At 38.4% G+C, this 71,245-nt stretch overlaps 6 protein-coding genes across 14 annotated transcripts; 3 read left to right on the forward strand and 3 right to left on the reverse strand.

Annotated features, from left to right (window-relative positions):
• The first annotated feature begins 5,191 nt into the window (after positions 1–5,191).
• Positions 5,192–7,806, forward strand: LOC143887342 (uncharacterized). The gene has a single exon (XM_077391441.1). The coding sequence runs from the start codon at positions 6,311–6,313 to the stop codon at positions 7,544–7,546; it is 1,236 nt and encodes a 411-aa protein (XP_077247556.1). The 5' UTR covers positions 5,192–6,310; the 3' UTR covers positions 7,547–7,806.
• An 892-nt stretch (positions 7,807–8,698) lies between these two features.
• On the reverse strand, positions 8,699–11,672 carry LOC143888192 (trihelix transcription factor DF1-like). The gene is made up of 2 exons (XM_077392538.1): positions 11,310–11,672; positions 8,699–10,101 (listed from the first exon to the last, which is right to left on the reverse strand). The coding sequence occupies exons 1-2, from the start codon at positions 11,507–11,509 to the stop codon at positions 8,970–8,972; spliced, it is 1,332 nt and encodes a 443-aa protein (XP_077248653.1). The 5' UTR covers positions 11,510–11,672; the 3' UTR covers positions 8,699–8,969.
• Positions 11,673–18,698: 7,026 nt separating this feature from the next.
• Positions 18,699–19,636, forward strand: LOC143887343 (uncharacterized). Its single transcript, XM_077391442.1, has one exon. The coding sequence runs from the start codon at positions 18,917–18,919 to the stop codon at positions 19,454–19,456; it is 540 nt and encodes a 179-aa protein (XP_077247557.1). The 5' UTR covers positions 18,699–18,916; the 3' UTR covers positions 19,457–19,636.
• A 3,290-nt stretch (positions 19,637–22,926) lies between these two features.
• LOC143887344 (Chaperone DnaJ-domain superfamily protein) lies at positions 22,927–38,290 on the reverse strand. Its single transcript, XM_077391443.1, has 7 exons — positions 38,106–38,290; positions 35,500–35,529; positions 32,522–32,620; positions 31,780–31,924; positions 24,879–25,179; positions 24,677–24,731; positions 22,927–23,245 (listed from the first exon to the last, which is right to left on the reverse strand). The coding sequence occupies exons 1-7, from the start codon at positions 38,226–38,228 to the stop codon at positions 23,171–23,173; spliced, it is 828 nt and encodes a 275-aa protein (XP_077247558.1). The 5' UTR covers positions 38,229–38,290; the 3' UTR covers positions 22,927–23,170.
• A 5,733-nt stretch (positions 38,291–44,023) lies between these two features.
• LOC143888193 (uncharacterized) lies at positions 44,024–48,254 on the forward strand. Its single transcript, XM_077392539.1, has 2 exons — positions 44,024–44,483; positions 47,322–48,254. Exons 1-2 carry the CDS (start codon positions 44,274–44,276, stop codon positions 47,982–47,984), a joined length of 873 nt encoding a protein of 290 aa, XP_077248654.1. The 5' UTR covers positions 44,024–44,273; the 3' UTR covers positions 47,985–48,254.
• Positions 48,255–49,609: 1,355 nt separating this feature from the next.
• On the reverse strand, positions 49,610–57,743 carry LOC143888194 (tubby-like F-box protein 8). 9 transcript variants are annotated; one of them, XM_077392543.1, is made up of 8 exons: positions 57,368–57,743; positions 57,177–57,237; positions 56,439–56,594; positions 55,906–55,980; positions 55,318–55,789; positions 55,003–55,090; positions 50,861–50,993; positions 49,610–50,477 (listed from the first exon to the last, which is right to left on the reverse strand). In XM_077392543.1, the coding sequence occupies exons 5-8, from the start codon at positions 55,663–55,665 to the stop codon at positions 49,769–49,771; spliced, it is 1,278 nt and encodes a 425-aa protein (XP_077248658.1). In that variant the 5' UTR covers positions 55,666–55,789; positions 55,906–55,980; positions 56,439–56,594; positions 57,177–57,237; positions 57,368–57,743; the 3' UTR covers positions 49,610–49,768. The 9 variants fall into 9 exon arrangements, with proteins under 9 accessions (XP_077248658.1, XP_077248661.1, XP_077248656.1 ...); XM_077392546.1 differs by having other exon boundaries at positions 56,439–56,615; XM_077392541.1 differs by having other exon boundaries at positions 57,177–57,282.
• Between the last annotated feature and the right edge of the window lie 13,502 nt (positions 57,744–71,245).

A 71,245-nucleotide genomic window follows, 5' to 3' on the forward strand; every position in this document is an offset into this window, starting at 1 on the left:
TGGTATAGTATTATAATCATAGTTCATTGTCGGTAATCAAATATTCAGCACCCCTCCTAGGTTTTGACAGGTTTATGCTCATATTTTATAGGAAAGTATCATCTCACTAATGCTAGGTATCCTCTTTACTGCGCTCTTTTATCACCTTTTACCATAACACAATGTACCACCTTACTGAAATCTGAGACATCGCACCTCAGAATCAGAATGAGTAGTTCAATCATGGGTAGTCAGTGCTTTGGAATGCAATCAAGTGTGCCTTTGGTGTTTTGAAGCATTTAACCTCAATCAACTAGGAACTGATGTAGTAATTCGACAAGAAAATCGATGTAGTGGTAGTTCCTTGTTGTGTCTACAACCACATTTTAGGGGTGATGCCAAATGATTCAGTGTTAGGTGACATTGAGCAGGGGTTATTCTCACTGCTGTAGAAGTTGATGACCTTGTTGGTCAGCCACCTTTGAGTAGAACTGAAGATGGAAGGGAAGGGAATAGAATTCCATTTCAAAAATAGGAAAGGGAATAGAATTCGAGCATCAATCACGATAGTAATGTGCAATGACTTCCAATATACATTATGAGCTTTAGGATCTTTGATGTGTGTGAACATAAGGGGAGTTGGAAATATGTTTTTTTTTCTTCATTTTGTTTGAGGACTCTGTGTTGGTGTCTTAGATGTGTTTGAGCTGAGCTTACAGTTCCTGATATTTGTTTTCCTTCATACTTTTTTCTACCGCATAATGACATTCCGCCTGTTATGTGTCTGTCCTCATTTTACCAATGCAGAATTATACACTAATCATTTTCTACAAACTTGAGTACATCTACATGCTGTTAATCATCCATTTTACTCTTTGGTTGTAAGAATGAACCATCTCCTTATCCATTCGATGATTTTTGAGTGTTCTCTTGATCAGTCCTGATTATTTGTTGCTTCCTGATCACCTTGATCGAGTCATGTATAATCCGGGACTGATTAATAAAATGAGGGAGCCCTTGCAAAAAGGATATGAAAGGGCTCTCCCATCGGCTGCACTTCACTCTAAAATGTAAAAGTCAGAATGTTAAATGCGCTTGGGTGGTGCAGCCAATGGAAGAGTCATTTCATCTCCGTTTTGCAAGGGCTCCCTTCATTCTAGCATTCCTCTTCTCGAGGAATGCTAGATTCACAGGCGCCCTTGCAGAAAGGGGGGCAAAGGGTGCCCCTTACTGGTCAGATTCCATTGAAGAGAGTTATGATCTTAATTTTCCGTGCCATCATAAATGAAATTTGACCAATGGGGGCGACTTTTGCCCCCTTTTTTTGCAAGGGCGCATGTGTGTCTAACATTCCTCTTTTTTTTTTCATTATGATTTGGACTATTTTAGCTTACCAATTCAGGTTGTTTTATGGTTGAGTCAATTGCTGAGGGCTGAGATTTTTGCAGGGTTTTTGGACTGGTCCATTAATAAGTGACATGAGATCAATGAAACAATAGTCACGGTAGTTGTCCATGTCTGGGTTTTGTGAGCTCACACAAATAGGTCATGCCTTCGAATTCTATCGCCGAGCTCTTAATTGTAGTTCGTTTGGTTTGTTTGCTTAGGCCAAATCAATGCCTAACTTCCTATTAGTAATTTGATATTCTGGCAAATCTGAATTTCCTTTGTAGGGTCACAAAGGTTGTAGTTGCATCAAAATGACATTTGTTTTATGTGGTCTGCTGGACTTTCTGTATATTCCTTCCACTTTTGGCTTCTAATTTTTATGTATGGCCTCTAATTTTTGTGACCTTCCCTTTTTAGTAGGACTTACAGGTCACATGCCTCAGTTGAAATTTTAGTTAAATTACATCCACTAGAAAGCTAGATGCTCAAGGCAGACTGTAGTATTTGTTAAGTTATTTCTTTTTCGACTGGAACTGTGAGGAACTCAACTCATGGCAAAGCTCCCTCAAGCTGCGATACATATGGCGAAGCTCCTGAGAATTGAAACCACCATTAAAAAGAACAAATTTAAATGAGGATGTGTAAATATCAAATTCTTCTCGATGGATAAGCTTTGCATGTTTTTTTTAACTGTTAGAGCTGATGTGGTGTACCCACTCATATGGTGCAACCTCTTTGTTTTAAATTTCTCTAAGGGTGGTTGATAGCATTTTGGGAGTCTTATCAGCTGAACTTTTGTATTTGAAAAATGTTTCAGTTTCAGGAGGTATTTCTGAAGTAGACGGAGATTTATAGAGTAATCCGTTATCGTAATTTCCAGTATGAGTACTGCGTCCAACATGAAACTTGTGTACCTGATATGTATTTCCCCGAACTCCCGAAAAGGACCGGGAATAGCGACATGGACTAAATGTCCTGTCTAGGGGTGGCAAAATCATCCAAACCGAAACCGAACCGAAAATTCGGTTTCGGTTTGCTTAAACCCATGGTCTTATATTTCGACCGAAATCCAAAATTTCGGGTTTCGGTTGGGACCGACACCGAAACATCACATACCCGAAAAGGTATTTTATTTCGCCTGAAATTTCAAAATTTTCGGTCTAAAATTCACTTCTTCCAAAATTTCACCCAAAAACTTGTTTAATTATAATTAATTTAATAATTTACTGAAATTTAGACCGAAATTACCGAAATTTGGTATCGAATAAAATAATGTTTTTATCGTTTCGCCGGATTTCCGGTCTGAAACCGGTACCGAAACCGAAATTTAAAACCATGGTTAAACTAAATCGATTCAAATTTCGGTTCGGTAGAACCAAACCGATGATCGGTCCAATTTCAGTTTGGTTTGGTTTGGACAATGATAAATGCGTCCCTTTTCATCGGTTCGGTTTGGAGTTAAGCATGTTCGGTTCGGTTGTGTTCGCTTTGGGGGCAAACCGAGCCAAAACGGAACTGTTGTCACCCCCCTAGTCCTGTCCAAACCAGGGAACTTACTCCGAAGAGTCCTGACAATAATTGAGATGCTGAATTGTTTGACTGATCAATGTGTGAAATTCCAAATCCTCATTACTAATGGAATCGAAATGTCTAAGACAAAAGGGAAGAGTGCCAATATCAAAACACAATAGTGTGGCGGCAGATATCATCTTTCATGGTACAGATCAATATTTGTTAGGTGTCACAACAAGCCACTGTGGATCAGTCCTATCTCCAGTAAGGATTCTTGAACTCATTTGGCACTGTTCATCGTGGCTGGGCCAGGCTCTGCATGATCCTAACCGTCTACTTAATGTTCTATTAAATATAAATCATGTACGATGGAGATTTGGATGAAGCTTCTGTAATAGAGCCATCTTTTTGTTTAAATTAGTTATCCCTGTTAGAGAAATGATAGAATGAAGGGCGTCCTTTAAAAATTAGCTTCAAGGGCGCCCTCCTATTGGTTAATTTCAGAAAAGTGTGGCGGCCAAAAAAGTGGATGGGGCCTAAAAAATGGTTAATTTCAGCAAAGTGTGGCGGCCAAAAAGTGGATGGGGCCTTAAAAAAGTGGAAAGCGTGTTGACTTTGCAGAAATCAACAAATAAGGGCGCCCTCGAAGCTGATTTTTGCAAGGGCGCCCTTCATTCTTCATTACTCTCCCTTTTTTAATGACATTAAAATGGGTCCCTCGGAAAGGATGCGGTGACAAGGAAACAGAGAAAGGTAAAGCATGAGCTGAGAGAGAGAGAGAGAGAGAGAGAGAGAGATCATCTTCTCACTGACAGAAGATCTAAACTATACAAAAGGGTCATGCATCTAGAACATAAAACAAAGGAAAATAATATCATTCCCTTAATCAACTAGCTTCATATTAAACCCGTACAGGTGTGGCTCTTTGGCTTAAAGTCTTGGCACAGGTGTGGCTCTTAGAGTTCGAATCCCCCTGGGCCTGCCCGATGCGCGTGGTTTACGGGTGATTGCGCGCATCGGGAGGGAAGTAGTCCCACTCTATAAGGTGGGGTGGGGACACACTACGTCATGAGAAAAAAAAAAAAAAAAAACTAAAGTAGCTTCATATTTAAAGACCAAAGAAATCCCATTGCGATCTAATCTCTTGTCCTTTCCCTCTTAAAATCTAAACCCACTTTGCAATCTCGACTCAAACGGATTTTCATATACATATACTGGGTTACAAACGCCAAACAGAAACTCTATTTTAATTCCTTCACAGTGAAGTGAAGTAGCAATACTTATCTACCTCTAAAATATGAATCAGGTGGGTCTCAAGTGCACTATATTTTCGTTTAAAGAGAGTGACATTACATGTGCCAACTTGGGCGCCCAATTCATGGAACATTGGAACCCAGTGGCGTCATTTTACACTATAAATAGGGCGCTGATATTTTCCCCACCCTTGTAGGCTATTTTCCCCCTTGACGGCTGGCTAACGTTTTCCCACCATTTGACCTTTCTCTCTCTCTCTCTCTCTCTCCACACACACAACAGGAACAGTTGGTGGGCCCAACAGAAACCGTTGGTGGAATGGTGGGCCCATCTTTGAACAACATAGGCCCCACCCATACCACACCATAAGATAATCCAAACCGTCCATTTGATGGGCCATAAACGTAAATAGGTTGCGTCCCAAAATATTATTTCCATAGGATGATCCAAGCTGTCCATGGTTTGGATAATCCTATGGAGTTGGTCGTACACTAACATTAAGGCCCAATCGTAGGCCCCACCGATATTTTTCAAATTGAAGCGTACCGTCCACAACATAGGATGATCCAAGCCGTCCATGGTTTGGATCATCCTATGGTGTGGTTCGTACCAATTTAGGCCCCGCCCATATTTTTGAAAATGAAGTGTATCGTCCAGACCATAGGATGATCCGAGCCTTCCATTTGATGGGCCACAATGTAAATACGTTGTGCCCCAAAAATTATTTCCGTAGGATGATCACAACGCTACAATCTATTGAGGTTGCATAAGATGTAGTTTCTATTTAGATCAGAGGGCTAGGATCAGCCTATGGAAATGATATTTTGGAGCGCAACCTATTTATGTTTATGGCCCATCAAATGGACGGTTTGGATTATCCTATGGTGTGGTATGGGCGGGGCCTACGTTGTTCAAAGATGGGCTCACCATTCCACCAACGGTTGCTGTTGGGCCCACCATTGTTCCTGTTGTGTGTGTGTGGAGAGAGAGAGAGAGAGACCGGTCAAATGGTGGGAAACTGACATATACGTTAAATCCTAACGTTAGCCAGCCGTCGGGCGGGGGCGGCGAGGTGGGGGGATATCAGCGCCCTATAAATATCTGTGTTTTTCTTCAAGAAAGCCAAATAGGCTTTGGGCACCAATTCATGAAAAAGCCTTTAATTCGGGAATGCGTATCAATTCTGATGTAATTTCTGAGTGTCAAAATGCAAATGTCTCATTTCTGACATCAGGATTTCTGTCCAGTTAAGTTGATTCCAGTTCTTTGTCTGTTAACTTCTCCCTGCCTTTTCTCTTCTGTTTTTATCTCTATTTTTGCTCTGAAAATGAGTGGGGAGTAGATTTGCAAATGGGAAATGGGTTTTTGGGTTGGATGCATATATTGGAAATTCATGTGTTTAAATGGGCTCTTAGTTGGCATGCATTGAGAAAGCTAAAGCTTCTTCTTCTTCTTCTTTTTTGAAAATAAGCTAAGAGCTAAAATTTTAACACTGGGAATTTGTTTTTTTTGGGTTGATTGCATGTGGAGAAAATTCAGTTTGATTTAGGATTCTTTTTGAGAGCTGATTTTGCTAGATAAGCTGTGTGCTTGCAATCTAAGCTTTGGTTTTATTTTTCTGTTTAATATGGGGGCAGTGGTGTTCTGAGTTTTGTGTTCGAGCATACAATAATTGGTTGCAGGGAAGAAAAGCTATTGGGTTTTTATTTAAGGAGTTTGGATCACTCCAGAAACAAAAAACATAGAAATTCAACATCATTTTTCTGGGGTATTTTCTGTTGAGAATATTGTTAGTGATGACACGGATTTCATAACATTTGCCGGTCTAAAAAATGAATTTTGATAAGCTGAAAGGAAAAATATTTATGGGTATGATCTGTGTGTGACCAGTATAGAACTCACCCTTAAAAGCTTGCCGTTAAGGGGAGGGTGCCCAAGTCCTTATAAGCCCTTCCACATTCATTTAGTTTTCCGAAGGTACAACAGTGTTACCGTGCCCCCCCCTGGCTCTGATACCACTTGTCTTCCAGGGTAGAACTCACCCTTAAAAGCTAACTGTTAAGGAAAGGGTGCCCAAGTCCTTATAAGTCCTTCCACATCCATTGACTTTTCTGGTGTGGGATCTTTTGCTTTTGCATGGAACCCCCCAACAATCTGAATCTCTTGTTAAAACCCAATGGATGGAAATTTGTCCTTTGGAAATATTATTCCTGGTGCTTCTTATGGGGTATTAGACTTGCAAGGATCCCTCCATCCTCCTAACCAACAACACGCACATAACCTTATACAAAGGCAATCCCATCAGGGTACGGTTCACATTCCTATAAGTGATGTTTTCCCATTCTCAGTTGGAAACATTCATGAATGTGATAAACTGCTTTCAATTGTTGATCACAATAAAAGCGATAGGGGGAAGACTTCCACCAGTGATGAGGACGAGAGGATCTTTACAGACGACGGTGTTGACAGTCACAATGAAGTAGGCAATGGAAAGAAGGCTTCTCTTTGGCAAAGAACGAAATGGAGTGATGGAACGGTGCGGCTTTTAATCACCATTGTTTCTTACTTGGGCGAAGACTCGTCCTCTGAATGTGGCAGTGGCGGGAGAAAGAAGTCTGTAATCTTAAAGGGGAAGTGGAAATTCGTATCGAAAGTCATGGCAGAAAGAAGGTCTTATGTGTCACCTCAGCAGTGTGAAGACAAGTTCAAGGATCTCAATAAGAGATACAAGAGGCTCAGAGATGTGCTTGGTAAGGGAACATCTTGTAAGGTTGTGGAAAACCCTACCCTCCTTGACATGATGGATCACCTTTCTGAAAAAGCAAAGGATGAAGTTAGGAAGATTTTGAGCTCAAAGCATCTGTTCTATGAAGAGATGTGTTCGTACCACCATGGAAATCGATTGCATCTTCCTGCTGATCCTGCTTTGAAACGATCCTTACAGTTGGCTCTCAGATGTGAAGATGAGCATGATGTGGATGGAGATGAACAAGAAGAAGAAACTGAATATAGGGATGATGATTTGGAGGAGAATAATAATACTTTGAGAGGTGATAATGGTGGAATGATTGGGGTGGTGTGCTTCCCAAAGAGGATGAAACAAAGACAGGACCCTGAAGATGCAAATTTTGGGAATCTCTTAGTTGCTCAAGATTCTAACAAAAGATCTAATCCTCAAAGTATTCAAACCGATATGAGATCTCACTCGCTTCATCTGGAAGAACAAAAGGTAGAGCTTGAGGTAAAAATGTTGGAGTTGGAAAAGCAGAAATTCAAGTGGCAGAGATTCAGTAGAAAGAAAGGCAGAGAATTGGTCAAGTTAAGGATGGAAAATGAGAGGATGAAGCATGAAAATGAGCAGATGGCATTAGAATTGCATCGCAGGGAATTGGATGCTGCTGACTATAGATGATCGATGTGCCAATGTATTTGATTTATATTTTTTCTGAAGTTTATTATTGCACCTAGAACAACCAGCATGGCTCAGGGGCAAATGGCAATCCACAGGATGAGTGGATTGGAAAAGTTCTATGTAAGAACTCTTATACACTTCCATTGGGTATGCTTAGGAGAGGGAACCAGTATCAGCTATGAATTTCTGAACTGTTCGCCTGTGTCAATAATGTTTCAGGGTATGGATATTGCTGTCAAAAGCTCTCTTTTTTCATGAAATATAGCTTGTATATCAGTATTAAATGTCTTGTATATCAGTATTAAATGTCAAGTTAGTTAGTTTCATCGCGTTGTTGTATATGTATGGCTGACTGAGTGTCTGCTGTAGTTTGTTTTTTCTTCTTCCTTTCCAGTTCATGTAGTTATACTGCAAATTATCAAAGTTGTGGGACCTGTTTATCGGTATGAATTGTACAAACTACATTTCTCTTGCTAACTTTTATCTCACACCGTCTTTTCTGCATGATCTTCTTGTTACAAGCAGACTCTCAATATTGATTCATTCCTGCTATTCATTAATTTAAAACCTGATGACTTTATTGAATTCAGCTGATCCTAATCTCTCTGTCATTTCTGAATTGATGCTTAATGGGTTCTATATGCGTGTGTTCTCTTAACGCAATTGTGGCTGATCTAGTGACCTCTATGATTCCTGAATAATGATGGGCTTATACAAACTTGTCTAATCAGGCAGATTCTGCCCTTTCTGTTGCTTCTTGGTTGATGGATTGACTTCTACTTAGGGGTGGCAAAATTGGCCGGGCCGAACCGAAACCGAACCAAAAATTCGGTTTCGGTTTGCTAAAACCATTTACCAAACCGATTCAAATTTCGGTTCGGTTCGGTTTGGGGGTCAAACCGAACCATTGCCCCCGATTTCCAATGAATATGAGTAAGGGGTGGCGAAATTTGGCCGAAACCGACTGAAAATTCGGTTTCGGTTCAAATTTCGTTAAGGATCGGTTTGGGGGTCAAACCGAACCGAAACCGAACCATTGCCACCCCTACTTCTACTCCTCTCATGTTTTGGTTGACGATCTGACAAAGATCCAAACGGATGATAACCTGGACATGATTGGATTTGATCCGAATAAGGCCAATGAAGAATAAATAGAAAACAAACTTAGCTTCCTTTTTAGAAGCTAAGAGCTCATTCAACCTAATATTCGATGACAATAAACTCTATTCAAGACCTTTACAAATTCAGCTTCTAGAACTATAAGGTAAAGTATATTCTCTCATCTCACCAAAAAGAAAAAAAAAAACTACCACCGTCTTCTACTTGTGTCTCTTTCCCATTGAAATCTGACCCACTTGTTAATTCCACAAACTCTGGAATAATCAGACAAATATCGGAATCTGATATGTGATTCGGGTCCGAATTACTGAATAATTGCCATAGAAGGTGTGTTTCCAACAATCTCATCCTCCCCTTTCTTACCAATTTCATCATCATCTTCTTGACTCTGTTGGACATTCTCAGCCTCGAAATCTTCCATTACTGATTGGAACTGTTCTTTCTCATGTTGCTGTTCTCTTTCATTAATCATCTGAACTGCTAGCTCCTCTGTCTCAGTTACAGAACTTTGATTCAAAAAACAATCAATCTTCTTCTTCTTCTTCTTCTCCTTATAGAGAGCATCAAGTTGGTGAAAATAAGGGCACGTTTTGGAATCTTGGGGTCTTTTCTTATTGCTCTGCTTTACTTTCTTGAAGTACTTATTGATATTCTCCCATTTCTCTTTGCATCTTTTCGAGCTTCGATCGTAACCGAGCTTGCTCATTGCCTCCGAAATCTCTTCCCAGAGAGGTCCTTTCGGGCCAATTTCATGATATTCGAAATTGAGACTACTTCGAAGCCTAATTAGAGCTTGGACTTCGGCTTTCGGCCACCTAGAAGAGCAGCCAGAACTGAAATTTCCACTGTCTGAATCCGGGTTCTTGATAAATTTTTCCGACGGGTTCTCTTTTTCTGTGATCTTTCTCAATAGGTTGATCACAGCATTATCCCTCGCTGCCGCCATTGATCGTTCTTTGGCTAGAATCTCATGTTGGTGATCCAATCTTGCTTGTTCTTGTATCTTCCATTCGTCCTCTCTTGCCTTGCGTTCGTGTTCCCGTTTCTCTATAACCTCCATGAATCTCTGTTGTAACATCTCTTGTTTTTGGATAACCTCTTTCATAAGGCTGTCGAAGAAGCACACCATTTTCTTTTTCTTCTTGAAGGTGAAAGAAGAGGGGATGAAATCAACAGAGGGGTTTTGGAGTGAAGGGACTGGGTTTTGGAAGATGTTTGTTGGGTTTGTTGGAATTTCAGGAGTATGAACTGTTTCATGGGAGGAGGTTGAGAGCAAGGGGTTGTTGAGAGCTTGTAACTGATTGGAAAACCGATAGGTTTTTCCATCTTGTCTTGCTGGTTTTCCTTCTCTGGTTCTTTTGTGATATTTGTAGACGTTCTCGAACTTCTCTTTGCATTTCTTCCCTGTTCGTTGATACCCAAGCTCTGCTAGTTTCCTGATTACAACCATTCAAACACACATTTCTGTATTGTTGAAGTATAAATGATTAAATAACCCCAACTCTAACAGATTAAGCTTTTGGAGTAATTGGTTGTTTCACATTGTATCAGAGCTAATTCCTCCGTTCAAAACCCAACAATTCCTTAATATTAAAAATGGCCACACGTGAGGGAAGTGTTGAAGTATAAATGATTAAATAACACCAACTCTAACAGCTTAAGCTTTGGGAGTAATTGGTTGTTTCACATTGTATCAGAGCTAATTCCTCCATTCAAAACCCAACAATTCCTTAATATTAAAAATGACCACACGTGAGGGAAGTGTTGAAGTATAAATGATTAAATAACGCCAACTCTAACAGCTTAAGCTTTCGGAGTAATTGGTTATTTCACATGTATTGTTCTAGACCGAATTACCAATGAAAGCTGAAACAAAAAACAGAAAAGAAGGGAAAACCAAACAACCCATGAAAGTAAAAAACGAGGATCAAAGCAATGGATCCCCACTCCCGTGCTTGTAATCCTCAGAGTTTTTGCTTTCTATACGAAGAAGAAAAAAGACAGAGAAAATAGTTGGAACCCTTCTTTTTTTTCCTTCTAGTTTCGACCTTTCTTACAGTGAAAGAGTAAAATGATATGAAAGCACGAAACCCATGTTGCTAGAACTAGGCCCTTTTTAATTGCAAGAATTTTCTGGAAAAGTTTGGAAAGGAAAATATATCTAAAATCTCCTACTTTTTTTACACACAAGAACCAACCCAATTCAACTTTTACTTTAAAGAACATTCAAGTTATGATAATATCCCTCTAAATTAAGCATAATAACTTCATTTCCCTCTAACCGATTGAGAGCCCCCCAAACCGATTATTTGACTCAAAATTACATTTAATTTTGAGTCCAATTATCTGTTGGGGGCTCACAGTCGGTTGGGACAATCACAAACGAAAAGGGTTTAAAAAAATTTCGCTCAGAAATGTTTTTCTTGCAATCCAAACAGGGCTGCTCCAGGATTTTGCAAGTGAAAGAGCAGAGAAAGGAGTGGAGAAAAAAAAACCCAAAAACAAAAAAAACGAATTTTTGTCAAAATTTTCTTTTCTATACTTGATTGAATATTGAAAATCGATAAAATGACCTGAAATTCCCCCAAAAAACTCGATGTAAAAACCCAAAGTAATTAAGAAGAAAAAGAAGCATCATATATACCTAGAAACATCTTCCCAAAGCGCCCCTTTGAACGTAGATTCCCTGAAAGCAACATCCATTTCTGACCGAATTTTCAACAGAGCAACTGTTTCATGACGCAGCCATCTATTCCCGGTGGAATTCCGGTCACTCTCTTCCCCTCCACAAAACCCTTCTTCTCCTTCAATAATAGTCCCCAAAAGACTTGAAATTTCCAGCATTGAAAACCCACAAAATTTACAGCCCAATTCAACAATTTTAGAACATGGGTCGGTGAAATTAGGCGGTGGTTGAGAGGTAAAGGGACTTTATTTGGGTTTTATCAGAGGTTTCTTTTAGGGAAATGTTATCACTCATCAGCGCTACTGTACTATGATGAGAGCACTCCTCACTTTATTAAAAGTACGGTATTGCCCGCACTGTATGATTATCTAAACCGTCCATTAGATGGGCCACAGCCTAAATAAGTTAGGCATCAAAAATCATTTCCACAGGTTGATCCTAACCCTCTTATCTGAATGTTAGAGGATTGATCCTAACCCTCTATAGATCGGAGGGTTAGGATCAATCTATAGAAATAATTTTTGAGGCACAATCTATTTAGGCTGTGGCCCACCTAATGAACGGTTTGGATCATCCTTTGGTGCGGGCTATACTGTACTTTTAATGAAGTGAGGAATGCCTTCATCAAAATACAGTAGTGCCAAGAACATTTCCCTTTTTTTTTGTTTTTTTTATGGGCTTTAAAAACAAGAGCATCTTCTAGATTGAGTAAAAAAAACTGTGGTAGGAAATATAGAACAAAAAAAGAAAGAAAATTTGGGGCCATCAGTCAGAGCCCGGAGCAACGAGTGCAGATAGTGACGAAAGTTTTTGTCTTTGCATCTAAAAATAGTTAAAAAGCCGGCCGTCTATGTCACCTTGCTTTTTAGCGGTTGGTTTCGAACTTCAGATTGTTCCGGGTCTTAGTGCTTGTTTTGTAAGATTATTCTCTGTAATTAAGACGACAGTAACAAAGTTCAAATTCAAAATATTGAAATGGGGAAGCCATATCAGGCTTATCAGCACAACCATGTTTTGATATTTGGATGCCTCTTAGTTTTTGTATTTGGATTTGGATTTGAGTTTTGGATACAGAATACATCAATCATATGCATGCTCATGTTTTGTGTGTGTGTGAGAGAGGGACATCTGGCTACCGCACTAGTAAGGTCAAGGAGCAGCAAGAGTGAAGGTAATTATTCCAAATAATGTCTTGCAGAACAGATTGAAAATCGGATTTTTTTTACTATTGTAGCTGATTTGGAAATCTAAGGTTTTGATCGAGTTCCAAATCTCAACTGCAAATGTGAGAAATTCAAATCTAAATCTTGTTGGTATTCAAACATGGCCTGATTGTCTTTTATTATTTAAAGAGCTGTCAAAGTTATTTCAGTTCCCAAAAAGCGTGCAAAAGTCAATTTAAAACAAAAAGGAATGAATTTTTTTAGTGAAATAATATCAGCACAACCACTTTTTGGTTTATGAGCGGTTCTAAGGTTAGGGCAAATATCCTAACAAGGTTGTGCTGATAACATTTTCTTTCTTTCTTTTTTTATTATTAGTGATTTTTTAAAGTTTAAAATGTGGCATGAAATATTTTAAAATTTTTAATTTTTTATGCCGGTTTTGTAAAAAAGAGGCACCACATTCACCTCTTACAATGTGCAACAAAAAAACAGGGGCGCTAATATTCTCCAACACCCCCCCCTTGACGGCTGGCTAACGTTAATGCTCTATTTGGATGCTGGTAGATGTTGGGGGGATTCAGAGAAGAAGAAATCAAAAAGAAATCAGTCAACGGGGAGATTGTGAGCAAATCTCCCCGACGTTGTTTGGTTGGGGGTAGGAGATGTGCAGGAGTTTTTTTACCGTATTTTTTAAGATTTTTTTGGGGAATGTTATCAGCACTACTGTTTTTTTATGAGGGCACTCCTCACTTTATAAAAAGTACGGTATGGCCCGCACCATAGGATTATCCAAACCGTCCATTAGATGGGCCATAGCCTAAATAGGTTATGCCCCAAAATTATTTCCATTGGTTGATTCTAACCCTCCGATTTATAGAGGCTTAGGATCAACCCTCTAACATTTAGATTGGAGGGTTAGGATAATCCTATGGAAATGATTTTTGGAGCATAATCTATTTAGGCTATGGCCCATCTAATGGACGGTTTGGATCATCTTATGGTGTGGGCCATACTGTACTTTTAATAAAGTGAGAGTGCCCTAATAAGAAAACAGTAGTGTTGATAACATTTCCTTCTTTTTTTTATAGGAATTTGCTAGCAAACTTCTCCTGTGCCACTTCTCGGCATGTGGCAATCCTTGTGCAAAGATGCGCACATAGGCAAAGGTTGCTAGCAAAAGCAAAAATAAGCAAAAAAAGTTATCATTACAAAAAAAAAGTAAAATAGCAGAAGTTATAAAGTTTTATATGAAAAATTACCTAGAAATGGTTATAAAGTTTGAAAATTACGCAAAAAATACCAACAAAATGTAATAAGATATGACAATTACGGAAAAACCTACAAGCAAAAGTAGAAAGTTATAACACTTACGGTGAAAAAGAATTTCCCTGAGAAATTCTCCCATTTTTCCTTCAATTTGGAGAAATTCGTCTGGCAAATTTCGAAGGTTCCACATCACCCGACAAGCGTCCGACACAACCAGCGGTCAAAATTCCAATTTCTGCTAAATCCCTACCAAACACCCCTCGGGTAATTAGGAGAATTACATTCCCTGCTATTTTACTCAAAAAAACGTAACCAAACATAGCATAAACGTTAGGATTTAACGTATATGTCACTTTCCCACCATTTGACCGGTCTCTCTCTCTCTCTCTCCACACACACACAACAGGAACAGTTGGTGGGCCCAACAGATACAGTTGGTGGAATGGTGGGCCTATCTTTGAACAACGTAGGCCCTGCCCATACCACACCATAGGATAATCCAAACCGTCCATTTGATGGGCCATAAACGTAAATAGGTTGCGTCCCAAAATATCATTTCCATAGGCTGATCCTAGCCCTCCGATATAAATAGAAACTACATCTTATGCAACCTCTATAGATTGTAGGGTTGTGATCATCCTATGGAAATGATTTTTGGGGCACAACCTATTTACATTGTGGCCCATCAAATGAATGGTTTGGATCATTCTATGGAGTTGGTCGTAAATTAACATTAAGGCCCGTCCACAACATAGGACGATCCAAGCCGTCCATGGTTTGGATAATCCTATGGAGTTGGTCGTACAGTAACATTAAGGCCCAATCGTAGGCCCCACCGATATTTTTTCAAATTGAGGCGTACCGTCCACAACATAGGATGATCCAAGCCATCCGATCATCCTATGGTGTGGTTCGTACAGTAACATTAAGGCCCAATTTAGGCCCCACCCATATTTTTGAAAATGAAGTGTACCGTCCAGATCATAGGATGATCCGAGCCGTCATTTGATGGGCTACAATGTAAATAGGTTGTGCCCCAAAAATCATTTCCATAGGATGATCACAACCCTACAATCTATAGAGGTTGCATAAGATGAAGTTTCTATTTAGATCGGAGGGCTAGGATCAGCCTATGGAAATAATATTTTGGGACGCAAACTATTTACGTTTATGGCCCATCAAATGGACGGTTTGGATTATCCTATGGTGTGGTATGGGCGGGGCCTAAGTTGTTCAAAGATGGGCCCACCATTCCACCAACGGTTTCTGTTGGGCCCACCAACTGTTCCTTTTGTGTGTGTGTGTGTGTGTGGAGAGAGAGAGAGAGAGAGAGAGAGAGAGGTTAAATGGTGGAAAAACGTTAGCCAGCCGTCGAGGGGCGGAGGTATATCAGCGCCCAAAAAAAAAAAAGGGCGGAAAATACACTTAGAGCAGCCCCTGTGGTTTCTGACACATTCAACTTAACCCCTAATGTTTAAAAAGTTACAAGTAGACCCCCCTGTGGTTTCAATTTCTGTAAGGTATACCCCCTCAGTTGATGGTTCGTCCATCGATTAAAAGGTTAGGATGATCCGATGGAGCTGATTTTTAGGCATACCCTATCTATGTCAGGGCCCATCAAATGAACGCTTTGGATCATCCAAACATGTGGGCCCAATGTGTTTTTGGTAGTGTTTGGATTCGGGTATGGGCCCACATTATTTAGATGATCCAAAGCTTTCATTTGATGAGCCCTGACATAGATAGGGCGTGCCCAAAAAATCAGCTCCATCAGATCATCCTAACCCTTCAATCTGTGGGCGAACCGTAAACTGAGGGCCTACCTTATACAAATTGAAACCGCATGGTCTCTAACCTTTTAAACATTAGGGGTTAAGTTGAATGTGTCACAAACCACAGGGGGTCTAAATGTATTTTTCCCAAAAAAAAAGTATGACATGATAAAAGGTAGGCTATATATACCTACCAATGGGCTCCACTTGTTCTAAGATCCAAACCGTTCAAGTATTAAGCAATCAATGGATGAACGATGCATTAAAATCCACCGCCATGGAATGATCAGTGAATGGAAGGTGAGAAACAACACGGCCGTAGATAGGAGAGTTGGAATTATTCGATGGGAGTGGATTTTGATGCACAATCCATCGTAGAAAGGACAAATAAATGAATGGTTTGGATCATAGATCCAGTGGACCCACTTGAATAATATGCGCATCCACTGTATAACCGTTGAAAATGCCTTCGATGTGGGTAACAAATAACAATTCCCCTTAGCGGGATTTTGAAGTGCCAATCGACTTTGCAGATTTTGGGTCACTCTACGAAGTCCAGCAGATTGTGCATGACTTTGGGGCGTGGCACTTTTTAGTAGCAATTTCATTTGGGTGTTTGATGTCCTATGTTAGTCATGAAAAACATGGGGTAAATTAAATTCCTAAGTTTTAGGTTCTAACTCTTCACGATTATCCTACTACAAGAAAGTAGGGATTTACAGGGGGGTCAGACGTCAAGACATTTCCCAGTTTCCCACTACAAAAAAACTATAGCAGCGGTTTTGATCAATGGTAAAGACATTTCGTATTAAAAATTAATTTGATTTATAATAAACAAGAAATGGGAATTGTAAACCTGTAAACATTTATAAAAAGTTATATTATTTCGGGAAAAATGCATATACACCCCCTCAACTTTCTGACATTTTCAACTATAACCCTTATAAAAGTCACCAACTTCACACCCAGGTTTCAATTTGTGTAAGGTAAATTCCCTCAGCAGTTTGTCAACAGATCGAAGGGTTAGGATGATCCTATGGAGCTGATATTTTGGGCACACCCTGTATGTCAGGGCCCATCAAATGAACGCTTTGGATCGTCCAAACAATGTGGGCCCAGTGTGTTATTGGTATTGTTTGGATTTGGGTAATGGGGTCTTCATTACCATTGATAGTGTTTCAAAAGAGGAGGTTTACCTTCTACAAAAATTGAAACCACGGGGGTAGTTGGTGCATTTTATGAGTTGAGAGGGTGTAATTGTAATTTTCCCTATTATTTCACCTCTCAAAGACCGATATAAGCATAACCCTCAGTAGATAAATTTCTATAAAGTATTCAACCATTAATTTTAACATGGGACCTACAAGATAGAAAATAATTTATACGGTATAAATGTGAATGTGATGTATGCTCTAGAGCTTTCTGCAACAGTTACACACGGAGTTAGACATCTCCATCTCCTCGTATTAAAACACTAGTAAGAGGTTAGAAAACTTGCTTGCAAGGAAAGCCAGATGACTAATGACATAAGAATTAATTGCTTAAAGAAAACCAAAGGACTTATGACATTAGAAAACAAGAAAGTATCAAAAAGCACAAATAATAGTAATAACCTAAAGTTAAAAGATGTCTCTGGAGCCCAAAGAATGTAGCATCTTAAGAAGAATGTAAGCTGTATTTACTTCATTTATCTTATATTATGATTTGCTCGGCAATTTTGTGGAAAGCCATTCCATGGCTGACTTTTGGAGGAGAGACATTACTCTTCAAATCATGGTTTTAAATTTCGACTGAAATCCGAAATTTCGGGTTTCGGTCAAGACCGACACCAAAATCACAAATACCTATTTTATTTCGTCCGAAATTTTGAAATTTCCGTCGAAATTTCATTTTTTTAGGAAATTCAACCAAAAATCACGATTTTTTTAATTTTACATTATTTTCCAGAAATTTTGACCAATCAGATGAAATTTTGTAATAAATAAAATATTATTTTTTGTATTTCGTCGTAACCGAAACCAAAATTTAAAACCATGCTTCAAATCCCCCATAGTGGATGCCGAAAACCGGGTTTTAGAGTGGATGCCAAAAGTCGAGTGAGACTACAGCATTACAAGTACCCCCAAATTTCCCTGAAGTCCAATGCCACTAAACCCACTTAACTGGGAATGATAGTCCTACTCATTTCCGAACATTTTCACCTCCTTTCCTCCCCTCTAGTGTATTTATGACTACCCTTCTAAAGTGGGTGAGCCAAGTAAGAAAAAAGGGGTGAACATATCATCTCTCCTTCTCTTAGAGGTCTTTATTTTCAAGAAAATACACTTAAAAAAGGGTAGAAATGCAATTATATTCACGAAAAGGCAAGTAAAGGACGATCGAATTCTGAAAAGGGAAGTCAAAATATCATTTCCTTACTTGAAACATGTGGTCATACGATTCATGGCCTTTAAATGAGGATAGTTATAACCAAAGTTTTGGGTGAAAATGAGCAATCGTCAACATCAATAGGCAAGATCACATGGATCATCAGCCAATAAAGATCCTTCAATAGCTACAACAGTAATGGGACGGACCTGCCAATTAAGTACCAAGCAAGATTGGTGGTAAGTGCTGAACAAGGTAGTGAAAATATCATTTCCTTGAAATATGTGGTCCAACACATGAATGAACTCCAAATTATAAATCAAGAAGGGATTTTTTTTTTACCAAACGCCTCGACTACTTGTTCTTCAGTTTTGGTGTGGATAAGCCAAATCAACCTGGGAGATTTTTTAGCTACAGATCAGAGGGTTATGATCATACTATGAAGATGATTTATGGGCAACAGCCTACTTACGTTGTGGCCCAACAAATGAACGGTTTAGATCATCATATGAAGTGGGCCCCAATGCACTTTGGAAAAAAAACACACTGGACTAACAAGAGTGGTAGGTTTGTCCTATAAAAACACAGCCTATTTTATTCGCTCACACAGCATATGAAATCTCATGTTGGAAAAAGTGATGGACATATCAATTCTCTCTAATATAGAGAATTCATTATTGACCAATGATTTTTCCCATTGTCCACCACGTAGGTTTGTCCTATTCTACTTCCCTTACTTGGAAAGACAGACAAACAAGAGTGGGTCTTTTATGTTGTTTTGAAACACCCACAAAATATCGAAACTCCCACCCCATTTATCCAATTCCCCATAACTCCAAAACCCTTTATTTTTCCACACCTTTATCTCTTCACATCCTCCTGTCTTTCTCCAACACAGAGAGGAGAAAAGAGGGGAAAACAAAGAAAGCAAAGACCCAAAAAACATCCCAAACAAGTCTTTATTTTTTCCCTGTTCATACTCTCTCTGCCTCTCATGGCTGACTTTGAACATCAACTAGTTCCCAAAGAAACAGCCTTACAGGCTCTCAACACTATCATCCAGCTTCATTTCGAGAAAACCCTCGAGAAAAAAAGAGCCGTTGATCTACAAAAGAAGGAGCTATGGAAATTCTTCCTTCTATTCTTCATATTCCTAGCTCTAGTTTTAGGGGCCCAATTCCAGTCTCCAAAATTACAGTGCAAGCACAGTTGGATCCCTATCGGGCTACTATCTCTAGGCCATCTCATTTTCTATGTTTCAGTGGCTCAAACATTGAGATGTATCAATGGTTTTAAGTACCAGAGAAGGTGTCACAAGTTGACATTGGTTTTGGCCACGGAGCGATTAAAGCAGATGAAGATGAAGGGTGCTGATGGAGTAGGAGAAGAAGAGGATGATTTGGAGATACATTATCAGGAACCTGATGAGAGTTATTTTGGTAAGTTTAAGAGGAATTGGGCTTTGTATTTTGGGTTTTTGATCTTGACTTTTGGTTTCATGGTCTCTGCTTCGGTTGTTCTCCTTTGTTTTTAGAAGCTTTTCTGAGCAATTTGTATGGTTCTGGAAGGGGGTTTGTTCTAGTTTAATGGTGGTAGATGATAGAGCATTATCTCAATTTTATGGTTTTTTTAGTTTTTACTCTTTTCTTTTTTGTTCTGTTTATTTTGTATTTTTTATGGGGTAGAAAAAAATGGTATGAAAATGAATTTTTTTCGGGTTTGAGTCTTTGATATGTTCTGCCGACCGGTAGACAAAGGCTGAGTTGAGTTGAGTTGAGTTCTGATCTTTTGATTTTTTATTATCCTCCTATATTTTCTGAACGGATGAGAAAAGAAGGCGGTGCGAGGAATCTGCTATTTTTCTTAGTTATTACTGCTGTGGGGCCATCATAGTAGGGACCACCGTTGGATCATTGTCTCCACATGCAACGGTCAAAAAATTTAAACCCTTCTTAAAAAAAGTCAACTGTCTCGATTGCCAAGAAACCAGTTCGCGTAGAAAGTGGGTCTTACGAGCATGAAACGGTAACATGGGCTGGGGGCCTGGGGCTGCGTAGGATAGGAGCTATTTAAAATAGGGAGATTATAAATTTGCATCCCCAGTAGGATAATCCGCCCCACTCTAAAGTGAATTGACGTCAAAAAAAAACGTTCAAAGTATGCCACATAAACTCATTTTGTCATGCCTTTTGACGTCAATTCATAGTAAAGGGGTGCGGATTTATCATCTCCCTTCAAATATAAAATAAGAGACATGAGTCATTGGGATTTGCAAGCGTGTCCATCCAGAAGGCATTTCGCAGATGGTCTGTTGCATGTGAGAGCAGCCACCTCATGAATGAAGACAAAATCTGCTGAAAAGTGAGCCTATGTAGCTGCTCTCACATGCACCAGGCCATCTGCGAAATGCCTTCTGAGATGGACACGCTAGCAAATCCCACGTGTACGAATTTCGATTAGGGCTGCAACTAAAACCCAACCCGCATCGAACCGACCCGAAAATAGCTTGGGTTGGGTTCATGTTTCTCGGGTTTCGAGTCGAGCCGGGTTTACGATCCAAAAGCCAGCATGAATCTCGGGTCGAGCCGGGTTTCAAGGGACCCGACCCGAGTTACTTAAGTTATAGTGTGTATTTTTTTTTCTAAAACTTTGTTACTTTAAAAGTGAAAACTTAAAAGTAAAACTCACGCAAGCACGCACGCAATCACATGGACTCTTTCCATCTTCTGTTTGTTTCCCCCCTTTAGCTCTAGGGTTTCAAGTTTCAACTAAATAGTTAATGCACTAAATAGTTTGTTGTTTATCTCAAATAAGTGTAATCATTTTCATTTGGTAATGCATCAATTTATTCTCATTGGACTAATTATTAGTTAATGCACTAAAGAGTTTGCCATGCTTGAGTTTTTCTACTTCTATGAGTTGAGTTGCCTTGCCAAACAAGAGTTTTCCTTAAAAAATTACGTCAACGGAAAAAAATCTGACCCGACCCAAGATTTATCATGGGTATGGCGGAGTTTGGGAATCGGGGGTTTTCTGGAAAAAAACCAGACCCGACCCGACTCGAGTTGCAGCCCTAGTTTCAATGGGTTTTCTTGTCTATTTTCTCACCCACACAAAACAGCCACAGGTTACAACGCCCCTTAGATCTAACAAAATGGATATGATATTGTCACCCCCTTTTGTTTATCTTTTCCAAGAAATGGATGTATTTTTAGTCTACTGTTTTTCTTTTCTTGTAAATGACATAATGACAACCAAAGTTCAGCTCATATTCATTGGCCCCACCTTGATGAGATGATCCTAGCCCTCTGATTCATGAACCTTAGTATTTTTAGGCTCTGATCCTGGATGAGATTTTAGTTGGGCATGAGAACAGGACCATGCGAATCACTTCGGCTCTGTTATATGCATCTAGTTACCTTGTAGATTACTGGTATAAGCAGAGAGAGAGATTTTCTAATATTTGATCTACCTAGGATTTACCTGGTATAATAGTGATAAGTGTTTGGTTGCCAACCTCGTAGAGTAATGGGAGAGGTTCCATTACCAATATAGACTGAGGAGAGAAAGAATAACCGTGTAAGTAGCCGAGTAGGGAACAAAGGTGTAACTTCACACAAGCAATAATTACTTGTGAATATTGTCCAATATTCTCTAGGGGGATTGTGATACTAAATTGGCAACCAAACAGGTAAGGTTACCAAAAAAGCATTTTTTTGCTTGGCACATCCTTGAGGATGCCAGGTATACGGCAACCAAATAGAGATGATCTACAAGATCAAGGGGTCTTGATTACTTATAATATGCTCTTGCGGGAACTAGAATTTGATCAAGGGTCTTGATTACTTATAGATTTCCCAATTATTCCGTGCTTGGTTGGAGAGCAGAATTCAGAAAATCTAGAAAACATTCCAGCTGAATGCAAAATAGAGAACGTTCGTCTTCGCAAAACACCGCCTAGTGCAAATATCATAATTTGCCACAAGATCAACGTCCGAAATCACCACATCCACGTAGCCATTCACAATGGGCCATGATTAAGATTTTAGGATTTTGATCCAGGCCGTCGGCTAGGCTTCCCATTCCTCATACTTCCAACTTTAACATAGATGGTTTTCATTCTTCCCAAATGCTAGTTCTCTATTAACTACAAGCCAGCCTGGGGTGTTTGGATCTAGGGAAAAGAAAATTATGGACAGACAATTTCCTCCGCATCCGAAAATTTTCTCCCCACCTAGGGGTGTAAACGAGCCAAGCCGAGTTTGGCCGGGCTCGGCTCGGCTTGTTAAGCTCAAAAGCTCAGCTCGGCTCGGTCAGGCTCGGCCAGGCTCACGAGCCTTATCGAGCTCGGGTTATATTAAGTTCACACCCCTCATCTTCCCTGGACAGCCCTATCTAGTGTAATTTGACTACTCTTTTTACACTACGGGGGGTGGTCCAAGTAACAAACGGGGTTCCAAAAAAGAAGTGACATATTTTGCCTCCCCCTTTCACTCCCTGGACAACCCTTTTAGTGTATATATTAATATATAATATATATATTTAAATATATTAAATTCTTAACGAGCCTTGACGAGCCGAGCCCGAGCGAGCCGAGCCGGCCTAGCTCGGGCTCGGCTCGTTAAGCTTAACGAGCCTGGCCAGCCGGGTTGGCTCAGCTCGTTAAGGATTCGAGCCGAGCTTTTTCCGAGCTGAGACCCTTATCCCTACCTTTCTTTTAAGGGCTTGTCATACTATTTTATTTCTTGAACATTTTAGAATCCTAACCAGGTCCCTAGCATCCGTCTATAATCCTAGATATAAATATTTTTAGGGAATTGCTAGCGTCCATCCATCGCAAATGACATTTCATGGCCAGTCCACCCACCTCATTAGTTGTTGTCTCCATTCACGAGGTGGGTGGTCTGACATGCGACATACCGGCTGCAAAATGCCTTTTGCGATGGACCCTAGCAAATCCCATATTTTTATCCATGTTGAAATGAGCAAGAAAACAATAACAAGTAAATAAATACTTATTTATAAAAAAAATTATGGTGAGTGTGAACATGTATATATCACATTATTGTTACATAATTTGAAATTAACTTTAAAAAATCAATTCCATGATGAAATGTGAACGATTCCAGGAACTTGCACTCGCATTATGAAAAATAAAATGAAATGGAAATTTTTTGATAAGATTAGATTAAAAAAATCTAATAATACACTGATCTATGAAAATAATCCAGCCTAAAGGAAGCCTACCTCATACTGAGGAGAGAGCAGTGCACAAAGACTTGTATGCTTCAGCACAGAGTTTGAACTTCTCCTCTGCCATTGCCTGTTTTTCCAAATCAAATATGATGCATTCTTGTCAGGGCTAATGCAGGAGAAAAACCAACTATCCACTGAAAAAACGTAAAAGGGGAAACAAGGGTGCAAGTTGGGTGGCACCAAAGAGAGCTTTGGTTAAAGTAAGAATTGGATTCAAACTGAACCCAGCATGATTACAAGGTAAAAAGCTCGGGTCCAGAAGAAAAAATAAAAGAATTTGCTCCCTCGGCCACAAGGAAAAAAGATCGGGTCGAAACGAGAAAAAAAAAAGGAAAAGAAAAGAATTTGCACCCTCATGAAATCTCGTCGATCGAACACGTAAATCATGATTTACTTATGCACATTAGTATGTAGGACTTGATTATATGCGTAAATGCTTACATATGTGCATGTATTTCCTAAAGAAATACAGTAGCAGGCGAAAATGCAAGTGGCGGCCATTTGTCCAATGATGCAAAAGTCGTTGTATGGACACTGACTCGAACCACAAATCAATACACACTGATTTGTGCCCTTTAAATGGATGGTTAAAACATTAAAATAAAGTTCATTGAAAGAACATCCACAATCAGGCTCCTGATAGTCCAACTGAAGAGATTTTGGCAGCATGACCCACTCATAATGGGGTAAAGGGGATGAATAGGCTCGATCATCGCACAGGTAGATCCACACCTGTAGCTTTGACTGTTGATGTATTTCAAGGGATTTGCACCTACGATATAACAGCTGACTCTATAACAGAAAAGAACAATACATAAAAATGCAATCTATGGAAGGAGATGATTGAAAAGATGAATATAATGAATGACACACATGTACACACACACATATGAAAGAGACAGACCGGTAAAGTATAACTAAAATAGTAAAATCTAATGAGTGAAGGAAAAATTTGGATGGATTCAAGTGAAAAAACAAATGATACAGCTCAAAGGTACAGTGCTAACTGGCCAACTCATCTTTTTTGCAACAAGCCTAGCACACAAATTAGATGAGCAACACAATGAGCCCCCCAAAACACCCACACATACACAATGAGCATGACATCGTTATCTGGAACCCTAGAAACAGGGTGGCCCAACTTAAAGGAGATTTGATAGCTTCTTTGTGGTCAAAACATTCTTGCCAACATTATCCCCATTCTGTTTCGGATTGTAATCTCGAATGAAGAATATAGCTCCATGGGCAAAGGATCATGTCATGATGAGCCCCCTACTCATTGCAATTCAAATATTTAATTATAAAGCTATGCAAAGTAAAAGATCGAAAATACAGGAGAAAAAAATGATTACTTAACACAGCAGGTTTTGGAGCAAGTGGATTTACCGAGGCTGATTCTTGGGTCAGCCAAATGATTTTTCTAAACCAGACAGAAAACGGGTGACTGGTCTTTTAGTCAATGCACAAACGGAGGTGAATTCAAGGTTTAAAACCTGACCTGTGAAGGGCCTTGATGCTTATCAGGATGCCACTTTAATGCAGACGCACGGAAACTGCAAGATGAAAAACAAATGAACGAATAAATGAGGTATAATAGCAATGGATTAGAAGAAAAAAAAGGTGTTAGTGCAAATAGGTGAAAAGACCATGCTAAGAACGCGAAGTCAATGGAATATTAGAAGCATTTCAGAAAAACATACGCGCTTTTGACATCTTCCATCTTTAATGGGCCTGTTGAGGGCAAACCAAGGGTAGTTCTATCAGAAAATGAGCCTATGACACTTGGCTCATCGTCATCTGACTCACAAGTTTCCCATAGTCTTCTCGTATTGTGTTTCCAGTCTGAACCATCTCTCCACTCAAATCCGAATGGAGAATTCTGGGATTGTGAGTCTTCCCATGACCTAAAAGACCACGTAAAACATCTATTTCCAAATGTTGCATGAAAGATTGTCTCCGGATTCCCATAGTAATCGTAGAAGTTCTCCTTTCTCTGCTTACCTGAACATGTAGAAGGTATACCAAATTGAATAGAAGTCTTGAGAGTAGACTAGAAAATGAACCATTCTGGTCAATATATAAATATGAAAAAACCATTAGATTTAGCCAACGTAAGGGTCTCAAGCAGCCAGAGAATTTTAACACAGGTCTGTATTTCATGAAATTGAGAAAGTTAAATAGTACCGATCTTTCAATTTTTAATTATAAATTCAGAAACTTAATTAAAACAGCTAAGAAAGCCAGATGAGAACCAAATATATCAGGGAAGTCAAGTCAGGTGGGGAGATGGACACAGCCTCAGTTTGTAATCGGTTGGGATGGGATAGAAAGAAAAAAGAGAATGCTAGCAAGGATCTAGGACACACACACAGACATATACATAAATATATACATATATAAAGGTATATATTTATATATGTATATGCACATATACATAAATATATAAACACACAGACATAAAAACCGATCACTTTGCTGATACAAGGCATAAAAAACAGCTGGTTCTTGAAACTCCTCATATTAAGGAGCAACTTTCCCAATTCCCGCCATTCAATCTCGATTTGACCTTGCCCCGGAACTCATACCCAAAGCACGCAATGGAGTCCTCCTTGTAGCTATCGTGCATCTTTCCTATAAGCCTAGGATCTATGCCACATTGCCCTAAAGTGATAGAGATCTCCCCGAAAAACGTATTGGTCTCTGGGCTCGGGGAAATTCTGCTCTTATTTCATTTTCATACGTCTCCAGATATATGAAAATCTTCTCTATGATTTTCCAATTCTAAGATCGATACACTTCTTTTCCATTATTTGATTTGATGAAAAGCTATTCATGCGCAATTCCATTCCCATTCAGTGAAACGCTATTCTGTTGGATACGCCATACAGCTTTCTACACGTCATTTTGTGGGTGATCATACTCATGTCGGGTTGTTTTTTTCCCATTGATGATGCGAAGTAGGTTGCGACTCCGTTTTTCATATGGGAAAGGGAGTTGATCTATCGAATTGGGACCACTTTCTCGGAAAGCACGGCTCACTTTCTTTCATTTCCGGTAGTTGGTCCATTTCTGCGTATCCCATACCCTACTAATAAAGGAACTTCTATTCTATTATAAGTTTCCAAACAACTTAAAAAAAACTAAACATAGAAAGTTTAGAGAACACTTAGTATACAAAAATTTGTAACCTCTGGATAGTGGATACACAATCCAGAAATAACAAAACAGTTCCCCAAGCTCCAATCCCTCTTGAAAAGTCATCATAGCTGCCCAACTCTTTCTAAATTTGATTCTCTATTTTTTATTTTTTTTTCATCCAATCCACCTCTTTACCTGATGGAAGAGTTTCCAAAGCATAATGAAACTCAAGAGTTTCTAATTTTAGCTTCTCGCGAATTTAGAAACTATGGTTTTAGAAAGTAGAAACACACAAGATAGGTGCAAAAAACCCAAGAAAATTTACTAAAATTTCCGTCTGAAAATTTTTGCACTGTAGTGACCACTATGGACCCACATGAACCAAATCTCTATGATTTCTTATTGGTAGATGCTCATCAATTTTAGGAGTCAATCAATCATTTTTAATTTTATTTGACTAACTAGAAGTCACCATGCATGAAGAAAGCCCCTAGGAACCCCAATATTACTGACAGTGTCGATGGGAGTGGAAAGATATCAAGAGGGGAAAGGCTCTAGCAGGAAAGACAGAGGAGCAGAAGAAGAATTTGTCTTTTGAGTGTAATAGGTTAAATACCAAACATACCATTGTGCTATGTTAAATATCAAATATACCATTGTGCCCAAGTTAGTAAAGGGATGATGGTTATCTTGGTTATGTCACAGGTAAATTTCCCCCGTAATGCTGCAAATAATTCTGCAGTTCACGGAAAATAAAACTTCAAGCAGAGGTAAATGTCACATAAGTTCATACAGACAGAGTTACACTTCTATAAATGAAAAGATTAGTCTCTTCTGAAATCTGAACAATAGAACAACAAATAAATCATACACTAACATATTATGAAGAAAAGTAATCTTTTCATTGATACTGACTGATTTACAATACAAGTTATCGTAGGTCTAGTGAAAGCATTGTATTAATGCACAAAATGTATACAATGCATTCGCAAGCACTCTTGAATTTCTCTCTTCGGACAAAAAAAATCTTGTTTGAATTAAGCATAAGTAGAAAACAATTTACTTTCTACATCATTTGTCAATGAACCTAGTCATCCCATCTTCTATCAAAAAACTCTTTAGATCAGCATGTAATGACTTATTCGTCAACGACTCCCTTATGGCTTCGTATCCTTATCCATGGCATCATACAAATAACCCATGGCAGGTTTGTCGTGGCGGATCTATCAAGCGAAGTATTCTGGCCAATGGCTCATCCACATCGAGAATGAATCAACAATTCGACAAGAAAGCATTATCCAACAGTGGACTAATAATGTCCTACCTGAGCGGATGACTGACATACCTGCTAGAAGAATACTCATCAGATACAAACATTTATTGCAAAGGTTTCTTATGCACCATAAGATTCTGTATGGTCAAAATTTGTCGCAAATCTTGTCCAAGAAGGACAACACAAATCTCTCCCTTTCGTAAACTTATTCTTCATCAAGTGCAACAACCCTTTATATTTACAGAGAAATTAGATATAATCTTTTTTTTTTTTTTTGAATGGTCAAGAAATTGGATATAATCTTCCAAGCTCTCTCTATTGTGCTAACAATAATTGGGAATTTTTCTAGCTTGGCCAAGTTTTCTAACAAATGAACTGTGTAGTGGGTCATACACAGGTCCAGTAGAAGTTTCATATTTAATCTCCAAAATTTTCACTGTCAGTTATAAGCTGCAAGATGTTCTCTTGACCAACTTCTGTAACAATGGAATCAAAAATAGAAAATAAAGCATCGGTATTCTTCTCTATGCAATATGCATCCACAAATTTATAAAAAAAACAACTCCATTTAGGCAATAAATGAAGAAGTTAATTAACCAACATCGTTTTGTGTGTGTCCAAGCATCGGCCATAATTATACAGTCAATGAATTTCCATGAGATCTTGGCACAATTATGCTTGGCTAAGCTCCAGGGGTCGTACCTGGTAAAAAAATTTGTTTGAACCCTCCTAACCACTTTTTCTTATTTCAACTCCCTTCTACAACTTTTTCTTTCCCCATATGTCCCAAGATATTGGAGGACTAGTAGTACCAACATCATCATCATCCTAATCATCTTCCCCTTCAGATTCCATTGGTGTACTATATGGATTACCAATCTCTATCATAACTATATGCTTCCTAGATTTTTCTTTTTTGTAATCTGCAAAAAGATTTTCAACTCTTTATTTTATTTCTGATGGAACCTTTTTGCATGTTGTAATTTCGCCCAAAACACTATCTAAATGTTCTTTTAATCAGGTAATACCTCCACCCAGACCCAGTATAAGTTTATTGTAAAATATGCAAATTATTTTATTCTGATGACCGACACCATTATATCATAAATCCATTTAGGTCATCAATTCTAACGGGGGCAGAACCAATGGAGGATGCTATTTCGGAAGGTCCCGAACTCATCATGGGCTTCAGGTTTAATTGAAAAATGAAAAATAAAATAAAAGAAACATAAAACAAGACAAATAAAACCTAAAACAATGTACATCTATCAAATTCACCACTTTGACAAAGGCAAAGACTCCTAGTATAGAATGCTTTGAAAGGAAATATTGCATGAAAAAACAGAGAAAAAAAAACCTTCTCTTCAAGCTTTGATTAGGATTTAGGGAATAAATGAGTTCTGAAAAGTAAAGAAATGAGGGAATTTGATGTGTTTTCCCCTACCATTCATTTGCGAGGGTAAAAAGACATCAAATGGCCTTCAAATAGCCATTAAACAGTCCTTGAATAAGGCTAAGTTGGGAAAAATAAAAAAGGCAAATGGCAAATTTGAAATTTTTCCAGATGTTCTGATTGATCTCGTCCTGTACGAACGAAGCATAACGAAACATATTTCTGCCGGTACGAACGAAGCATAACGAAACATAACGAAATAGACTAATAGGATGAAACATTACAAAATCATAATTGACATGTTTGTTCTGTCGCTTTGAACCGTTGTGCTAAATGGCACGAAATGTTTCATTCATTCCAGACGAAACCTAACGGAATTCAAAACTACGTTTGGAGGTATCTCACTCAGATCAATGTATATTAGTTAGTCAGACTAACTTTACCAAAGATTGATCTCTCTTGCACATATAGCGGATACAAAGACCGTTGTCAGCCCTCCTGAGCATAACGTGAAGTATCATCAGAAAGACAATACAATTATAGATCCCACTACGTATTGTCACCTAGTTGGGAGTTTGATCTATTTGGAAATGACACACCCAGAAATTGCTCATTATCTACAACAGGATGGTGTATGTTCATTAAATATGCTTTCATATAGTGAATCTGTAAGAAATAGGATGTTGTCTCCAAGTCTTCGGTGAAGCTTAGTATCGATCTATATCCACTGCTTCTAGCAAGGCTGTAATGTGGCTCCACTCTTCCAAATTTGGTATCTCTTATTTTTTACACCACTTTATGGAGAAAACAGCATGCCATTCAGATCGCCACCAATCAAGCTTTCCATGGGAGAGCAAATCATATTGAGGTAGAGTGACACTTTATTCATTAGCTTTACTCCAGAGGTTTGATTACAGTTAGATTACATTGTACATGAAATACACATGTATAAGCATATACAAGTCACTTAGGTTAAATTAACATTATGCACATGTTCACAACAAATTTCACATGCATGAAAAAGATAATCATACACATAAAATGCATTGGGATCAAATTTCCCTCTTGCAAACAAGAGATTTTATTAATTTTTGGTAGGGATCGTACACTTCCGGCTTTATTGGCCGTTACTTACATTTCTTGAAGAAAGAAAACACCTCTGATTATCCATCAAGAGGTTCCCTATCTAAATACAATTTTTTAGTTAATTATCCTCCTGAAAGATTTAATTTTTGTTAACAGATCTTTTCGGATGAAATTTCTTTGTCTTGGGGACTTTCTTTATTTTCTTAAACTTTCTTCATTTTTCTTTGGGGAGGTGTCATATTTATTGTATTTCTCCTCCAAGAGAAAGGTCTTCTCCCTTTAAGGAGTCTCTGGGAAGAGATCCTAAAGGGATCTTTAGAGAGTCTCTGGAAAAAGATTCTAAAGGGATTTTCTTCTCTCTCCAGAAGGAGAAAGGTCTTCTTTCTTTTGGGAAACCACCGTCTTTATCATTTGGGGAAAAACCGCCGTCTTTATCATCTTTCTTCCGGAAGAGAAAGGCCTCTTTTTAGGGAGTCTCTGGGAAGAGATTCTAAATAGACCTTTAAAAAGTCCCTAGAAGGGACTCTAAAGAGATTTTTTTCATCTTTCTCCTGAAAGAGAAAGGTCTTCTTTCTTTAGGGGAAACAACCGTCTTTATCTTTTTGGGGGAAATCGCCGTCTTTATCATCTTTCTCCCGGAAGAGAAAGGCCTTCTCCCTTTAGGGAATCTCTGAGAAGAGATCCTAAAGGGACCTTTAGAAAGTCCCTGGAAGAGACTCTAAAGGGATTTTCTTCATCTTCCTCATGAAAGAGAAATGTCTTCTTTCTTTTAGGGAAACCGCCGCCTTTATCTTTTGGGGGGGAACCGCCGTTTTTATCATCTTTCTCACGGAAGATAAAGGTCTTCTCCCTTTAGGGAATCTTTAGGAAGAGATCCTAAAGGGACCTTTAGAAAGTCCCTGAAAAAGACTTTAAAGGAATTTTCTTCATCCTCCTCATGAAAGAGAAAGTTCTTCCTGTCATGTAACTTTTTCTCCCTAGGAGATCCGATCCCCTTTGCGTAGCTATTTCTCGCCAAGATTGGATCCGATCTTCGTAGCTTTTTCTACCCAGGATTAGATCAGGATCCCTTTTCAAAGGATCTTTCTTCTTATTTATAGAGGTTCCTTGGAGTGGTTGGCAACTGCCACCTCACCTCTTATCTTTCATTTCACGATCTGCACTTTCTCTTTTTTGGAGTCGCTGTGAATGCCACCTCACTTATATCTTTGGGTTCCACGATTTCAACTTCTCTCTTTTATGGGAAGTTACATAATCAATTTTTAAATTGGGTGATTTGTTTCCTCCTTTGTGAGAATTAATTTGTTCCCTTAAATTTAGGGATTTCTTTTCCCATAGTAGCAGGCTCTTTTTTGTTTTCTTTTTTTATTATTAAAATACGTTAACTTCATGTTTATCATTTATTATTTTTTGGAATAACATGACGACGTGTAACCACCCTTTTTTTCTCTCTTAGTTTCTCATGGGATTTTACCTTTATGTCTATTTTGTAAAATTTCGAGTTCAACAGCCCAACAATTTATCAACAGCCAATGGGCAAACAGTTGTGAAGGAAGGTCAAAACCAACAAAATCATGCCTTGGTCTCTAAAGCCTAGTTACTTTAAAAATGGAGAGTACTAATTGAGCTAGTGGATCGTGCGTAAGAGAATAATAATAATATACATTTATATCTACAAAAAAAATTAAGAATATGATGCAAAGAAACCCACGCTTGCTTCCAGTGTGTTGCCTTTTTCCAAAATGCGATGAACGGTGAGGCTTCGCTTTCCCAGATGACTTCTTTGATCGTGGTTGTGTATCTTCTTCTACATCCCTGTTGCTTGTTCTATCAGCACGCCATGCTATATCATCGTCCTACGCAGGAAATGTCATCTCTCATAACTCAATACTCAAGAAAAGTTCGATGAATTTGACAAAAAAATATTTTTATAAACAAAGGTTTATTATAGGCTGCATTTTTCACAACTAAAAACCTGAAGACCCTAAGCACATTTCCAGAAGCTTAGATAAAGAATATCATTCCGGTTTTTGAACCCCATTAATTATGACAAAGGAAATAGAATCTGATGATAAAATTGATAGCGTCGCCACCTGTTCATGAAGGATAGAAGTAATTACATGAATTTGGAGAAAAAATTATATGTACTTAAGGGGTGTGTGTGTGTGTGTGTGTGTTCATGAAGGATAGCATCGACAGTTGTTCCCCATACAGTATATGTACTTAATGTGTGTGTGTAATTCTCTGTGACATATATACCCAATTATGGTGTATATAGATAGGCTTATTTTCCACATAAATAGGAAAGAAATTTTGAAATGCCTGGTACCTACAATCACCAAACTGATGCAGAATCATCAATTTTAAATGCTCAGGGAGCGAAGAATACCTGATGCAGAATCATCAATTTTAAAATGCCCAGGGCAGGGAAAAGGGGTGGCAGGAAAGAATACCTGAAATGACACCTTATGAGATGTAGTTTTGGAGAGAAGATCCTTCAGATTTGTCCTTGCATCGGCTCGCTTCTGACGTGTTGCATATCTGATATAATTCTGAATCCCAGGATTGACATGTCAGACTAGCTTACCTAATAATTGCTCTGCCCAAAGATAGACTATGAATGCAGTAGTCGTCTAAGACCAGACTTGCAAAACTTCTACCTAATTAAATAAACTTTCTACATTACATCAAAAAAAAATCATACAGTCGAGCATTGGTATTATTACTTGTTCAATATATGCTAAAACAAGATAGCGAAAGTAAAATGTTCTCAGATCCACCCAATAAAAACCAGAGGCAGAGAGGATTGAAAAGGAAACAGCTATCCAAACATCCAACTAAAGGGCAATTGGGGCATTGCAGCATTAAAGGAGTCAACGGCTGCGTATAAAGACAGGCTTCATGCTAATTGAAGGGCACGCACATTGTAATCAGCATTTTTCAGGACTGTTCCTGTTGCTGGATGACCTATGAATGGCACTATGCTTCAAAGAGGCAGCGAATAGACTTTGTTATGTTTACCTAGTGATTTTGTTTTGAATATGAATAACTCACGTCGTTATACTAATACCATCTCTTTAACTTATGATGATCAAATACAAATGGTTGAACGTGTAGAGTGCATAATTTGTGTATGTACCATGATAGTAAGTGCACATGTTTATGTTTGAAAAGCAGCATAGATATGCTCATGTTTTAAGAAAGCCCAACCTATACTCCTTGAAACTAGAGTTGTATGGCCAAAGAGAGAGTGATGAGAGGCTGATTTGTAGCCCCAATATGGAAGAAATGTTTATGACGCGTAATAACAATGACCTATCAATATGTCAACATATTCTACAGAGATTTAGTTATCTGACCATGTGTATGAGTACACCCTAATAGCCTGTGTCAGTCATGGACTCACGAGACCAAGTTAATATTACAATTGACCGCTAGTAAGGCTCAGCTAATTAACACTATAAACTTTTAGATCTAATTTGGCAATCATGAGCCATAGCTAAGGCTGCTTGAAAGAAGAAGTATAGATTGGTAATGGACACTCGAAGATTAGACCGGCAGAAGATTGAATGCTAGAATTCAATCAAGGCAAAATACTTTCTCAAATATGAAGCAAACTATTATCAAATACAGAACACTAAAATGAAAATTTAGGAAGCTAAAAAATGCAGATACGCTTTTTCCTATTTTTATCAATTATGATAGACCACAAGAGTACCCTGCTTATAATGTAAAATATAAATAAATATACAAGATAAGAGGATATGAGGATCCCTGCTATCTCTAAAACACAAGTCAGTATCTGCACAAAAACATTATGTGCAGACAAGATACCTATATGCTACCATCAATTTGATGAATTCGCAACAAGTAAGATACCTATATGCTACCATCAATTGCACAAAAAAGTTAAAACCATTCAAATTGTCGAGGAAACTAGAACAGGCGGGAATGAGATGGCCCTGGATTACAACAACAATGAGCTAAAACAGAACATAAACACTCCCACTCATACACTAGATCAAGGCGAGTCCATCACCCAGAAAAAGAGAATCCCTACTGACCCCTCCCCTACCTCAAGCCCATGACATATATAGTCCTCCGCGGAACATGATACATATTAATAGCCCAGTACTAAAAGCATTAATATGAGATAGTTGGCAACTCTTAAAGAACCGGGGTGGCTTCTGGATGCCCAAGCAGCTTTGACAAGCTACATACCTGTATGAACATTCTTGGACTTGATGCACAATTCTACAATCAGTGACAAGTTTAGGTCAATGAAACAATAGTTGACATCAATTTGTTTGCTCCACTCATGAAAAAGATGGGATGCATACACCAAAATAGTATGACATTAAAAGGGCACCCGGATATTGTGAGGCACATGAATAGAAAAACCATATGAGAAGTGCGTGAAAGCCCAATGCTCCACAATGGCACCGATAATCCAATATATTTGATTTTCCTTTTCCTTTAGAAGAGAAAAGAGAAGGCCGAAAGGAAATATGGAAACCTGGAGGTGAACACCGATCAACAGTGCAGCAAAACTAAGACCCATCAAAGTAAGACCAACATTGAAAGACATGAGAAATGTCCAGAATAAGCAAGCATTAAGATGAGATGATAGGAGGATAAGTATCATACTATAAGACTCCAAATAAGGTGGCTACAAGAGGAATGCTTAATTATTTCTAACCCCTTTTTTAAAAGGTGTGGCATAGGCTTTAGGTCGTGAGCCATGGCCAGAAGCTAGCCTCCTTGGTGCGTACACTTCACTAGCAATATCACTAGACACAAACATAATACCATGAATAATTAACTAAAGAAAAAATAAAAAAACAATAACCAGTACAAGGTAGAACACAATAAGAGCCTTAAAACTTCCACTCAACACAAATGATTTTCATTAACACTTTAGTAGAAGTGGATTGTTGTTAGCTACATCTTCAATGAAGATATCAATCACTCAATTCAACTTTTCATTTCATTTTGTTTTTTAAAGATTGCTAATTTTATTGAAACATAGACCGAGAAGGTCGGATTACAAGATAGAAAAAAAAACATACAACTTTTCATTTCATCCCCTTCATCTTTTGATTGAAAACAGATATTTCCTCTTGCAAAATAGAAGATTCTTCATATTTAGCGTTACTTTTTCGGTCTGTTATATTAACCAACTGGAAGAGAGCTTCATTGTGACTTATTAGGATATTTGATAAGCTTTCGAAGACATATGACTTAGCGTATGTTGTCCATTTTCTACATATCCAGCTTGAACATTAATTACCTATATGCCTGTGTATCCATGCAAAAGTACAAAAAAAGGCATCTATATTTGGAAGTCATTCCAAAAATCTTGCGACTAGAAAGTGATTTATGGTGGTACATCCATCTGATATTGATAACAAAGAAACCAGGTTTGTAATACCTTAGCTGGTTGTTGTCCTTTTTCTGTATCCTGCAAAAACGTTCATATTATATTAGACTTTTTGACAATGCAATGACTAAGCAAAGATATTGGTTAAGATGAGGGAGGTCAAGTCTTGCATAGCATATGAGATGGCCTCCCATTAAGACTAAGAAGGAAAAATCCTCAAACCCCTTAAGAAACAAAATAACACAAGTACTTCAATGCTCCCATCATGCGATTGACATCATTTTTTGTTGCAAAATGCAATGATAAACATGAATCTAGAAATATGTCTTAACTATTAAAAACTCTGGTCCAGTTAAGCATAAGGAAAAATTTTCAACCCCCTTATGAAACAAAATAACACAAGTACTTCAATACTCTCATCATGCGATTGACATCATTTTTTGTTGCAAAAATGCAATGATAAACATGGGTCTAGAAGTGTCTTGACTATTAAAAACTCTGGTTTTATACTTTATCTTGTTCGTTGCCAACACATTCTTTATACAAGCATTTTTGTTAGTAATTTCAAGGGAAATGAGGTGCCTTAATGTGTACTTCACCCCTACCAATCGAATAGGAGAGTTACGATCGATCAAAATCCCCTTTTTGTCACATTTAGGTTTTCTTTTATTTACTAAAATCATAAACCGAGGTTGAAAATGACCTTTTTCGTCATTTCTCATTCTCTCTCAAAGTTTTCTTCTACCACAGTATTTTAGACCATCCCATTTGCCTTCATCAAAGGGGTGATCTGGAGGAGATACCATATTTTCCCATATTTTTGTCATATTTTCTGTTTTTCCCCATATTTTTTTGTGTTAAAAGTCCCAAAATGAGTTTGGGACCTTCTGTTGGAGCATTGTCAATTGGTCCACTCCAGCTCCCACAGGGCATCGAGAAAGGTACATTTTTTGTAGTGTTTTTACCTTTGCAAAGCTCACTTCAAATAGCCACAGTCATTACACATACTAATTGAAATATGTATTATATTTAGGGGCGCAACTCGAGTCAATTTTTGGGAATTCGGTTTCAGCTTCTACCTTAAAATCGGGTTGGGTTCGGGTTGATTCCTATACATTTTTTAGCAAATGCTCAACCCGACCCGACCCAAGTTGCACCCCTAATTATATTGTAATAAAGATATAAAGAAGAATACATCAAACACTACACTAACCCCTTCAACCTAGAGAACATTGACGTCATGCCAAAGGCAGAAGAAGATCATGTAATTCTCAACACGGATAATTTAGGTTGCAATCTATTGAATAACCAAGTGTTGCTGATGTGGAAAGGATGAGTGTTGGACATTGATGACGAGGCCCAAGTTGGTGATGTCGGAGCTAGTGGTGGAGGAGGAGATGATGATGATGATGAAGACAAGTGATAGTGGCCAAAGGACTAAGGATTAGAGAATTAGGAACATTTGAAAACACTTTAGTGCTTATATTTTGTGTAACTATATTTGGCATTTGGTTATTTATGTTTAGTTTCTACTTCATAGTTTACGATTGTGAATTGAATTGGGATATTAATTAAGCTCATCAAGAGCATACTAATTACATTTGGTTGATGTTTTAAGTAGCAAATTGATTGTATATTTGTTCAATTAAGTTGTTATGGTTTCCAAAAAAAATATAAATCATTTCACTAATTTTTTAATTAATTTAATTTTTTCTAAATGTATAGCACCTTTTCGGAAGGGAACACCAAGACAGACGAAACACCAGAATCTTCCAATCCAGGAGAACAACAGAATAGCCATGGTGTTAAGTGCCTAATCGGTCGTAACGCAAATTAAGAAAACAAAAGAGAGAAATAGAGAGGGGAACCATAACAAAACAAAGATCAATTCAAGGCTACCGAACCTCCTAACGGTTCAATTTGAGAGGAACCATGACTCTCCTAAACAAAGTATCCTTTGTTGTAAATTTCTCTTCTTCCTCCATTTCATTGAAATACAACTAATTAAATACAAACACAAAGGTATTACACATAAGCTACCCATTTTCTCACTTAAAAGACACATAAGCAACAACCAACACCCACTACCCTAAAACCCATAAGCCATAACTAAATAAAAACTACAGCCATAACCCACACCACACACAACATAAGAAAATGCACATAACACAAGGAAACGGAACTGACAGCTAAGATGTATAACCTATTTTTGCCAATTGTGATAACTAGTAGCCCACATACACACCCACGATCACTTTGGCAAATAGACAACTATCCATAATTGATGGTACTAAAGTGAATGATTTGTCTACATAACATGATATGTGCATGCATAAGTGCCCGTGTTTGTACATGTTCCAATCCATTATGACTCAATTTGTAGGAAAATACTCAAATGTTTGAAATCTTAATAGACAATGTTCATATCACTCTTAAAAAAATATATCTTAATAGACAATGTTCCTATTGACTCTTGAAAAAGAAAAGGAAGGGAATAGGGAAAAAAGAACAAAGCAAAAAAAACAAACCCTAACAATGCAATCTACCTTACACTGCTAAAATAAAATAAATCAAAATGAAAAGAACCCATCAGATCAAAATGAGAGGGGAAAAAAAAGAAGAGAGAGAGATGTAAGAATATTAAGTGGGAAACTCACTGGGTTCCATTTGTTCTTCCATTTGGCAAGAGATATGGGAGTGGAATGAAAGTGAGAGAAATGAGAAGGTGGGGAGAATGAATTCCTCAAAATCAACAAGTTTTTCCATCTGGGTATCTGCATATCTCCTTCAAAGTCCCAAATGAGAAAAAGAGGGACGAAATCAGAGGGTAAAAATATGTAGCTCTCTGCCCGTTTTACCATCCATTTTTCTTTACATTTTTTGTTGCGAAGGGCGATGATTTTTTCGCCACCCCTGTAGGATAATTCGCCCCCCTTTTAACGTCATTAGACGTCAAAAAGCGTTAAGTGCGTGCTTGGCGTACCGTTTAAAACACCGTTTGGCGTTTGAAACATCGTTTTGGGGCCAAACGGCCGTTTGGGAGTGTTTAGGTGCGCAGCCACCGTTTGAAACACCGTTTTGAAAGGAGTTTTTGGGCTGTGGGTTTTTACATGTTTGCCCTCCCCATTTTTACGTATATGCGCGCGATTTTATGCGTTACGTCAAATACCAAAAAAGTGGGGGTGTTAATATCATTCTTGAGGACACAAAATTGTTAAATTGTTAATATTTAATTCAAAACAAGGGGCTGCTAATATCATTATATGATCTCTTAATTTTGATTTTCTAAAGACAAAAGAATTAAAAGAAACCCTAGTTTCTTACTTTCTTCATCTACTTTGCAAAATTGCAAACCCTCTCACTCCTCACTGCCTCAGCGCCTCCACTCGTCCGTCAAATCCGGCTGTTGAGAAGAAGAAGGAGAAGAACCCCAAAGGTATAGCCATTTTTTTTTGGCAAAGATGTTTAATTTTAATAGTGTTTGAATGAGATCCTAATGACCTTTTAATATTTGACCTAATGAGAGAGTAGTTGAGTTGCATTGAGGCCAACCGTTTAAAACGCCGTTTTGATCTGGCCAACCAAACATGAAAACGCCGTTTGGCAAAACGCCGTTTTGAACCAAAATGCTGTTTTGCAAAACGGCGTTTAAAACGCTATTTCAAACGGTATGCCAAACACACCTAAGTCTGCCCACAATTCAACGTGAAAATTGGGGCTTATTATCTTACAGGGGGCGCCGAAAAAACCATTTCCCAGCGTATATTGCTGGTTATATTGTGTGTAAATCCCCTGAGAAACTCAAAAACTATTTGCTGAGACCTTGTAATGGAAATTAAACTCACAACCCAATTTAGAAAACAAATACTATTTGCTAAGTACCCTTTCATTATTTTTGCTTAGACTTAAAATTATTAATTTGCATATTATATTCAAATGATTTTGAAGTTAAATATGGGTATTTGAAAATAATGGCTATACAACTCAACTAAGCCTTCGTCCCAAACTATTTGGCGTCTGCTAATGAATCCTTATACCCAAGTTGTTTCTAGCCTCAAGTCCTTTGTCCCAAATTCAATTCAACTCAACTAAGCCTTTGTCCCAATTCCTAGCCCTCAAGTCCTTCCTCACTATTTCTACCCAAGTTGTTTTTGGCATGGTTTTAAATTTCGACAGAAATCCGAGTGGAAACCGAAATTCCCCGAAATTCCATATTTCGCCATGTACCAAATTTTGGACCAAAATTTTGGATTTCGGTAATTTCGGTCCGAAATTACAATTAAATGCCATTATTTATTTATTTTTAAAAAGTGTAACAAAATTTCAGTCTGAAATTTTGATTAAATGCCATTATTTATTTATTTTTAAAAGTGTTACAAAATTTCGGATTTCGCTGAAATTTCGGTTTTTTGTGGGGTCCGAAACGGTTACCGAAACCAAAATTTTAAACCATGGTTTTCAGTCTACACCTACCTCTTTTTACTCCATCAACTTGGCACGAGTCACTTCTTCTCACTGGAGCATCTAAAGGCCTACGTTGGATATGAAAATAACGATATAGTTAATAGCTTCCAAGTTGCTTTAAAGCCCCATTTGTAAAAAAAAATATTGGTTTAAATCATTTTATTTGCAAATAAGGACCGATTGATGGCATCTGAAGATGTCAGTAGATCATCCAATCAAAGCTGGGCAAGTAGCAACATAAAGTCTTTTCCACATGTATGAAAACAACTTGTGTTCTATTTGAGGCATCGTATATTTCTAAACTCATTGTTCGAGAAAGGACAATACTAAGGACTTGTTTGTTTGAGATTATGATAACCAATTGCGAGTGCCAAACCGATCATTGGACTCAAAATTGTGCTTAAATTTGAGTCCAATAATCAGTTTCGCACTCACAATCAGTTGTTATAATCTTAAACGAACAGGGTTGCCGATTGGGATTGTTCCTAAGAAATACTCTTCAAACCTCACTTGTGTCTCGTCTGTATGGTTGGATCCATAGGTTTGACTGTTGGCCTCCAAGTCAAACCATTACTATTGAGAAAACCTTCATCGGATGATCCCAGGTCCTTCATCCACCAAGCCTCTTTTAGGGTTATAGATATTGAGCCTTTGATTTTTCATTTTATTTTTTTAGTTTTTTATCTTTGTGTTGGATGTTGTTTTAGCATGGGCCCAAGACCATGTGGGCTGACTCATAAAGCTATACATGATCAATAGTCTCGATTAGACATTCATGTCCCCATGTGGGACACTAGAATTACTCGTAGACATTGATCTAGTGGTGTTAAATCTAAAGTAGACTCTGCACAGTGTGGGTTACTCTGAACTGTGGGTGACACTAGGGAATGTGTGGGACTCTTCAGTATGGACTTTATAGTGACTAGGTCTTTGAAGTCCTGCATTGGTCATGAAGAAAAGAGCGACATTAAAAGTCCTAAAAGTTTTTCATTATAATTTTTCACCATTACTCTGAAAAGTTTGTTAGCCCCAATTGTGGATATGAATAACACAAACATTATGTGCCAACCAGTAAATAAATGGAAGTGATATTTACGCCCCTTTTGATTACCAGGGACACCCAGCGCCAGTGTATCAATGACCAAAGGGGAGCTAATGTACTTTAGGTCAGAAGAATCCAGTGGGTTTGATTGCCACTGGGTGCTGGGTGTCCTGGTGATCAAAAGGGGTGTAAATATCACTTCCCTAAATAAATTGTCAAAATCATGCATATCAGGGGCCACTATTGTACTTGCCTGTACTGGTTGTTTACATGAAATAAGGGTGTTTGGTGATTTCAATGAGAAAAGACAGTTTGGACCTTTTTTTACTACATAGGGTATTTTGGTCAATTTCATGAGATAATGGCATTCTGGCCAAATTTTATGATGGGTATTTTGAGAATATTTCTAGTTTCAGTAATTTTTCTATTTTTTCTTATAATTCTTGAGATAATGGTATTTTGGCCATTTTCATGAGATAAGGGAAATTTAGTCATTTTCAGTGACGGATATTTTTTATTTTTATTTTTTCATTTTTAGGAATTTTTCCCCTTTTCTCATGTTTCCATGAGATAAGACTGCTTTGATAATTTTTCATGAGATAATGACTTTATGGTTCTTTTGTAGCATATGGATAATTTTTTTTCCTATTTTAAGAGTTTTCATTTTTTATATATATATTTTTCCAATTTTGTCATTATATAAGAGTATTTTGGGACTTTTCCATCAGATAAGGGCATTTTGGTTAGGATTTTCTCTTCTCTAGATAATTATTTGTTCTAATTTTTATTTTTCACCGTTTCATTTGATAGGGGTATTTTTGTCATTTTCCTTAAGGAGTTATGGTTATTATCCATTACATATGGTATTTTAGGATTTTTTTAGGAATTTTAAATTTTTATAAGTTATCTCAAGCTCTCTCCTCATTGGATCCCTTGATGGACTTTATAGACCGTGGGTCACTCTAGAAGTCCAGCAAAATGTGTGACCCTGAAGATTGCCTGGGACTCTTCAATGGGTACTTCAAAGTGACCAAATATTTGAAGTATTGTGTTTTTCAAGAAGATAAGGGTATTTTTGTCATTTTCCCTAACAAGGGTATTTTATGATTTTTTGAGGAAATTTTCCTTATTTTTTTATTTTTTCTCTAAAGATAAGGGCATTTTAGTCATTTTCTTGAGAGAGGGAAGGAGCTACCTGATTAGAACTTGAAAGTTATACCCATATTATAGTAATTTTCTAATGGGCGTTTTAGCTAGAGAATGGGATTTTAGGGGAGTCTGGGGCTAAATACGGAACGGAACCTCCCAGCTAACTTGGGTTTTCGAAGTGAAATCCAAAAGTCAGGTAGACTAAGGCATTACTCCATAAGTCCCCTGAAGTTCTCTGAACTCCAATGCAACTAACTCCCGCAAAAAATCTGCATAATTGCTCTCTTCTCTAGCTGCTTTCTTTTGCCCTAAAATAAGGGTACATAGGTCATTTTGGTGGAACCCACATTCACCCCATGCTACAATGAGTCCCTTCTTGTCGTCTTGCAACTGGGCACCACTTGAAAACCCCTTGTTTTTTTGCTATTGTTTATAAGGGGAACCAATGAATCATGAAAGGCAAAAATTCATGGCCAGCACAATGTTGTAATTATCGTCTAGGTCAAATATAAAAAACATAAGTTCCAATTGGACATGTTATTATCATATGCATTGCTCCCATTAAATTATTATAAGCTGCAGTTTTGCAAGGGTTTATGACCCACCACAACTTCACTCATTTGCTGTTTTTGCGGGATTTCAGGGATGCAAAACTAAGTGGCTATCTTAGGTGTATCGAACAAGAAGCATGAGTTCATCACCAGAGTGTGTTATGAAAGTGTTGATAAATGATTAAGATTGTCTACTTGATTTATGCATGGCCCATACTAAATGATGATCAAACACCTTTGTTTAATGTACCTTTGGTGTTCAAGCGGTAGAGGACGCCCCACTTAAGATAATGAGATGATTCCACAGGGTGAATATGGATTATTGATCTTATAATAATAAATCATGAATCTGAACTTTTTTCTACTTTTCTTTCTTTCCCATATGTAACTGTAGATCTTCATTTCAACAATCCAAGTCAGTTGGGATGATGTAAATTTCTTAAAGAGGGTTTGTTTGCTGTTGATTGTCACACTGAATGATGGATATATAATAAAACCAATGGTCCTGATCATCTAATATCTATGAAATGTTCAGGGACAGGATCTCAATTTCAGTATGATCAAAAGACCCAAGCAAGGCCTATTTCAGATTCAAAGGTGGGACACAATCCCTCCTCCCCTTCTTGATATTGTATCCCTAGATAGGATAGAGACTTGTTATGAAAGATTGCAATTAACAGCGTTGAACTTGAAAAACATCACGAGGCGACCTACATGGTCTTGGTCCCATACCGATCAGACATCCCATGCCTAACATAAAAAACAATGGTTGAAATTTCAATGGCGGAACCCTAAAAGAAGCTTGATGGACTGTGCATGATGAAGGTGTCCATTGTTTGAAGAGACTGTACATAACCCTATTCCGGTCTGGTCCGGTATGGAATGAACTTATAATCTGATGATTAGCCATTCATCATTTCATCTCTCTGTTAATCAATTTGATGTTAATCCCCAGCTAATTAAGAACTTGAGATTGTTCATCGTATATGAACAGCCATGATCTCCCCGTATAGTAGATCCATCCACATATACATTTTGTACACGTGTCACAAAATAGACCTGCGTCGTAAAAAAAAAAAACACTGAAGTCAGACCCTTTTTGACGCTTTTTGACGTCAATTCACGTTATAAGGGGCGCGAATCATCCTACAATGGGGTGCGAATTTATCATCCCTCAAAAACTTTGACTCGCGACTTTCCGTTTTTGGCATATACGGAAGAGACACCGTTCAAAGCGGTCATCGATTTCCCCAAAGCCAGTAAAAACGCCCGAAAATGGAAAAATGAAAGGGCGCGAGATAAAGCTTCCTCTGCTTTTCTTTATATAGCAAGAAAAAAAAAAGGAGAAAAATATTGAAAAATTCCAGTCTGGAATTGAAAATTACCCAACTGTTTTTCTCTTTCTGTCTCTCCGCCTTTCTTTCTTTCCCATTGGCTACCCAACGAATGTGGTAACAACAAGCACGCCAAAATCGAGTTTTATAAAATCTCAGAATCCACAATCAGATTCTACCCATTCATTCCTCTTCTTCATCTTTTCTTTCTCTCTTCTTTTTTTGGGAGAGAAAAAGAGAAGACGATTTTTTTATTCGGTGAATCGATTTCTTCATTTGAGAGAGATGGGTGGGTGTGCGAGCAAACCAAAAGGGTTGAAGCCCGAGTTAGAAATCCCTGTACAAGAAGAATCGGTCACCGAGTTGAAGATTGAAGGAGGAAAAGAAACAAAGGAGATTGTTGAAGGAGGGGAGAAGGTCGATGAAACGAAGGAAATCGTGGTTGATGATGGAAAAGAAATCAAGAGGCAATCTCTTGGTCACTTGCTTGAGGAGGTTTGGTTCTTTCGTTATTTTCTCCAAGTTTCAGCCTTTTTTTTTTTTCTGATTAGTTCTTAGATTTTGGATTATTTCTGAGATTGTTATTTATTTGCTGTGATCGGTTTTAAGGTTTTGTTCAGGGAAATGTTATCAGCACTACTGTATTTTTGATGATGAGGGCACTCTCACTTTATTAAAAGTACGGTATGGCCCGCACCATAAGAAGATCCAAACCGTCCATTAGATGAACCACAGCTTAAATAGGTTGTGCCCCAAAACTCATTTCCATAGGCTGATCCTAACTCTCTATAGATCGGAGGGTTAGGATCGGAAATAATTTTTGGGGCACAACCTATTTAGGCTGTTGCCCATCTAATGGACAGTTTGGATCATCTTATGGTAAGGGCCATACGTTAATAAAGTGAGGAGTGCCCTCATCAAAATACAGTAGTGCTGATAACATTTCCCTTTATTTATTTTCTTGATGAAGTGAAAATACTCGTTTTGTTGTTCGGAACATTTTTAGAACAAAAAAACTGACATTTTATATGGTGTAAGCCCTTATAGTTCAGTACTCTACGGATCACACTATAGGATGATCCGAACCGTCCATGCGATGGGCCATGTCGTAAATAGGTTGTGCCCAAAAAATCATTTCCATCGGATGATTTGAGCTCTCTGATCTATTGAGGAATTGCATATTATGCAAAGCTCTATAGATCGGATGGCTAGGATCATCCTATGGAAATGATTTTTGGGGCACTACCTATTTACTTTGTGTTCCATCACATGAACGGTTGAGATCATCCTATGATATTGTCCGTACAGTACTTTCTGAAAAATACGGGGCTTTCACCATATAAAATCTGCAAAATTCTAAATTTTGAAATTTCTTTCTTTCCCTTTTTTGGATTCTATGTTGCGATTAAGAAAAATTCAAAATTCTGTACCTAGGGCTAGTAAAAGTGGGACCACCACCGAGTGCACCTTGACTGTGTAATCTTCACCGTCCATGCAATGACCCTGTATGATAATGAGGACAGTTGATATGGTATGACATCTTTTAGATGGACTATTTGTATGTCGATCATCCATTGAATGGAGCGGTCGACCGTGACATATCTTTGTCATGTTCTATCCTTTTGGGGATTTGGGAATGTTTCAGGACTTTGTCCTTTCTCTGTTTTTCAACTTCTCGACCTGCTTGAATCCACCCCGAGAATATTTGGGTTTTAGGGCTCTGGTAAGAGATTTAATTGGGTTGAAGGCTTGTATGGTAAAAGTAGGGTATCTATTTAGAGATCCTTGTGGAGGGCTTTTTGGAAAAAGAAAACACTTCCAAAACTTTTCGTTTGGAAAATAAAGAAGACAGTGAAATTGACTGGCGATTTATGTCATTCCCACTGTTTTTTTGGCATTTCCACATCATCTACTGCTACTGTTTGCTTGCATGTTTCGATTAAAACTACTAGGAAACTATTTCCATAGTCTCTACCTAGCTGGCCATGTGACATGACTTTTGTCCCTTACTAAAGTACTTGAACATAGGCCTGCAAATGAGCCGAGCCGAGCCGAGCCAAACATTGGGCTGTTCGTGCTCGGCTCACTTAGTTTGAAGCTCGGCTCGTGTTCGCGACGAGCTTTTTTTTCTCGGGCTCGGCTTGTTTAGTAAATGAATGAACCCGAGCCGAGCCAGGTTTAAGCTTGGTTGGGTTATAAACATAATCCGAGCTTTAAAGCTCGGCTCGGCTTTATGAACCGAGCCTAAAAGTTTACGAGCTTGTCCTAGCTGAACTATACAAAGCTCAAGTTCGGCTCGTTTATTTGACGAGCCTAATTTTTGGGCTCGGGTTCAGCTCGTTTAGAAAACGTTAATGAGCCGAACCCAAACATGTTCGTGATCCGGCTCGTTTCATTTGCAGCCCTACTTGAACAGCACACACACACTCTCTCTCTCTCTACACACACTCCGAAGAAGATTTTATGGGCAAGCGTTTATGTTGAGGCCAACAAATGAATGGTTTGGATCTTTTACACCATTCGATTTTTCCGCCCCACCAAGTTTGTGGAGAGAGAGAGAGAGAGTGAGAGTAATGTTCAGCCCCACCAAGGGTACGAAGGAGACAGAGAGAGTCGCTGTGTGGCGGTGTTTTACTCGGCCGCATCCTCATTATGGAGGAAGTTCCTCCAACGAGCCAAGTTATGTTCACATATAAGTGGATCAGATATAAAGTGTATCCTTGACACCCCTAACCTTGAATATAACGTTTCACTTATAAAATTGTTGCTTCTGTCCATCTCCACAAACCCATCCCAGTTTTGTTGCACATCATCATCACCAACACCACAAGATGAGTTATGATGAATAGTGTCCAACTGATAGACCAGAACTAACCTGATTTGAAAAATTGGATAGCGGGCTTGCTACATTGTAGGGCTGCAACTTGGGTCGGGCTCAACCCGAACCCGACGGGTTCAGCCCAATTTTGGCATGGGTTGGGTTGGGTTGGGTTGGGTAAGGGTTGGGAAAAGCTAACCCAATTTAAATTTGGGTTGGGGTTAGGGTTGAGGTCTTGGCAACCCGACCTGAACCTGACCTCCGTATTTTTCTCAGGATTATGTTTTCCTTTCTTGTATTTTTCTATTTGGCCCTAGATGAACCCGAACCCAACCCGACCTGATTTGGAGGCGGGTTGGGTTAGGGTTGACTATCCTCAACCCAAGGCTCGGGTTGGGTTAGGGTTGGACCCAACCCGACCCGAGTTGCACACCTTAGGTACACTGTGGGAGTGCATTCTGAAAAAAAAGGGTATTGACACTCACTTGAGCTCTAATGGCCTTTTTTATTTGCAGAGCGAAGAAGAGAAGAAATCAACTGAAATTGCTGAAATAACTCCAAAGGAAGCCGAATTCCCAGAAACACCAGTAAAAGAAGAAAAAGAAGCAAGTCCTAAGAAGACACAGGAATCCAAGCCCAATGCCCAGGAAACTGAAAAGACAGAGAAAACCCCAACAGAAGAAACACCTGCTCCGGTCATAGTTGCTTCCCAAATAGTGGAAACAGAAAATACCCCAAATTCTGAAAACCCAGTTGAAGTTCAGTCCCCAAAGAAGGAAGAACCAGAAACTAAAGTTGAATACCCAAAGAAGGAAGAAACAACAGAAGTTAAAGTTGAATCCCCAAAGAAGGAAGAAACAACAGAAGTTAAAGTTGAATCCCCAAAGAAAGAAGAAACAACAGAAGTTAAAGTTGAATCCCCAAAGAAAGAAGGAACAACAGAAGTTAAAGTTGAATCCCCAAAGAAGGAAGAAGCAACAGAAGCTAAAGTTGAAACCTCAAAGAAGGAAGCAACAACAGAAGCTAAAGTTGAAACCCCAAAGAAGGAAGAAACAACAGAAGCTAAAGTTGAAACCCCAAAGAAGGAAGAAACAAAAGCTAAAGTTGAATCCCCAGAGAAGGAAGAAATAATAGCTAAAGTTGAGTCCCCAAAGAAGGAAGAAACAATATCTGCTTAGACAACGAAGTATTGGAGGATTTGGATATGGATGAAGATTGAAGGAATTGCTTGGTGGGTGTTTTATCTGGGTCTGTGACTCTGTGGTCTTCTTTATATTTATTCAATGTGAAAACTGTGTTCATTGTTTCTTTTTCTTTTTCTTTTTATCTAGGGTGTTGTTTTTTTTTGCTCATTTTCCTAAGTTTCTCAGACCAATTGACATGAAATACTGCTCGTTGTTAAATTAAATTCAACTTGTTCAAGCTGACTTCTTTGTCCTTTACTTGTTCTTGTTGAATTTCCTCTTCTTTTTTTCTGTTAAATTGCATTAGTATTGTGCAATGAAAGTTAAGGTGCGTTTGGATGTTCACACAAAATTTAAACTTCCTGTCATTAGCCATAATACTACTAACAGAAGTCATTACCCTTATAATCACTTTGTTGTTCTTATAACCAAGAGCTGTATTCCCCTCCCTTTGAACTTTCTTGATGTCCAAGTTGTATGGAAGAAACGTTTGAGTATATTACTGAATATTAAGATTTTTTGTGGTTGGTGTGATTTAAAGCCATTGGGAATCGAAGATAAGGTCTAATAGAGGGACAATCTGGATTAATCAGAGATGAAGTAATCTGAGAAAATCCGATTTTATTATACAAATTTATCAAAAAGCCCTCCAATTTAATGTATCTTTATGCATTATCTCAGGTCAGGGGGTTTTCATAAAAATAAGTCATAGTCTCCCTTTTTCAAACAAATCCCATTATATCATTCAACTCCGGCGAGTCATCCTCTTCCCTTCCTCTAACCATTAACCCTAAGTCTCTAACCCACTGCTGACCGCCCTCGCTTTCTTCTAGGAATTCGTGTTCGTATGTAATTTAGATCAGGCAATAATTTACTCTTACGAGCAATGATAGGTACAAGGGGGCTCTTGCATAAAGGCTGCAAAAGGGCTCTTCGTTGGATCCACGTCATTTTCAGTTACATTTTAAAATCAGTTGAAAAAGTAAAATCAGTTACATTTGATGATGTGGATGCAATGAATAGCCCTTTTTTTGCTCTGTATGCAAGGGCTCCCTTGTATCTATCATTCCTCTTCACGTGTTTAGAAAATTAGACATAGTCATAGATTAAGTACCATTTAATCTGAATAAACTGTATGGACTAAACATTCTTCTTTTTAATACTCTAACCGTGTAGAATGCAAGTAGGACTTACGACATTCCAATGGAAGGTCTGATTTTAAATAGATCGTGACCGAGACATGAGAAGTAGGATCCATAAACACTCCAAATCTGATCTGGCCGATAAGGAATATGAATGGTTTGTGAAAATACAAAGTTGGATACGATTAGAACTAGATTCGTCGACAGTGGGGGCAGTGCTCCTCAGTGTATTACAATGAGATCATGTCTCACAATTTACTTTATATCTTCAGTCGCACGCCTATGATAAAAAACAAGAACTACAGAAGAAATCAACAGTTTGGTTCTTGTTGGAAAGAAGCTTTGGATGAAACAACAGATTAAGCAGACCCCGGAATATGGTAGCTTACCAAACAGCATATAAGGCACTTCTGGTAAAAAATTTAGCACAACATTTAAAGAGAGCATCAAATGAAAGCATCTCTTTATCCAAGAACAAGAAAAGAAAAAAGAGAGAAAATTCAATAAAAGAAGAAACGTGTGGGCCATAGTTACTAAGTTACAGATGATGCATTGTCCATCATAGATTCTAATGTAACAATAGCAAGACCATCAATAAATACTACCTGTTTTTTTGTTTACTTACCGATTCTTCATCTATTCACAAGCCAACTTGGTGTCAAAGCTGCTTAGACAGATAGCAAAAGCCTGAAAAGCAGATAGAGGATAACGATAATCCATGGTAAAAATATCCTTCCCAACCTTACCAAACTGGAGTATGATCTTATCGTGCTCTGGCGGTGCGGGTTGTGACGGCGTCGGAGCTCCGGCAGCCGGTTGAGTCGCGGCAATAAGCTGAAAATTCTTCACAGATGCAACAGTAACTCTTCCCCTGAAATTCAAACACCAACACTGCAACTGCTCGTGCCACCTCGGTGCCTTGTTACGAAGAACTAATGGCCTCTCTTTACCATCCTCTTCATCTTCTCTGGCAATGGCTATGTCCGAGAATCGGGAACTACTAAATTCAATTGATTGGTCGATGGATTTCGAGAAGGAGATGCTCCCAAAAGAATCCTCGAGGGACCGGGGAAGGAGCTCGGGTTGGCCGGGGACTGTCCCGCCGGCGTCAAGGGCGGAGGCAGGAATGGAGTGCATGGTGCAGTGCATCCGACGTGGGCCTCGTGTGCCCAGGACATTCAGCTCGTATGTGACTTGGGCGATGTTGTAGGTGCCGGTGGGGACTTTTGGAGAGACTTTCTTGGAGTAAAATCTACGGCTTGAGCGACCGGGTGGAGAGACGACCATGCCGCTGTATGGGGGCTGAGTATCATAGATTATAAACTTTGTGCCGAGGAAATTTGACCTGGAAAATGCACCATAAACACGAGTGATGAAACTTGGTTTTTGGAATATAATTTAGGGAAATGAGATCAGTACAACCATGTTTTGATATTTTCACTAACGCATCTTGTCTTTTAGTATTTAATGAGCTGCCAACAGGTTATTACAGTTCCCAAAAAGCTCCCACAAACCAATTTAAAAAAGAAAAGACAAGTTGGGTCTGAGCAAGTCTTAACACATGATGTTGTCTATATTCCAAACTACTGAATTTTCTGTTGAAACATGGTCAGTGCCAGAAGATAAAGAAGGATTTGCATACAAGGAGTTTTATAACAGGCCAAAAGAAAGAACACAGGTTTTGAATTATGAAAGAACAGAGGTTTCGAATTATGTGGTTTTTATTACCTTAGTTTTCCAATGTAGGTGCTGCTCGATCTTGATATGTTGCCCGCATCCATAGAGATGACATACTCCGTGCAAGTGGTTCGGCGGTTTCTTTTTGCAGAGAGGAGAAACTTCCCATTTTCAACAAGCAAAGCTGCGACATTGAACAAATGAATTATTCATAAATTAAAAAAAAAAAAAAGCAGCAGAGCCAACAGAAACAAGGAAATACCTCCTTTTGGAAGCAGACACCTAATTTACAAGCATAATCTGATTAGCTCATTTACATATTACTTTCATTTGTACTTATTCTTAGTCAGGTGTCTCCAACTCTCTATCATTACATTTTCGCTCAAAATCTTGATCAGCAGCACTCCTCGAACAGTGGTTCAATCGTACCATATGAAATTTATTGGTTAGAAATGTGACACAAATATCATAAGTAATTCTCTTCTTAAGATGTACTCACAGTCAGGCAAGAGGCCAATTAATCACCTTAACAAATAAAAGCACCTAGAATTGTTTTTGTTTTTTGCATTAATTAGAACTTTATTTTATGATTTTGGAAGCTCAAGACAACTTTTTATTGCAGATTTAAATATAGGTTCCGGCAGACAGAAACGGGACAACAAGGACACAACAACCATGGGACTCAGCCCCAAAACCTCCCCCCCAAGGAGGGTGTATTCTTGACCACTCGAACTACAAGGGTCTTGGCAGCTTGAAGTAAACTTTCACGGTATATAAACTCCAAATGCTAAGGAAATCCCATTAGCTTCTCCCTTCTGGAAGATTTCTAGATTGTATTTAAATTATGCTGCGACGGATAATGGATGATGAGAAATAGACAGTTCTTTCTACAAAAGAACAATGATGATCACTACAAAAATCCAAACCAGCAACCAGACTGATGAGGTGGCAAATGAATGGTTGGACTTGTTCAGTTCATGATCCAGTATGAGTCTAAACCATGGTTTAAATATCACTATACATCGGCTGATACATCAGATGTATAGTGATATGGTAACGTAGCAGTGTACCAGATCCAATAGAATGAAGAAAAAAAATGGTGGAATGAAGAAACTGAGCTGTTTGAAAGACTAAACAGGAAGTGATATTCTCAGACTATAACACTGATCAAGATCTAAAATCTGGAGGTAATTCAACAGCTGGAATCAATAGTTATTCAAACGATAACACAGGCTGAGATGGTTCTAAAAGCAACAGTCCACACACTAATGGAAGTAACTGTCCAGATGCTATGGTATCCGGTTCCTTGCAGCGAGTTCCCAAGGGAGGAACAAGGTCAAACTAATTCGAAGAGAATTCTACTGATCTACAGTAGACAAGCAATGCTACTAGATCTAAGAAAAAGAAGAAACAGGAAAGGGATTAACATAGATGTAACAGATAAAAGAAATTGGAATGAAGATCAAACAAGAGATACTCATTTCAGCAAACCATACAACTGAAAAGGAAGATGAGAAAAGGACCTGAATCTTCCAAGGGACTTTTCTCCACCCTTCACTAGAGTAATCCTCTCCAACTCTACTCAAGAATCTCTTGAAACCAGAACTCTCTTTTCTCTCTTTTTTCCAAGCTCTCCAGAAATTCCCATGTAAATGAAGTCAAAACCCCTATTTATAGACAGAATTTCCACATTGCTTCCAATCATAACCTGCCATCTGTCTTGCTGATATGCGTCCAGTCCAATAGGAAACTACCACCTGTCCTCCAAGCCAGCTGTCAAGGACAAATGTCATTCCCAAGGTAGTGGCCCTAATTGCACTTGCAGTCCCCTAGGCATGTGGCATGCATAGAAGGTTGCAAGTACATTGGTCCCCCATCCACATATCAAATGTAGAAAGGCTTTGTAGTGGTTCCCCCTTACACATGCCACCTCATCAATTTGATGTATCACTCCTACATTTATCCTTTATTACAGCTTTGCCCCATTACAAACTTCACACATCAAGTTTCCATTATAAGAGACACTACAGTCCTTTGTTCGGCTCCAGGTCAAAAACCTGGTTCTCACCTATCCGTGCGATTCAATGATCCTAGCATTGATGGCAGATTCTTTACAGCGGAGATGTGAATGGGCAGCGAAAATTCTGTGTGAAGATCTCATAAATGTCGGGGATGTGATCTGGGTTGTCCCAGTGTATGAGATCGAGAGATAAAATAAAATGCTAAAAAGGATCTTGCAGAGAGAAGGGTTGTAGCGACAATAGACAATATAAGAGAAGCTTCTAGAGAAAAGCTTATATGGGAGAGGAGCAATCAAGCCATTTGGGTTGTCTCCATAATTTTTTAAAGAAACAATTCGAACCCTCCGGCTTGAATCTCATATGGGAGGTTTTTCTTTCTTTGTTTTTTTTTTTTTGGAAGGGGTTGGGGAGCATACACAGGAGAGATAGAAAGAGAGAGAGAGAGAGGGATAATACGAAAGCTATCATTAATTAGGTTTGGGTGTCATGCTAAAATAAGAAAGATGACTATAAAATATTTAGAAAATGTGTGCGATGAGAGGTGAGTAATTTTTGGAAAAAGAGAATCCTGGAATGATATTTTAGGTAGGAGAGTGATTTTGGTTAGGCTTTTTTGGATTTTGGATTTTTAATTTACGTTTATTGATAACATATTGTAAAATATATGCGTTTACAATAACATTGTGAAATGTATGTAATTGCTAATATCAATTACAGATGATGATCAGTGACTGCTTGAAGGGTAATTAGTATGCATGCATAGTTGTTAGTAATTTATTATCTTATTTCCTTAAACGTTTGCAATGAAGAGTAATTAGTATGCTTGCATAGTTATTAGTAATTTATTATCTTATTTCCTTAAACGTTTGCAATGATTCCCTTCTCTTTTAGCTTATATAGGTACTCTGCAATCTTAGAAAAGCGAAATTATATCGTATATGCACTCCACAATTTTAAGCTTTCTTTTACTAGTTTCCTTTTTTTGTTTTGATTATTTGAATTCCTTTCCAAAAGAATATCCATCAGATTGCCTAGACCCTATTGAAATCAAAGACTTGATCCAGTTTTTGGTGGAACCAAGTTTGCACCTGATTATGGGTTTTGATTATTGGCAGTAAAGTGTGTTTGGAGATGGATGAAATCAGAAAATAAGCAATGAGCGTGTGCACGCGTGCGTGTGTGTATCTAGTCACAAAAGAGGCAACACACATTCAACTGACATTTGGGTGGAACGAGGCAATAAAGAGAAATCTTAGGTTGTGTTTGGTTGCACAAAAGCTTGGCAGCCGCCGGAATTTAGCTTGGATTTGGCATGCCATTCCACGTTTGGTTGCCAAAATAGCATTGGACTCCCCTTTGACTCCATTGGATATCTCCCATGTAATAATTGCTTGTCTGGTGACTTGGATTCCTCGTCCCCTCATGACTTTTTAAACAAATTCTTCCAAAAGCAAAGTTAAATTTTCTAGGGAATGATGCTCTCTCTCTCTCTCTCTCTCTCTCTCTCTCTCTCTCTCTCTCTCCTAGTAATGACATCCCCTACTTATTCTCCTACTCTCCGAGTATATGCCGTGCAACCAAACACTACTTACACAATTCTCCACGGTAATTCCAGGCAAATCAAAATGCTTGTCTCATCCCTTTGACTTCCTATTCCAGTACTCTTCAAGCCACCCCCACTCAACCAAACACATCCTAAGTGTCACAATCAGGGGTCATGTGCGCATGAAACTACAAAGGACAAACAGAGGATAATGTTGTTTGATTTGCAGTTGAAAGATTTGTACATAAGTTTCACTGCAGCGTAAATCTTAGAAGCAATTTTCTCGCGAGCTAATGAAAGCAGTTCAGTAGGAATGGAAATTTAGTAAATGAAAATACATAGATCATGGGGGACAAAATGCTAGCATAGGAGAGGACGACAGAGTTCCATCATTTGATTTCACCACAGAAAGAAAATGAAATAGTAGAAGAGCACATCACCATGAAATAAGCATGCTATTAAATGAAACATCAATTTATTAAGCACAATGAGGAAAGAAGATCCCTGACTACAACAAGACATTCATGTAATGTATATAAGATCACTAAAATCCAACAAAGAAAATTCAAGAACCAGTACCAGTGCTCTGACAAGTAAATGGCAACCAAATTGTAAGAAAGAAATCTTACCCGGGCTAAGACATAAGAAGAGGCGATAAGTTAAATTTGATTTATCTCTCTTAATGAAGCATTGAATAGTTCCATCACGGGGCCCTGGCTGTAAAAGTCAAACATGAGAAGATTTACTCTACAATGCTCCAAAAATCACAAAAAATCCGCTCATAGATGAAAAAATGTAACTGCGTATGAAAGTATCTATAGAAGCCAGGCAACCTTAACCACAGTAGTTATGTTATGGCCCAGAAGGGCCAGAACAGGTAGTGAGTCAAAATCAAGCAGTAAAACACACAGATTACAGAGAAAAAATAAGCAAGCTGAAAGAACCTGCTTTAAGGACACTGGAAAAGTCAGCTTCCCACAAAACTCCGGGCTTCTAACAATTTCCTTACACATTTCCCTCCATGACCTGCAAACAGCAGCACAGGCAACTACATGCTTGCGTGCCGGCCAGGTATTTTCACTAGCCTCCAACCTTTTAATCACATCACGAAGTAATTCCGGGGGGAGGCTAGCCCAACAACTCTGCTGGATTACCAGGAACTGATCATGAAACTCGTGAACTGATCCCTGAGACTTCCCCCTTTGATGGCCAGACAACCTCACCTCAAAACTCCGCCTGGATAAGCTCCCGAAACCATCTCTTACATCACGAATTATGCTTCGGAACGACATCTAAGCTAGTAACCCCCAAAAGAAGTGTCACACCACGATTATTAGAGCTTCCCTTGTACACATAAATGTTCAGCCTACTTGAGTTTCACAATAATCGCGGACCCCCTTCCAACACTATGTTAAACTGCACATAAAGCAAATGTCACAAAAAACGTTTCTTATCAGATCCTCCGGGGAACCAAAATAAAAGAAGATCTTCATAAAGGGAAAAATGTAGAAAGCTAAGTTGCCACTCCATACCTATGATACAATTTATGGTGAACACCCAAAGGAATAACAACACAAATGCGGCAAACAGCTGCTAAATAATTATACCTGAATGGGAAAAAAAAAAAAAAGAAATTTTAGAAATAGTTTTCAGACTCTAAACAGATGAAAAGGCTCTTGATTTACCCTAAAACACACCAAACAGTGCAACCGTTTGCAAGAAACATGCTTACTGGAGAAGAGAAAAGCATAGCCACAAGAAAACCGCTTTAAAGCATGCCCTAAATATTAGGTATTTATAAAATCTAACGTGCAACAGGAAGACCGAGACTCCTGGGCCAACAAAAGTCAGACCAAAAAGAGCCCTACGATCAGATCAGCCTTTGATTTTTTTTTTCCCCTGTGACTTTCATAGAACAACTGGCTCCCACTGTGGCAAGTGCCGGACGGCTTATTTTAGCAAAACCTAGTATAATATAATAACGTGCGCCCGGCTTATGTTAGCAAAAATAAATGAAAAATACTAACATGCGCTCGTGGATGAAAAAACAGGGCTGAGGTCTTACCTGCTAAAACAGAAACGAAAAGGAAGGCGAAACGTATGCGGCAAGTTTCCTAAAGATCAAGCTCAGTAAAATCAACAGATGCGAGATTTTCCAGCTCGTTCTTTAGATAGAAAGAGTAGATTAGATCTTGTAAATGAACCAGAGTCCTCCACAGATCTGCAAAAAACGACGAAGCCTCTGAAACGAAGAAAGCTGAAAATTTTCAGCATGATTATTGCGGAAAAAGTGAGAAAAACACGAAAAGAGACAAAAACACGAGTTTCTCGCCGTGTGTTAGAAGAAAATGAAAAGCGAATACCAAATCGAAGCTAAATGTGAGATGTTCTTCGTGCTTTGCCGCGAAGAGAAAGGAAATCAAGACAAAAAAGCTAAAAAAAGAAATTTTCAGGATGAATCTGAATAAAAACCTTAAAAAGAAGCGACAACGAAGATTTTTAACAAGCGCATCTCCAAAATCCGAGTGAAACTAAAGAACTTCAGAAAAAAGGAGCTGAAAACTGAGTTTCCACACATCTCCGGATAAAAACGAGATTTGAAAAAAAAAAAAGATTTTTCCAGCCAAATACTAGAAAGGAAATGAGAAAAGCCAAGCGAAATTATAGATATATCTAGAATCTTTGCAAAAATTTAGAAAAAAAATCAAAGAAAATCTCAAAAACCAGCTGAAAGTACAGATCTACGAAATATGAAGCCAGATCTAAGAAAAAGACAAGAATCAACAGAGAAAATTAAACGCACCTTCAGATACGCTTGCCAGAGATCAGATCCCTCTCTTTACCAACCAGTTTTCCCTCTCTTCCTTTTTTTCTCGCAAGAATCCGGATTTCAAACCTCATTAAATCCACTTCAGAAAGAGGAAAAAAATAAAAGCATTTATTTTATTCCCTTGGACCAAAAGCGCCAGGCAATTAAGCAGGTATTGACTTTACCGTTCCTTTAACTGACGAAAATTGCAGAGTGTAAGCTCCCGCTCCTTTCCAAAGCTAAAAGCAGACCTGATTCTTCTCTTTCTTTTTGCTTTTGGATGTATTCCGTCTGGTTTTAAACGGAAGATTTGAAGAGGCGTAGGGGAGAAGCTTCCGATTCTTTTTTTATATCGCAAAAATACACATTGACTTGAGGTATTTGATTTCTGTTACGAGGTTAAAGGTTTGAATCTCTCCATCGTCTCTGCAACAAGGAGAAGGGAAAGATTTCTAGAGAGAGAGAGAGAGTCGTCCTTGTTTAGATTTACTTTACCTCGCTCTCACATGCTCTATGCTTTCTTTCATGTGCGAAAATTTATGACGAGGGATGCTTTCATCATGAAAGGCCCGCGGGGGTGGAGAATGGCTGGAAATTACCCTTGATTAATCTTTTTTTTCGGACGATAATAAATTCGCACCCCCTGTAGGATAATTCGCACCCCCTGAAAATGAGGGATGTGGCCGAGGCAACTTTTAAGTTTTAACGTTGAAACGAGCATAACGTATCCGTCATTTTCGGAAGTGCGGTGATATTTTCAACACCCACGCTCCCCCCGGCAGCGTGCATTCGCCCCCAATTAACGTCATATCACTGATTTGACGTCAAAAAGCGTCACTGTTCACTATAAGGAGGGCGAATGCACACTACAGTGGGGTGAAAATATAGTCTCCCTTTTCGGTTTTGTCAAGGGTATATTAGTCATTCTCCATCTAACAGGTTGTCAGTTGACTATTTTGTCCGGGCGAATTCTATACTTCTGTAATTTTGCTTTCACGTAAAATTCCCAGGACAAATTTTTACCCCGGCCAAGCTTTTGGGGCGATTGTTTCGACGGAAGTTGGGTGTAAAACGAATCTTTGATTTTCAGGTTAGGTCCCATCTAGTCCCACACCGGGAAAGCCCCCCAATTAGGAGGTTTCAGCATCGTTTTCCTCAGCAGCCCATCTTACGGTGGCTTTCACTCTATCCTGTTTGATAAGAGTACGGAATGGGGGCCGATGTTTAGTGAAAATACGGATTGCGAGCACCTTTTAAAACAAGAACAAAAAAAGAGCTAAACTTCAAAATCGGGTGGTCAAAAGACCCTGATACCCTTCCGACATCGACGGAGTCCTCCTTTTTCATTACTGTCTCTTAAATTGGCCCGATTCACGAGGCTTCTTTTGGTTCATTTAAATGTGTATTTGAACCGAGAGAACCTTGAGTTCGTTTCTATCTTGGTCGTCGGAAATAATTAGAGACGGATGGATCTTGACACGTGTTGGAAAACTTTTTGGAACTCCGACGTTATTGTCCTTTTTAGAACACTAACGTTATATTTTCTCACTTATCTTTTGGCTTTGAACGGTAGACGTTATCTTTTCTCACTTATCTTTTCAACACGTGTCAAGCATCCATCCGTCTCTAGGTATTTCCGATAAGATAGAAATAATTGGTACGGCAGCGGAAAATAATGGGTACGTCGATGAAAATAATGGTTACAGAGAGGGAAATATGGGTACGCCGGCAGAAATAATGGGTACGCCAATGGAAATAATGGTTACAGAGAGGAAAATAATGGGTACGCCGGCGGAAATAATGGGTACGCCGATGAAATAATAGTTACAGAGAGGGCAATAATGGGTACGCCGGCGGAAATAATGGGTGCGCAGATGGAAATAATAGTTACAAAGAGGGAAATAGTGGGGTACGCTGGCGGAAATAATGGGTACGCCGATAGAAATAATGGTTATAGAGAGGGGAATAATGAAATAATGGCTACGTCGATGGAAATAACGGTTACAGAGAGGGGAATAGGAATAATGGGTGCACTGGCTGAAATAATGGGTACGCCGATGGAAATATTAGTTACAGAGAAGGGATTAATAGTTACAAAGAGGGATATTATTAGAAGACGCCACCGTTTCATATTAATGTCCACGTGTCGTGGATCCGACCGTCTATTCATATTGGCGACGACCAAGATTTAAAGGAATCCAAGGACTCTGGGTTCACAGAAAGATTTCAATCCAAACCAAATCGACTATGTATAGAGTCTCTAGCACGTGTCAGGCATCCATCCGTCTATAGGTATTTCCGACAGCCAAGATAGAAACGAATCCAAGGTTTTGTGACTTCTGTCGGTTCAAATACCAGACGAACCAAAAGAACATCGTGAAACACGCCAGTAATGAAAAAGGAGGCTGAATGACGTTTATGTTGATGTTAGAAGGGTATCAAGGTCTTTTTCCAACCTGATTTTGAACATTAGCCCGTTTTTTGTTCTTGTTTTAAAAGGTGCCCGCAATCTGTATTTTCACTAAACATCGGCCCACATTCCGTACTTTTCTCATCCTGTTTTTTTTTTTCAAGGAAGGCCTTTCCACAGGTCACCTCTTCAAAAGTGATCTATGTGGTAACTTCACTGTGACTTTAGATATTTTAATACATAGCCCCTTCCTTCCTGTAGTCCTCTCCATAGGCATCCCTTCTGTGACGTGACTCTGAACATGTGACATGCTAGCTGCCCGAAACCCCTAGGAGGCTAAGACTTTGGAATGCTTTAAGCTAGACCTTTTAGACCCGTCCCATACTAAGCTGGGTCCCACTTAGTCCCATACCTAGGAAGCCCCCACTTAAGACCGAAGCCTTTTTAATCTATAAAATAGGGTTTCCATTTCGGAAGTTTGAGAATCGACAACAGCACATAGGAGTGAGAATTATGGTTCATTTTGGACCGTATTTTGATAGTCTGTGGGCGACGACGGAGTAGCATGTGTGCCTTCGCTATAGTTTATGGACAATTAGGGTTCATTCTGATTATGTTACTTGAATAAATACTTTGGAACTAATACACGGAATATCTTGTTTCGTATTTAAAACCCACTATTTATTTTATACCCTTATCATCAGCAGTGTTAGGCCTAAAATCGGTAACAGGTTATGGTAGGGCTGGGTGGTCCGAACTAACGAGCCACGACTGAGGGGCTGGTTGAGTCCTGCGCTGCACAAGAGTACAGACAAGAAAGAAAAGGGTCAGAGGACCAACCCAGAGTGATACTCCGGACGGGCGCTTCGACACTCAAGTCAGTATGAGCAGGAGTGCAGAGCAAATGTCAGAGCAAAAAGCTTAGAGTTTTGGTTCTCAGTTTTTCAGGACCCTCACCTTAGCACAAGTGAAGGCTATTTATAGTGATTCTGAGCCACTTGTCTAGGACAGGTGGTAGTTCTGAGCCAGGTGGTGGCCTCTGTATGGACCAGGTTTCATACCTAAGGAGGGCAGGTGGAGGTCCCTGATTGGTCCAGGTGTCACACCTAGTGGAGACAGGTGCTGGCCTTCCAACGGTCCTTGTGAGGGCCACGTGCCAGAAGCTAATTGGATGCTGAGTTCGGACCCCTCAGTGCTGAGTCCGGATTGCTGAGTCCGGATTCCCTCAGTGCTGAGTCCGGACCCTATCAAGCAGTTACAACTATACAATTCTCAAGTATTCATGACATTAGGAGAGGAAAGTTGAAAATAAAAGAAGGGTGCCATTATCAAAACAAAGGGGCCCATAATACAATTTCCCCAACTCGAAATAGTTCTAGTCATTGTCAGGGGATTCATTTAATATGAATATTTTTTAGTTTTTGTTTTGTAAGCTTGTATCGTCGATACTCCCCAAAGGTCCAAAACCTACAGACTATGTCCTGACGCGAAACCTCGTCAATGGAGGCAATATTCCTTTCATATTCAACAAAAGGATGCCTTGTCTTTAACCTAGTTTCATGTATAGACCGTTCATCAAGCAGGCCGATCGTTAATGGAAGGGATCCCAAAAATCAATCTGATTGGACGATCACAAGTCTATCACTTGTTATTTTTGGACCAAAAGTACAAGCTGGGCCCATTTGTTTGGTATTCCAAATCATTTATTTCATAGGCCTTTCTTAGGATAGGCCAGGGAACTCAAACCACCTCTGTTGGACTATTCTAATCCTCCAATTTGTAGCTCAATCGAGAAAAAATATTTAAAAACAACGGTCTGAATTCATCAAATTCATTAAGAAAGTGGGCCCTATTTGTACTTTCCCGCTCATTTTTCATCTCTCAAATAAGAACTTGTGGTTTTATACTTGGCTTAGATTATGTTCGGCAACCATTATCTACCGTAATTCTTTTGTTTTGAGGTTTAGAGAATGAAAATCATGTTTGGTAAACGATCCGCATAGCCCAATGTTATGAGATTTTTCTCTTAATATAAATAATATGGCGTACCTGTTTACTGATTTCTGTGAAAAACAGAAAGAATAGATGATTAGTATAACCTTTTCGATGCGGCGAGTTGAGGCACGGACTAGGTCGCTCTCTTTAAGGTGATTTTGCGCCTCTGCGGAAAACCCTCTTGTGCAACAGATCCGAACGCAATCACCCACAGGATACAACAGCCCGACGCACCGTCGCTATCTATCTGAAGTGCACAATCAGATAGATCCGAACCAAACAGCGAACACTCCGAATGCCCAACAAATAAAACAGAACAGAGAAAAGAAAACAAAAATAACAGAAAGGAAACTGTTCTGTTTTTGCAAACGACTCAATAGAGATGGAAAAACGAATCAGCAGAGATGAAAGGCTCGTCTATCTGTTTAAAGAGAGATTCTAAAACAGATGTAAGAACTGTATTTCAAGACGTTGGAAACAATCTCTTTTTATAGAGAAAACGTGTCTGTTGAAGACACCTCTTTAAAACAGAAGAGACACCTTTTTTAAAAACGTCATTTAAAAAATTGCCGTTACTTAAGAGGGTTGTAACGGTTGGATTAAGTTAAAACTAAAGAGACATGACCGTTGGATTTATAAATAAAAAATCCGTTTAGAAAACCCAACCCAACACACACACGCACCCACACCCGCGCCCCGACACGGCTCGGCTCGGCGCGCGCGCGCGTGTGTGTGTGTTTTTTATTTATTTGATCTTGTTCTTTGTAAAACACCAAAGGCAAACAAATTGAATGCCCTTGAAAGGCCCAAGCATTTGCTCAACACTCCCTCTTATATGGATGGGAGAATTTTTCTCAACTTCCCATCTTGGACTAAACTTTTAAGAGGTAAGAGAGCTACCTTCAAAAGTTTAAATGATATTGGTGGGAAAGTACAAGAGAATAGAATCAATTTGAAAATTTCAAAATTTGGGTGGGAAATTCAAAAGCAAAAAAGAATCTTTTTTCAAAAGCAAATGTTTCTTTCATTTTTAGTATTTAAAATACTAACAATCCCCCACTTATTTTAATAGAAAAAATATTAGTAAAACTTAATGCTGGGCAATCAGCAGAGTATCACGTATAATAAAGGTGACTATGTCTTGAACCTTTACTTAGTGTAAGTGCATTCTAACTGTAAGGAATTGATAGTGACTATGTCTTGAACTACAATCCTTGGGTACAGAGAGACGTGCACCACACACATGATACTAAAGTGTTCAATTGGTTCCAAAAAGCTCGCACATTACGGCCATGTGCTACATCCCAGTTTCCATGTAAGCATAAGAGAATAAGCTCTCGTCTCTTTTGGAAGCGGCCCACTTCCGCGCTAACATGTAGGTGAGTCTATCAAGGATGCTCCTGTAGCCTATACATCCCACTCATACGAGCTATAGATCTCATTAAGAGTAATAACTCAACCTTCCAAACGCTTCAGGATATCATGCTTGAGTTACACCATAGGGATGGACTTTGAGATAAACTTGAAAATAGCACGATCATCCACAAGTTACACTACGACTCGTTTTTCCCATTGAAAACCTAGTTCTTGGGATCTCCAGTCCCTAGGTTGGGTGTCCATCATAGGTAATTATTTACAAATGGGCTTTAGTCCCATCCCCCTCGATGTATTGCAGATTTTCTCCCTTGACAAGGCCTTAGTTAAGGGATCTGCCAAATTATCACCAGATCTCACAAAGTCAATGGTGATTGATCCATTAGAAATCAATTCTCTCACAGTACTATGTTTCCGGCGTATCTGTCGCGACTTTCCATTATAGTACTTATTATGTACTCTTCCAATAGCAGCTGTGCTGTCACAGTGAATCAAAATAGCGGGAACAGGTATTTCCCAAATAGGTATATCAGATAAAATATTTCTCAACCAACTAGCCTCTTCACATGCAGAGGTTAGTGCAATCAACTCAGATTCCATAGTGGACTAAGCAATAATAGTCTGTTTCTTGGATCTCCAAGAAACTGCACCACTACCAATAGTAAATACATACCCAGTGGTAGCCTTGGAATCTTTTGACAAAGTATTCCAATCGGCATCACTGAAACCCTCTAGAACAGCAGGAAACCTATGGTAGTGAATCCCATTATTAATGGTTCGTTTGAGGTATCTCATGACTCGTGATATAGCATTCCAATGTTCAATACTTGGATTACTAGTATATCTACATAATATGCCTACCGCATATGCTATATCAGGTCTGGTACAGTCTGTAGCATACCTTAAACTACCAATAATACTAGCATACTCTTTTTGATTAACACTATCACCTTCATTAGAATACAATCTAATACTAGGATCAAAAGGAGTACATACTGGATTACAATCAAAGTACTTATACTTTTTAAGTATCTTTTCTATATAATGGGACTGGTCTAAAGATATACCAGTATCAGATCTTGTAATTTTAATCCCTAAAATTACATTTGCTTCTCCTAGATCTTTCATATCAAAGTTTTGTTTTAATAGATTTTTGGTTTGTTTAACTATTTCCAAGTTAGAACCAAAAATTAAAAGATCATCAACATACAAGCAAATAATAATACAATAAGTATTAATATACTTATAATATATACACTTATCACTTTCATTGATTTTAAAACCATTTGATATAATGATATTATCAAATTTTTCATGCCACTGTTTTGGTGCTTGTTTAAGTCCATACAGTGACTTCACCAACTTACATACTTTATTTTCTTGACCTGGAGATATGAAACCACTAGGTTGGTCCATATATATCTCCTCTTCTAGATTACCATTTAAGAAAGCAGTCTTTACATCCATTTGATGAATTACCAGATTATGGATTGCAGCCACTGCAATCAAAACTCTAATGGATGTAATCCTAGTAACCGGAGAGTATGTATCAAAGAAATCTATATTTTCTTTTTGCCTAAAGCCTTTAGCAACAAGCCTAGCTTTATATTTGTCTATGGTTCCATCTGGTTTCAAGTTTCTTCTAAGAATCCATTTACACCCTATGGTCTTAAATCCTGGTGGTAAATCTACTAATTTCCAAGTCTGGTTTGACATCAGAGACTCCATCTCATCATTGACAGCTTCTCTCCAAAAGTCAGCATCTGACGAGGACAAAGCTTCCTCTAAAGAAGAAGGATCTCCCTCCAAACTAAAGACATAGAAATCAGAGCCAAAATCCTTGGCTATTTTGGATCTTTTACTTCTCCTAGGTTCAATTTCTACTTCAGGGTTTACCTCAATCCTAGGCTCGGTGCCCCCACTATCTCCAAGAGTCACGGTACCCCCACTATGTCTAGATTTAAAAGGAAATTTATCTTCAAAGAATTCAGCATCCACTGACTCTATTATTACACTGTTATTGAGGTCTAAAAACCTATATGTTTTACTTGTAAGAGAGTAACCCATAAAGGCACACTCTATGGCTCTACTTCCTATTTTGGGTCTCTTAATATTAGAAAGTCTTACATAAGCTAAACATCCCCAAACTCTAAAGTAACTCACATTGGGTTTCCTATTTTTCCAAAATTCAAAAGGTGAGACTTTAGTTTTGTAATTAGGAATTCTATTAAGAACATAGCAGGAAGTTAGAATTGCTTCTCCCCATAAGTTAGAAGGGGCTCCTGAACTTAGGAGTAAAGCATTCGTAAGTTCCACTAGTGTTCTATTTTTCCTTTCTGCAACCCCATTTGAAGCGGGAGAGTAAGGAGCGGTTGTTTCATGTATAATTCCTAATGACTTAACAAAGTCAGTGAATTCTAATGATTCATATTCACCTCCTCTATCACTTCTTAGTCTCTTAATCTTCCTATTGAATTGGTTCTCTACTTCTAATAGGTATTCCTTAAACATTTTTAAGGCTTCACTCTTATGTCTAATTAAATAAATGATTGTATACTTAGAAAAATCATATATAAAGGTTATAAAGTATCTTTTACCACTACGGGTCAAGATACCGTCTAACTCACAAATGTCACTATGAATTAAGTCTAAAAGTTCTGAATTCCTTTCAACACTTTTGAAAGGCTTTCTAGAAATTTTAGCCTTACTACATATTTCACATTTGTTAAATTCTTCTAAGACTACTTTAGGAATCATACCTAATACACTCATGTTATGTACATATTTCCTATTTATATGATACAACCTAGCATGCCATGAATTAACAGAAGAAAGCATGTAAACAGAAGAATCACTTTTATTCATTATTTCAACATTCAGTTTGAGCATTCCATCACATGCATATCCTTTACCAACAAAGGATCCAAACTTGGTTACAACATACTGGTCAGACTCTATGGTTTGTTTAAAACCAGCCTTGTTAAGAAGAAAACTAGAAACTAAGTTCTTCCTCATGTCTGGAGTATGAAGAACATCATTCAGTATCACTTTCCGCCCTGAAGTGAAGCAAAGTTCAACGTCCCCAACACCGAGTACCTTTATTGTATGCGAGTCCCCTAGAAGCACCTTCTTCTCATTATCTGCATGAGCATACGTCTTGAACCACTTCCTGTCAAAACACACATGACGGGACGCACCAGTGTCGACCCACCACCCTTCAGATCCTCCAACGATATTCACTTCAGTGATCATAGCCACAAGTGGCTCTTCTATCACGTTGGCTTGAGGGATTGGTGCAGTCTTCTTACGTCGACACATCCGTGCAATATGACCCTTGAGCCCACAAATATAGCACACAATTTTGGAATAGTCATTCTTTCCAGAAGTTGTGTTTTGGTTCGGACGCTTGAAGGTACCTCGGTTTTGGTTCTGTTGCTTTTTCTTCAACTTCTTTTTGGGCTTCAGATTCACTTGCGGTTTCTGATTTTGGTTCTTAACTTCAGAAATGGCATTCACATTAGTTACAATTTCAGTATTCCCTTCTTTCTTATCTTGGTTACGGTTTTCTTCTTCGATCCGAAGACGAACAAGAAGACCTTCCATAGATAATTCCTTAGTTTTATGAAGAAGGGAATTCCTGAATTCTTTCCAAGAAGGAGGTAATTTGTCAATCACGGCTGCAACTTGAAATTATTCACTAATAGTCATTCATTCCGCAAGAATGTCGTGAACAAGTTTTTGCAACTCGTGGGTTTGAGAAATCACCGTCTTCTCATCCACCATGTAATATCTAAAATACTTGCTAACCGCATATTTTTTAGACCCAGCCTCTTCTGTATCATACTTCTTCTGTAAGGCTTCCCAAAGTGTCATGGAATCCTTACAGTCACTATAAAAATCGTATAATTCGTCGGATAGGCAATTGAGAATAAAGTTTTGGCATAGGAAATCAAAATATGTCCAGTTCTTTTTCAAAGTAGATCTAACTGGTTCAAGTTCTGATCGCCAAGGCTTTGGGTCTTCCAAAACATGGGCTACTTTCTTGGTGGATAAATAGAAAAACATTTTCTTCTTCCATCTCTTAAAATTAGCACCACTAAATCGAAAAGGCTTATTCGGATTTGAAGAATCCGATATAATCTCGTCATGGGATGCCATATTTTAGAAAGAGGAAAACAGAAACGAAATTCACCTTAAAATTGTTATGAGATTTTCCTCTTAATATAAATAATATGGCGTGTCTGTTTACTGATTTCTGTGAAAAACAAAAAGAATAGATGATTAGTATAACCTTTTCGATGCGGCGAGTTGAGGCACGGACTAGGTCGCTCTCTTTAAGGTGATTTTACGCCTCTGCGGAAAACCCTCCTGTGCAACAGATCCGAACGCAATCACCCCCAGGATACAACAGCCCGATGCACCGTCGCTATCTATCTGAAGTGCACAATCAGATAGATCCAAACCAAACAGCGAACACTCCGAATGCCCAACAAATAAAACAGAACAGAGAAAAGAAAACAAAAATAACAGAAAGGAAACTGTTCTGTTTTTGCAAACGACTCAATAGAGATGGAAAAACGAATCAGCAGAGATGAAAGGCTCGTCTATCTGTTTAAAGAGAGATTCTAAAACAGATGTAAGAACTGTATTTCAAGACGTTGGAAACAATCTCTTTTTATAGAGAAAACGTGTCTGTTGAAGACACCTCTTTAAAACAGAAGAGACACCTTTTTTAAAAACGTCATTTAAAAAATTGATGTTACTTAAGAGGGTTGTAACGGTTGGATTAAGTTAAAACTAAAGAGACATGACCGTTGGATTTATAAATAAAAAATCCGTTTAGAAAACCCAACCCAACACACACACGCACCCACACCCACACCCGCGCCCTGACACGGCTCGGCTCGGCGCGCGCGCGCGCGTGTGTGTGTGTTTTTTATTTATTTGATCTTGTTCTTTGTAAAACACCAAAGGCAAACAAATTGAATGCCCTTGAAAGGCCCAAGCCTTTGCTCAACACTCCCTCTTATATGGATGGGAGAATTTTTCTCAACTTCCCATCTTGGACTAAACTTTTAAGAGGTAAGAGAGCTACCTTCAAAGGTTTAAATGATATTGTTGGGAAAGTACAAGAGAATAGAATCAATTTGAAAATTTCAAATTTTGGGTGGAAAATTCAAAAGCAAAAAAGAATCTTTTTCAAAAGCAAATGTTTCTTTCATTTTTAGTATTTAAAATACTAACACCCAATTCTCCAAATCCCGTCAAAATATCATGGGACATTTAGATTTCCACTCCTTTTTTGTTGCATAGCTAATTTTTATTCCTCAAAAACTCTCCAATTTATGGTTAGAATTAGATTTCCTACCATTGCTTCAAAGCTTGGTGGACTCTCCAAACGGTTCTAATTCTCCTGTTTCTGCCCATTTAATCCACATGAATTAGAATGGTTACCTCTTTCTTTCATTTCTTTTTTTTTAAGAGTAGAATGGTCACCTTGTTAGGTGAGATTGTTGGTAAGTTGCCTTTTTTCCCACAACGGCTAGTTACCTATAGAAAACCTGGCGGATATAAGAAGTTCTCCATTTCACACGACTAGGGGTGTAAACGGATCGAATTCGAATCGGATAGTGCTATATCCGAATTCGAATTCGTTTACAAAATTCAGTATCCGAATTCGCATCCGAATTCGACGGATAATTAAAATTTGTTACCAAATTCGCATCCGACAGATATTATTCGAATACGGATATTATCCGTATCCGTTTATCCGGGGATTCAAATCCAAATTAATAAACAGATATCCGAATTCGAACATATCCCGTTTATCTGGATTCAAATCCAAATTCATAAACAGATATCCAAATTCGAACATATCCGAAATCATAAACGTACATCCGAATTTGAATGTATCCGTTTATCCGGATTGAAATCCATAAACGGATATCCGAATTTAAATCCGCAAAAAATTTTTATAAGGGCAGCAAACAGCTACCACCGTTTGCTTTGTTTTACTTACACATTAGTTTAAGACGATTTTATCATTAAACCCCGGCCCATATTTATACCCACAGCTCCACACAAGTTTTCACCTCTCTCCCGATGTGGGACTAAATTTGCAAAACAGTAGTGTTGTCTGTTGAAGATAACATAATTTTAATAACAGTAGTGTGGGCCATACCATAATTTTAATAAAGTGAGAGTGCGCCCGTATGACAGTAGTGTTGATAACATTTTCATTTTTTTTTATTTTATAATAATTTGCTACCAAGCTTCTCCTCTTGGAAAGTAGCAATGGTGGTGCAAAGATGCGCCGATTGGCAATTCGTGCTAGCAAAAATGTAAAAACGTAATCATTACACACAAAAAAGTAAAATAGTAAAGTATAAAGTTTTAAATGAAACATTACCAATAAAATATTTAAGGTTATGACAATTACTGAAAGAAACACTTACTTAGAATAATTATTACAATCCAATAATCCAATAATCCACAAATAGATTGTGCCTAAACAATCATTCCCATACATATTATAGAATCCTCTAGATCAGAGGGTTGGGACCTAAGATTATTCTATGGAAATGATAAGTTGGGCACAACCCTATTTCCATTGTGGCCCATCAAATGGACGGTTTGGATGGACCGTACAGTACATTTTGATTAATACTGGACTATATGCTTACACCATATAAAATCCATATTTCTTGTTACCAGATGTGACTGTATGGCCAACCAATGGATGGTGTAGATCTGATAGACCCAACAAATGGACTTATTAATGAAGGGAAGGATTTTCTTCAAAAGGAAAAATGTTATCTTTCTTGTCAGTATGGGTGGGATTGCATTTGAAGCGGATATGGCTAGACATCAATTCATAAGCACACAGACTTTGAGAAAAAGTACAGCACCTTAGTTTCTGTTAAATTTACAAAATTTTCCGGGTTACCCGCACCCACCTTTTTGCTCTATAATTCTCTAGAAACTATGCCATCTTCTTTCAATCACCAGCATCCATTTGTTTTTTTCATCCTACAGGCCACATTTGTTGCTTCATAAAGAAGCCATGTCAAACTCCAAGAATGCCCTTAAAATGAGAGATTACTTCCTTTCCTACCTAAAACACTTTTTGTTTTTGTTTTTTTTCTAAAAAGAAAATTTACTCTTCTTTTAGAAACAAAAGATAGTGTGTCATTACTAAAAATAAATATTAATGATATTATTAATAATAAATAAATAAAATTTACTTCTCGGATTCGGATGTTAAACGGATCGGATATACCATTTACCAGATTCGCATCCGCTAAGAGCCGGATATCTCATAAACGGATTCGGATAATATCCGCTTGAAACGGATCCGGATAATATTCGCTTTAAACGGATTCGGATGCGGACGGTAATCGAATTTTCGAATATCCATTTACACCCCTACACACGACACTAGAGAGAAAGGTATAAAGAACGTTTCTTCTCTCTCTCTCTCTCTCTCTCTCTCTCTCTCTCTCTCTTCATACTCTGCTTTGCAAATATTGGTTGAGAGGGCAAGGGAAGGGGTTGCAATTTATGGGTTTGATGTTTTGTAGGTTAATCCTGCTGTAATGTTTGTAATCTTGTTTTTTCATAATGGAAGATCATGTTATCGCCAACGGGGGCCGAGCCCGGATTTTTCTCCAAGGGGGGCAAAAAAATAGTTGTTATAAAATAATCAAAGAATTATTATAAAGTAAAAAAAAATAAATTCTCACAAATTTCAATTCAAATTACTTCCGGTTTGAAAAACATTTATATTTTTTTGCCTACAGAAAATTTGCTCAATTTTATTCGGCGATTTGTCATGTTTTGATGTATTATAGTTATGAAAATTGGATTTACAAATTATTAGGTGAGACATCTAGAACATATTTATGAAGTTGTTTGAAGTGTATTAAGAAAATTGCGCGTATCTCTCCATTTAACATGTATATATTCTTAGTACAATGTACTTAATTTCCTTAATAAATTGTAACTAAATAGTGGGCCCCACTACATACATGGGTTTGCGTGGAGATGGTGGGTCACACACTATGAAAACATGGTATGAAATGATGGGCCCCATCCAAGCTATGCATAAGGTGGAAAAATATTTCACAATAGGAAAAATTCAAAAAACTGAGGCCAATAATCCGTTAAGATTCAAATCAAATTTGAAAATTTGTTGGGTATCCATTTACGATAGTACCAAGACCATGTGGGCCACCTGATGATGTTTTTACAAGATCAATGGTGTTGATTTCATATACATATTTTT

This window comes from Tasmannia lanceolata, unplaced genomic scaffold (genome assembly GCF_043159265.1).
Source record: "Tasmannia lanceolata isolate RefF3 unplaced genomic scaffold, GAP_Taslan_0.1 ptg000012l, whole genome shotgun sequence".
NCBI classification, from domain to species: Eukaryota; Viridiplantae; Streptophyta; class Magnoliopsida; order Canellales; family Winteraceae; genus Tasmannia; species Tasmannia lanceolata.

Excerpts from the sequence above, each read along its gene's own strand:
- LOC143887342 (XM_077391441.1), top strand. The coding sequence starts at position 6,311 with ATGGATGGAAATTTGTCCTTTGGAAATATTATTCCTGGTGCTTCTTAT.
- LOC143888193 (XM_077392539.1), top strand. The coding sequence starts at position 44,274 with ATGGGTGGGTGTGCGAGCAAACCAAAAGGGTTGAAGCCCGAGTTAGAA. Across the intron at positions 44,484-47,321 it reads TTGGTCACTTGCTTGAGGAG|AGCGAAGAAGAGAAGAAATC; the intron begins GTTTGGTTCTTT and ends TTTTATTTGCAG.
- LOC143887344 (XM_077391443.1), bottom strand. The coding sequence starts at position 38,228 with ATGCAGATACCCAGATGGAAAAACTTGTTGATTTTGAGGAATTCATTC. Across the intron at positions 31,925-32,521 it reads CTCATAAGGTGTCATTTCAG|GACGATGATATAGCATGGCG; the intron begins GTATTCTTTCCT and ends TTTCCTGCGTAG. Across the intron at positions 25,180-31,779 it reads GCAACACACTGGAAGCAAGC|GTAAGCAGAGAAAGGAGAAC; the intron begins GTGGGTTTCTTT and ends CTACATGTTCAG.
- LOC143888194 (XM_077392543.1), bottom strand. The coding sequence starts at position 55,665 with ATGTCGTTCCGAAGCATAATTCGTGATGTAAGAGATGGTTTCGGGAGC. Across the intron at positions 55,091-55,317 it reads TTCCAGTGTCCTTAAAGCAG|CCAGGGCCCCGTGATGGAAC; the intron begins GTTCTTTCAGCT and ends TGACTTTTACAG. Across the intron at positions 50,478-50,860 it reads ACCTACATTGGAAAACTAAG|GTCAAATTTCCTCGGCACAA; the intron begins GTAATAAAAACC and ends TGCATTTTCCAG.
- LOC143888192 (XM_077392538.1), bottom strand. The coding sequence starts at position 11,509 with ATGCTGGAAATTTCAAGTCTTTTGGGGACTATTATTGAAGGAGAAGAA. Across the intron at positions 10,102-11,309 it reads CTTTGGGAAGATGTTTCTAG|GAAACTAGCAGAGCTTGGGT; the intron begins GTATATATGATG and ends GGTTGTAATCAG.
- LOC143887343 (XM_077391442.1), top strand. The coding sequence starts at position 18,917 with ATGGCTGACTTTGAACATCAACTAGTTCCCAAAGAAACAGCCTTACAG.